The 72,089-nt window shown below is 38.4% G+C and overlaps 2 protein-coding genes across 3 annotated transcripts; one reads left to right on the top strand and one right to left on the bottom strand.

The window, feature by feature from the left end:
* Positions 1–30,212: 30,212 nt before the first annotated feature.
* On the bottom strand, positions 30,213–41,182 carry Leprotl1 (leptin receptor overlapping transcript like 1). Its single transcript, XM_076852457.1, has 4 exons — positions 41,065–41,182; positions 35,179–35,254; positions 33,281–33,467; positions 30,213–32,480 (listed from the first exon to the last, which is right to left on the bottom strand). The coding sequence occupies exons 1-4, from the start codon at positions 41,078–41,080 to the stop codon at positions 32,364–32,366; spliced, it is 396 nt and encodes a 131-aa protein (XP_076708572.1). The 5' UTR covers positions 41,081–41,182; the 3' UTR covers positions 30,213–32,363.
* Positions 41,183–48,781: 7,599 nt separating this feature from the next.
* On the top strand, positions 48,782–68,234 carry Saraf (store-operated calcium entry associated regulatory factor). Of its 2 annotated transcripts, XM_076853779.1 has the most exons (7): positions 48,782–49,036; positions 56,005–56,183; positions 60,114–60,528; positions 63,696–63,783; positions 64,421–64,572; positions 67,436–67,462; positions 67,885–68,234. In XM_076853779.1, the coding sequence occupies exons 1-6, from the start codon at positions 48,934–48,936 to the stop codon at positions 67,459–67,461; spliced, it is 963 nt and encodes a 320-aa protein (XP_076709894.1). In that variant the 5' UTR covers positions 48,782–48,933; the 3' UTR covers position 67,462; positions 67,885–68,234. The 2 variants fall into 2 exon arrangements, with proteins under 2 accessions (XP_076709894.1, XP_076709893.1); XM_076853778.1 differs by having other exon boundaries at positions 67,436–68,234.
* Positions 68,235–72,089: the final 3,855 nt, after the last annotated feature.

Raw genomic sequence — 72,089 nt, 5'->3', positions numbered from 1 at the left:
AAAAGCAAAACAATGTTCTAAAGAAGTGGGGAAAGTGAATCTGTACTGTCCATTTCATGCAGAGGTCAGATATTGGTGGGGGATGAGAAGGAATCATGAAGATTAGGGAAGAAACAGTATTAGGATCATCATGTGAACACATCACCATGTAGTGGTGTAGTCCTTTGTCTGAGATGGCCATGATCTCTATATTTAAATGTCAATTACATTTAAAGTCATGGGGTATAGTAATATTTATGTATGCAGGGCCACCATAATTGCATGGATCAGGAGACAGATTCTGGGACTCGCCTGACACTCGGAACAACACCACCACTGGTACTGGATGCCAACCTCTCCAAAGTGGGGAAAAGGTCATCATGTGGGAAGTGTGCTGACATGCCCCTCGCATTAGAATCATCTAGAGGATTTTCACCTTACATTCCTGGGCATCAGTCACAAAATCAGATTCAGTGGCTCTAAGAAGTTGCTTTGCTAAGTGTGGTCCCCAAGCCAGCAATATCTTGCTGAACCCTCTGAATCCAGAAACTACTCCCTACAAACCCTGAGAATCACTACAGCACATTAAGTGTGTAGAATACCTTGTCTATGCCATTAAAAGATGAATTCTCATGATCACCAGGTGATTCTGCACCTTAGCAGGGCTGAGAACCTCAGCGACATCACCATTTCAGAAATTAGACCTCACCTAATCCCCATAAGGAATGCAGTACCAACTGCATAAGTGATTTTTCTTGGTCCTGCAATGGGAAGGAGGGAGGGTATGTTGATATCTCACCTTGCAACTTTTGAATTCTCGGGTTCACTTGTGGAGCAACTTGCAGTTGGGGCTGCAGTTCCTTTGACCTTGGAAAATAGTTTTCCCAGCTTTGATTGGGTCTGATGTCCTTCTGAGATATGAAGTGGCACCACAAAGCCTCCCCACCAGGCTCCTTTCCCAGGGAATCCAACTGGTTGAGGCAGCAGATGCCTCCACACTTCAGGTACATGTAAACTGAAGCTTGTAACACAGACATCCATCAGCAGCTGGGTGAAACAAATTCACAGTGGTACACCCATAGAATGAAATACTATTCACCAGAGTAAGGTAGGCGAGGCAGACAGGACATTTACATACTTCTAGTAAGAGTTTAGCCAAGTTCTGTATTGACAGTATGTGGAAGTGAATTTCCATGAATTGAATAATTATTATTTGAGACAAGTGACAACTCTGATATGCGCAGTCATTGTTTTGTGACATTTTCATTGCAAAACAATAAGCATATAAAGAGATTGGAAGTTCTATTTGAATTGAAAGTCAAACATGGTCACTGTACTTTGAAGTGAGGAAGAAGAGGAAGGATCCCTGTTCCTGTCTTAGTAGATATGCCTTGACACATACCAGGCATTATCTCTCAGAAGCAGTGAAGGTGTTGTCATCTCACCATGACCTTGGGAACCCTAACAGACATCATGGATACAAATACATCCTCTCAGCAGCCTCTGAATTGTATCCACCACTCGCTGCCTACCACTGCTTGAGTGGAGCATCCAGGGTAACAAACACTTGGTGAGCATCCTGAAAGCTCTTGTAGAACTGAGTACTTACCAATTTTCTCCCACCTCCCCGGTCCTCACTGTCATTGAGAGACATCTGGCAAGGGAAAAAGAAATACACAACAGGAGACGGATTCATTCACCTGCTCTGCTGAAATTTTCCATCTTCTAGATTCTTTTAGGTTAACTCAGGTCAAGTGTCAGGAACACACCAACACTTTCTTTTTGGGCGATCCCCACCTCTTCTTCTCTGAGCATGCCCACCCCCACCATCATAACTTAATGAGGTTTTGATAAAATTATAACAGGGAATGTTGTTTCTATTGGTGATCCCTCTGAAGTTCACAGCAACCTAAGTCAAATCCTACATTTCACAGGACATTTTTCTTGAAGACATGATTAATTGCCTTCTTTGTCCTAGGTCACTCTTAGCATACTTACATTATATATGTATTATACAGATAGTTCCACGTTTGGATGGAGAGATGATGGTTTACACGAGAAAGTGACTTTGAAGGACTATTTGGAAAAAACAGACTCTATTTTTTAGTTGCCCAATGGAAATGATGTTGGTTATGGAAATTCTGGATGAAGCCATACACACGTTTCCTGACACATATAATCATCAGCCAAACTGACGCCTTTATTCCTCCTTCCAATGTTATGGAGGACCTAGGACACCTGGATGTTGTATTCTAAGTACTGGGAAGACATTTTCTACATTTTAAATTTTATAATCATACCCAATATCCACATTGTATCCTCAAGCAGAAAAAAGTCACATCTTTAAATAAACCATTTCTTTGATCCATATCATAGCCATAATAAATAGGTTGTTGTTCTTCCACAGAGTGTACTGAACATCAAGAGAAATTCTGTAGAAACACCTGTCCGAGCCTGTCTTTCCAACCTCTTTGGGAAGGAAGATTTAAAACTCTTCTGCACTATGAATGGTCCCATCTCTACAGAGGGCCACGTATCTGCCCACTAAAAAGGTCAAATCTATATTTAGCATAGGAAACAGCCCTAATCTTCCTTTGTACACACTTCCAAAGTTTTTCATGAGAATAGTTACACCATCATAATAAATGAAAACTGAAGCTTGTAACACAGACATCCATCAACAGCTGGGTGAAAAAACTCACAGCGGTACATTCATAGAGTGGAATACTATTCACCAGAGTAAAGAAAAGGGCACTTTAAAAAAAAAAAAAAAACAGAAAATGATGGCTTTCTCTCAAAGATCATTCTCCTTGGTGAAAGGGAGCAAAGTTTCAACCCCATTGTTAGAACTCATTATGCACGTTTCTGAAAATTAAGGAAATATCAATAGGGATGGAAAGAAGGTTTGGTCCTGCCAGCAGATGTACAGGGCTGGACAGACAAAGGTGGAAGGCGGGTCATATGAAGGGGCAAGAGGAAATTTATATGAGTAAGAGATGGATCCCTTTTCTTAACTGATTAAATACATTTAGGGGAATATGAAGCTGAAAAGTATGTGAAATTACATTCTTTGAGCTCATGGTATGTCAGCTTTATTCACATACGTACATATAACAAGTCGGGCACTTAGTGTGTTCTGACAAAACTACACCACCCAAAAAAGAGGTCTGGTGTGTGAATTGGTGTCCTGTGAAACTTATCCCTGTAGGCTTCATAAAGGAGGCTATTTTGTCTAAATTCCCATGAGTCATTTCCCTGGGATCCACAACAGTTGCATAAGGTCAGGCGCCACACATCACCATGAACATATGTCACTTCTTTCAACATCTTATCAGAGAGCAAGGAAGATACATGAACAGAGACAGAAAAACTAGAAACAATAAGAATTTATGTACATTTTAGGGACCTGGAATGGGCATTCCAAAACCATATTTCTCTCTGGTCCTAACAGGGCAGGTCCCAAGAACACTGCAGGCCTGAGAGGGGAGCTGGCAAATTGTGAAGCAATGTCTCATGTCCAGCCCACCTGTGAGCAAGTCAATCCTGGAGACTCTGAACCCCTACACAGTACCTTAGGAAAGCCTGGCCAGCTTTTGAGTGATGTGCCCAAGGGGGTGTGGGGTGATATCATACCCACAAGACCAGGCAGCCCATCGCTGCCACTCAGTGTTGAGGGGTTGGTGAGTTTAAGCTCATAGCCTGGGCTGAGCTTCCTGGGTTAACCAAAAAAAAAAAAAAAAAGTGTTGTGCTGCTGCTGCCCAACAGGGCCCCTGGATGTGCACTGAGAGGTGGCTCTATTACTGCTGGGAATCTGGAGTCTTGCACTTGGTCCCTGTGCCTGCTGTGTAACCCAGCTGGTGGAGACTAGAGCCCAGGCAATGCTGCCACACTGATAGAGGGTCCCAGAAGCAGGAAACAGCCATACTATGGATCAGAGTTCTGGGCAGCAGGAGGAGACTGCAAGAGGACAGCCTAGGAAGGAGGGGTGGTATCCATAGGTTCCTCTGGTGCTGCGGGCTTTGACAATGACGGTAGAGACACTGCATGCCAGGCAGGAGGTCTGTGCATGGTCCATAACTGGGATCACTTGTAACAGGGCAGCATTCCGTAGACAGGTTCTCCATTGCTCCCCAGGAAGGCTCCCAGATGAGGGCTGAGGTGTGGTTAGTGGGACAAAGGCCTGGTTCAAATGGGGGTTGGGACATGAGACCTGAAGTGTTGGGTAGCTGGTGGACACTAATGCCTTTGCTGGCTGCCTATGCTCCCTAGGGCCATGGACCTGGGGGCATGAACAGGAGAATGTCTTTGGAGGCAGGTGGGGATGGAAACATCACCGCCATAGAAGGGGAAGTAGTGTCCATGACCGTGTCTCACACAGCACAGTGGGGTGGTGAGTCAGGTGAGCAGAGGACTTGGCTGTGTGGGTGGGAGAGACTCGTGCAGCAGTTAAGTTCTGGCCAAGGCTATTGGGGTGCAGGTGGAAGGGACTAGAGTGGGGGCTGTAAAGGAATGGGGAGAAGGAGCAAGAGGAAGAGGAAGAGGGGGAGGAAGATAAGAGGCAAGAGGAGGAATAAAAGGAGGAGGGAGGAGCAAGAGAAGGAGCAGGAGGAGGAACAAAAGGACCATTAGGAGGAGGTACAGGAGGATGAGCAGATAAATGAGGAAGAGGAGGAGGAGAATCAAAGCACATGGGGATTGGGATTCCTTTCTGCGGAGGGTAGGCTTGGAGGGGAAAGGAACCTAGAAAGGTGAAAAATGGTGTGTGAATTCATGTTCTGTGAGGATATCAACTCACCCTCCTCTCAGGTGAGGAGGGGCATGAATCAAAGTAGGGGTAACTCCCTCATTGGGTCTGAGCCTATGGGAGAAACAAGGTCTCAAGGAAGAGAACAAGGGATTCCCTACTCACTACTTGGTGAGGCTGGAATTCCCACTGATTCCTGGCAAGAATAGTTGGGATGTGGGAGGGTCCGTGGGTGGGGTCAGTGTGTCTGAGGTCCCACTGTGGGCCCCAAGTGGGGCACAAGTTTGGACAGGCAGAGGGGTGTTGCAGCCCTCCACAGCTTCTCTTCTACTCTCCAAGGCCTCTACATTATCCTCCAACTTCTTCTTCTTTGCAACTGGAATCTCTGTCAGCAGGGTGCCTGTGTCTTCCTACAGACACAGGAGAGGCCTCTTAGCAGGTGGTGACAGACCATCTTGATGACAGGGAGCCACAGTGGCAGGGCCATAGGCATTGGCTTCTTTCTACCTCCAGGTAGCAGTTCTGGCTAGAGGACGGCTCTCTGATGCTTTTTTCCATGCACCTCAAGCCCTGGGAGCCTGGAGAGCTGGCCAAACCCAATGTATTCTCCATTTCCAGGAGCCACTGGTCCCAAGAACACCCCAAAGCTGGGAGTAAAGCTGGCAAAGAGTGAAGCTGGAGATGGCCTTCCCAGTGACAAGTCCCAAGCCAGACCTTATGGCTGTGCCCACGTGCACAGTACCTGGGTTCTTAGGAAAGGCTTACCAGGTATGGACTGGCATGCCAAATGGAGTCTGGGGTGATGGCATACCCACAGGTCCTGGCTATGTTGGGCTGACCCTCCATGGTTCAGTTGTGAGAGAACTTGCCCATAGCACAAGCTAGGGATTCATGGGTTGCCCCAGGAGAAATAACTGTGCTGTTACTACCCACCAGGAATGGTGGGCCTATGTGTGGCCCCTGTACTGTTGGGGTGCTGGAGAGTTGCTCTTGGTCCCTGAAACCTGATGTGCCTGCCAACTGGTAGAGACGGGCAGAGGCAATGCTGCCCTGGAGTTGGGGGAAGACTCCCAGAACAAGGAAGCACCACATGATAGAGCATAGCTGTCCCGGGAGGCAGGAGAAGCCTGGAAGAGTACAGCCTTGGGAGGTTGGGTGGTATCCACTTGCTGGTCAGTGGCAAGCTTGGAGGATAATGGTGCAAAGGCTGTGCCTGCAAGAGAGAGGCCAGTGTATGGTCCATAACTGGGAGCAAGATAAGCAGGGGGGTGTTGTAAAGAGAGGCTCTTCCTTGTCTATATGTGGGTTGGGGAGTGGTTTGTGGGACAAAGAAATTGTTCTAGTTGGGGTGGGGGCAGGAGATTGGTCCCTTGGCTAGTGTAGGTAGACAGGAGAAGCCTGTGCTGTGACTGTGCTGCCTAGGGCAGTGGACCTAAGGAAGCTGTGGTTTCAGCCAGAATAGGAGAAAATGGAACATCACAGCCTTAGAAGGGGAGTAGCATCCATGGCAGTGAATTCTGGCTTCATGGCTGCGAGGCCAGGTGCGCAGATGCATTGACTCTAGGGTTGGGAAAGACCCTTGCTAGAATTATAGGCTGGTCCATGCTAATGGGGTTGGGGGTGTAAGGAATTAGGGAAGGAGTCAGAAAGGGAACAGGAGGAGGGGAAGGAGACAAGGAGGGGCCTAGGGTTTGGGGATTCCATTCTGCAGGAGTGCTTTCAAGGAGACTTGAAGGAGAAAGGTTCCAGGATGGGAGATGGGAGATGGGAGGTGTTGCAGCCCTTGCCAAGTGAATAGGGTGTTGATTCTCACCAACTGGGGCTTCCACATTAGGACTGGGGCTCAAGGGAGGAAGAGGGCTGGGTGGGGGCAAAGGAAGAGAACTAAGGATTCCCCTTCACCACAACTGTGTGGGGGAGGTAGAGGGACAGACAGGATCATGGGCCCACTGTCTGTCAATTGGGTTGTGTTAGGAATACCTGGGATGTAGGTGGTATCAGTGGGTAGGGTCAGTGAGTCTGTAGTCCCCTCAGGGACCACAGTATGGACACAGAAAGGGCAGGGTGAGTGTGCAGATCACCACAATGTGTGCTTCATCCTCCAAGGCCTTCATGTCATCCTCTAAGATACTGCTGTATTTTGGACCCAGAACCTTTCTCAGCAGGGTGCCCAAGTCTTCTACCATAGAAAAAGAGGATGCTTATGAGGTGGGGGCATCTTACCTAATGCTACAGCGGCAGCAGGGACATTGGCATGGGCCTTTCTGTTCTGGGGCCTCTAGCTAACAGCTATGAGTGGGGGACAGCTCCTAGCTGGAGAAGAAAGCTTTTGCCCTGTATCCCCTCACCTGACCCCCGGGAGCCTGGAGAGCTGGGTGGACGATGTTTGCCCAGCCCCTCTTCTCTTGTAGCATGAAGGAGCTGGGATCTGGCTCCAGAAGCACTGCTGCCTCTGCATCAGCCTGCACCTGTCAACACACCTGCAGTAGGATTGCACCAGCCCAGGACAGTCAGGCTGTCAGAGGGGAAGTTTACTGGAAGCACCTAGGCCCTATCTTACAAGGTGTTTCCCTCCTGAGGCCCAGGACTGGGCTCCGGGGCAGTGAGATCTCCCTGGGTCTCCAGAGGTTTGGAGGGTGCTACTTGTCCATTGCTCAGGTGACCTCTTCCCCCTTTCTCCTGCTTGTCTTTCTCTTCATGAGCCTCCTCCTTGACCATCCCTTGTTCTGCTGCTCTTGGGCCCTGACCTCTGTTTCCTCCCTACAGGAAAAGGGAGGTGACCCAGTGTTGTGGGATCCACAGCCTGGTACACCTGCTCAGGTGGCAAAGGAAGGCAATCCTTTATGAACCCAAGGGGAAGGTTCCTTATGGTTCTGGAAGGTCCAAACATCTGTGAGTTGCTCGTTGACAGCACAGGCTTTTTCTGGGGGTTCTCTCAGGAGACAGAAGGGAGAATCCCCAGAGAGGAGTGTGCTGCCTCTAAGAGAGGGGCTTTGTACCAGCCCGCTGGGGGGGACACATGAGGTCCAGGATGCTAGTTGAAGAGTCTGCGGGCAGGGCAGAGGCTGGAGCAGCAGGGTGATCCCTCCCAGGAGAAAGAGCATCTTGGGTCAAGCCAATGGGTGGGCAATGCCCTGACAAGGCCAGGCAGTGGAGCCCACAACCACACTTGCTGAGAAGACAGTCAGAACACGTGGTGCAGGTCAGAGCCGCAGACCAGAGAAGAGTCCAAGCAAGCTTAGCATTGGACACGAGCTGCTGGAGAAGAGGCCAACCTCTCACTGTTCAGTTGAGTCCTTGTGACATCTTGCCATGTTATTTTTACTGCCAGTTACTTTTATCCTTGTTCATATGAGAATGTGCATTTGGGCTGACCATTTCAAAATTTAAGACTCATTCCCAATAGCTCAATGCAAATGGCATTGTTTGCAAAGGTTCTGGATGAAGCCATACTTTCATGCTTCTTGACACCTGTCACTTCACAATATTTTCATTAGCTAATTTACTCATGTGTTTTCATTATCATTTCATTGTTTCAACTCATATATCTGACAAGAAGAACTCCAAGGTGCAAAAGTTTATTTGGGGCTCACGGATTAGATAGTCTCATCCCATAGATGGTGGACTACTGTTCTGGGCTCAAGGTGAGGCAGTTCATCAAGGAGGAAGAGTTGAGCACAGGAAAGCTGCTCAACTCTTGGCAGGGTCAGGAAGCAGAGAGAAAGTGAGGGTAGCGTCACATGGAAGGAAGATGTACCCTTCCAGGTTTTGACCCTAGTGGCCTATCTTCCACTCATGCCTTATCTGTGCTTGCCAACTGCTAGAGACAGGCAGAGGAAATGCACCCCTGGAGAAGACTCCCAGAACAAGGAAGCGCCACATAGTAGAGCATAGTTTTCCATTCAAACTAGGATGGACTGATCAGGTTACAGTTCTCACAATCTGATCTTTTCAGCTGTGAACAGTCTTCCACTAATACAGGAGCTTGGGGGTGTGGGAATCTGATATTGAAACCATAACATCAAATATTCTTCCTTGCAATGTTTTTGAGGACTCAGTAACAACTGTATGTTTTACTCAAGGTATTGGGAAAACATTTTCTATATTTAAAATTTTTTGGGGGGGTGCTTTTTGAGTCATACACAGTTTCTATAGCTCCTCCTTTTTTTCCCCTCCCCAACAACATTTTCAAAACTTTCTTAGCTCACGGGTCATACCAAAACACATTGGGAGTCCAATTTGTTCTGTGGCCATTCTTTTTCCAATTTCTGCTTTATGTCTGCAAGCAAACAATGGTTACAGATTTAAGTAAACCACTTCTTTGATCCAGTTATTGATTTTGCCATTCTTGTCCTTGTTCTCCCTGTAGTCTCTAATCAACATCCAGAGAGATCCTGTTAAAACATGGTAGCTCATATCATTCAAATATTGCCAATCACTTAAAACAAGAGCCAGAGTCCTCAAAGGGCCTCCAGGTCCTAAGAAACTGGAGCTTCCATTTTCTCCCTGACTTTATTTTATTCTCATGTCCACTGTGCTCACTCTGTGCCCCACTCTGTTCCCTGAATATCCAGGCACTCTTGCCTGTGGCCTTCCATCTGTCATTCCCTCTTTATTAACACTTATTCCCTTGATATGTGCATCACTGTCTCCTGCAATCTTCTATGTCCCTTTTTGAATTTCAACCTCTTCCAAGTAACTCCATCTCTCTTTCTTGCTTCCAAGATCTCCCCACAATTTTACCTGTTATACTATTTATTTTAGCCATTTTTTCAAAAATTTCTGCTTATAGTTATGTTCATATATTTTGTATTCATTTTCTTATTTTTGTCTCCCCCATCTAAAGGATGGGGGCATTTAACTATATTTTGTTCACTGCTCTAGTCCCTGAACATACAGAAGAACAATACCCGGCATTTGGTAGGTGATCAAAAAGTGACTGGGTCTAAGTGAATAAATAGGTATATAAATTAATAAATAAACCAATGGGATTTATGAATTGAGGGCCAGTATAAAGAGGAAGATAGAATGCTTGGGACAGGGTACTATGAAAGTATTATGTGGATTTCTCTGTTTTTGATCTAAATCTATAGGTTTTTATTTATTTAGGGAAATTTCTTACCTCCAATTTCCCTCCCCTCCTCTCTCCCCCATTCCCCCTTTTTTAAGTTTTAGATGGATACAATATCTTTATTTTATTTATTTATTTTTATGTGGTGATGAGGATTGAACCCAGTGCCTCACACGTGCTAGGCCAGTGTTCTACCACTAAGCTATGACCCCAGCCTCCCCCATCCATCTTATTGTACTATACTGGTCTTCCTTCTACTGACTCATTTATTTATTTTTAATTGGTGTTTTAGAGATAATATAAAGGTAGAATTGTATATTTATACATGCACATAGTGTAATTTTGTTAAATTCCTTCTGCATTTCATCACTCCTTTCTCTCAATCTCCTACTTCTACTCCCCTGATCTTGCCTCCATCCTTATGATATCTGACCCCTCCCCCCACATTTTTACTCTCTTTGCTCTAGCTTCGCCATATAAGAGAAAACATTTGACCCTTGATTTTCTGAGTCTGACTTCTTGCATTCCATCCACTTACCAGCAAGTATCATAATTTCATTCTTCTTTGTGGCATAGTAAAATTTCATTGTGCATATATGCTACATTTTCCTATTTCATTCATCTGTTGATGGGCACCTGAGTTATATCCCTAATTTGGCTATTGTGAATTGTGCTGCTATAAAACATTGATGTGACTGTATCATTACAATATGCTGATTTTAGTTCTTTTGTATCAATATCAAGGAGTGGGTCAGATGGTGGTTCCATTCCTAGTTTTTGTTTCTCACTTAGCTGCCAGCCATTGTGGCCAGGAGCCAAAGCTGGTTATAGTAATTCTCAGCTTCCCGTCTCCCAGTATAGGATGGGATAGTCTAGGGAGTGCTGACAACTGATGTACTTCCTTAGTAAGGCTGGTGCCAAGTTCTAAATTGAACTTTTCATCAGCTGGGGTTGTCTTGGCTGAACTTTGGAACTTTGTCAGTATTTGAGACTTGATTCACACCTGCTTCTGCTGAACATCTGGCCTTAGGAAACACCCCTAAATTCCACTTTCAGAGTAAGGAGTCTAATCAATACATTGTTATATAGATATGCCATATTTTGTTTATACATTCATCAGTGGATGAATATTTGGGTTGTTTTTACTTTTGTACTATTAGGAATAATGCCGCTATAAATATTTGTATAAGTTTTCATGTTGTCAAGTCTTCATTTTTCTTGGATATAAAGCTAAGTATCAAATTGCTAGATCAAATGATAATTCTATAATTAACTTTGAAATAAACTGCTAGAATGTTTTTCAAAAAGACAGAGTAAGTAGTCTAAAACCTCCACAGGCCTCACATATTCCACTGCTGTTGATGTGAATTACCCAGGATCAGACCTGGAGAACAGACGTGCCTGTCTGAACAGTTACTGGCATCTTCTTCATTGCTCATGTAGGAGGCCAGCAACAAAGGGGGCTCTCTTGGTTTTTCCATCCTGGATCGCCCCAAGCACAAATTTTTTCTGCACCTATTTTAATCACACTAGTCCAGACACACTCCGCACCCCACAATAGGTGACTCCTGAGTCATGTGGCAACTTCCTTTATGAGTTCCCAATCTCCCACTTCTGCTTGCTCCCAGTAGGTCACTTGAAAATGATTCCTGCTTCTGACTCTGTGCTTCCCACCAGACTCTCTGCTTGAGCGATTATATATTTATATATATCATTGTAGATGGACAAATACCTTTATTTTGCTTATTTATTTTTTATGGTGCTGAGGATGGAACCCAGTGCCTCACACGTGCAAGGCAAGCACTCTACTGCTGAGCCCCAGCCCCAGCCCCTTGAACAATTTTTGATGGCTTTACACTCAACAACTTCCCACACCACTTCTGGGTCAATTAAGATCATCCTCCATCTCTATTTCACAGGTTCCCGCAAGCCAATTCAATTCATCAGGCTTTCGCCTGTCTTCCCATGCTCCCCGTCCCCTCTGCAGTGGGATGGTGGCATCATTGTTAGTCAAACTGACATAACTCTAACATATTATTTCTTATTTTAAGCACAAAATTTTCAACTTTCTGTATATATACATGTATATGGATATGTGTATCCATATATATACATATATACTCATTCATACATATATGGGTATATAGATCCTTTACACACCTACACACACACACACACCTCCTTTTTTCTGATGATCATTTTACTACTGTCCAGGGTTGAATTTCAGTGAATTCCCTTAATCACCCACCTCACTGAGGAAGTTTTCTTCCCGCTGTTTGAATCCCGAGCTGAGGAACAGCTCAGAAATGCACCCTTCCTTTAATCCACCATCTTCTGAATCAAATTTAGGTAATTTTAATGAGGGACTTGGGAACTTGTTTAGGGAGACATACCATTACAATTTATAATGCCTTCTATAGAGTTCTTTCTAACTGTGCACAAATATTGGAAATATATGCATGCATATAAACCTCTATCAACTTATTTAATTCTTTGCAAGAGCCCTTTGAGGTAGGGATAGCCAATATGAGTGTTCTTAATTTGCTCAAGTTTACCCACACATCATAATTTAGGTCTAGATATAATACTGAACTTTGTTTTAAGCAGTTCTTCCCTGGAAACTGTGTCATGTGAGTAAATTCCTGGTAACCCACAATGATTCCCTCAGCTTAAAAAATGCACACACTATAGATACAATTATGGACTACCCATTTTATAATTTTTTTGTAGTTGTAGATGGACAGAATGCTTTTATTTTGTTTATTTTATATCGTACTAAGGATCAAACCCAGTGCCTCACATGTGCTGGACAAGCACTCTGCCACTGAGCTACATCCCCAGACCTGGACTATTAATACAAGAACAAAGAGATAACACAAAGAAGAGGGATTATTAAGAGCTGTTCTTTGTTAATTTTAGTAATGTAAAAAGTACATTCCAACACTCACAAGATAGCTAAGAATGATTATATCTGCAGAGTATCCATAGGATGTTCTGTCAGCCCATCTTTATCACTAGAAGAATTCCAATAATGATTAATTATACACAATGAAACAGAAAAGGGCCATTTGACTAATTAGGAGTTCCTTTGCTCTATTTTTCCCAAAGTTGTGTCTGTAAAGTGAAGGTCTTTGTACTGGAAGTTTTGAAATATGAATAAGCCTTTAGAATCGTAATTTTCAAGGTACACAAAATTAATTAACTTCATCTCTATATCTTCCCATATAACTCTTTCCAGTCTCTGTTTTATGTTTAGAAATAATCAAGAAGCAGAAATTAACATTCAAGATAAATAAATAACAATTAATGAAATCAGAATATTTTATAGACTTACAACAGCATGCAGAATTAAGTGTTCCAGTTACATAGAAGAGGAAAATTTTATTTTCTGTTTATTATTCTGTGTTTAGAACCCCGTGACAGAACAACGGAGTGAGTGGAATCAAGGAGATGTGGGTCTTAACACACATACACCACAAAATGACTCTCTCCTCTTCACAGTGTTGTTCTGGAGTTGTTTTCATTTTGTTGACTGGGCAGGGTCATCGTAGATGACTCCAAATAATATCTATATGGATTCTGCTTGACATGACTATAGTCATCTAGAGTCATAACTGTGAGAAGAGCCCTGGTCAGTTTTTCCTGCACAATTTCCCAGCCTACTATAAATAGAAAACCATTAGAATAGTCAATGGAACTGACCAAAAGGTTCTTGAGCCAGTACTGTGTCTGATTCTTTGTTGTTAGCTTCAGGTAAATTAAGTACATTTTGTCTGAAATGAAGTTCCTTTTATTCTCATATACATATGTTTGTATATATCTTTTTTTCTGAATCATGTCAATATTGAAGGCACCCACTTTTCTGCTGTTGCCTAGGAACACATTTCTCAGAGGTCTCAATCCATGGTTGGCTGAGATACCAGGGATGGCACGTGATGGTTTGGATATTAGGTGTCCCCAAAAGCTCATGTGAGATAACACAGGAATGTTCGATGAAATTATTACAATATTAGAGTGGTAACCTAATCAATAAATTAATCCATTGGATGCATTCATAATTTGAAAGGACTACTGTATTGATCAGCAATGACTGACTCCATTGCTCTGGGCCCAAGATGATGCAGAACACCACTTTTGGCTCATGGTTTCCAAAATCTCAGTACTTGGTCAGCCAAGTCCACTGCTCTGGGCCTAAAGCAAGGAAGAACATCATGGTAAAAGGGCATTTTGAAAGGAAGCTTCTCACCTCATAGCAGCGAGGAAGCAGAGAGAAGGAGGAGCAAATGACAAAATATGATCTCTGAGGGCATGCCTCCATGTCCTGCTTCCTCCAGCCACGTCACACCTTTCTACAGTTACTACAATGCAGTAGTCCTTTCAAATTATTAATGCATCCAATGGATTAATTTATCTAATAATTTCACAGGACATTCATGTGTTATCTCACATGAGCTTTTGAGGACACCTAATATCCAAACTATCACATGCCATCCCTGGTATCCAAAAGGTCATCTCCATTTTACCACATTCAGTGCATCTCCAAGAGTTCCCATAATCTTAACAGCCCCAAACTCCAAGTCCAATGCCTCCTCTAAGATTCAAGTTAAACTCTTGGTTATGAGTCCTTGTAAAAATGAAAAGCAAGTTATATACATCCAATATACAATGGCATAGAGTAAACAGTTAATTGAAACGTATTCAGTCAGCAGATATGGTACTTTCATGTAGAATGCTTTAATCTGAAGAAACAAATTCAATTATGTAATTTCGTTTTTGAATAAAATTTCTGAACTGTCTATAAACTAAAAGTCAATGTAGTATTAAATTTTTCCAAAATATTACACCTATGGATAATTTCAAAATATGCATCAATTTATGCAAAAGTAAATTAGAATTCTAGGGGCTAGGGATGTGGCTCAAGCGGTAGCATGCTCGCCTGGCATGCATGCGGCCGGGATTAGATCCTCAGCACCACATACATACAAAGATGTTGTGTCCACCGAAAACTAAAAAATAAATAGTAAAAGTTCTCTCTCTTAAAAAAAATTAGAATTCTATTTTGAATCATGAATAAAATAAAAGAATTATTACTTCATTATTGTTTTACGTCCATGAATACTTCTAGTCAAGTTTCTTTATTTCTACATCTTTTAAAAATAAAACTAGCTTAATGTTTGAGAAATATGGTAAATAAATCTAGATTTTAATGTGATATCTTACCACATATTTAATAATAATCAATGTTGTGTGGTATGCAAAGAAGTACAAGGCATATTGACTCCATTCAAAGCATAACCTAGATGGAGACAAAAGGTAAATGTGTAAAATTTTAAGTAATTTATCTGAACCTCAAGTTAACCAAAACATTGGATCATGTGTCACAAGTAATATTATGTAATAACCAAAATTTGCTAGTATGATTTATTTATTGGTATCATATTTTCTAAAGGTAATATCTTACATGTCTAATTTTTTTCTTTATTTTTAAATTGTAATCATTAGAATTTTTAAAGGCAATGTAATTTTACCTTTGTGCAAGAATTCAATGTTTTGAGTTTCCTGACCTAAAGGAAATCACTCTGGATATTAAAATTCAGATTTATTCTCCAAGTCCCTTAAGAACAAGACTTATAAAGTTGAGGAAAAACAAAAACCAGAATTTCAGTTTCACTTTCTACTTTTATGGATAGTGAGGATAACACTTTTTTTTTATGGTACTATGGATTGAACTCAGGGGCATTCAACCACTGAGTTGCTTAGCACCTCGCTGTTGATGAGGCTGGCTTTGAACCGTGATCTTTCTTTCTCAGCCTCCTGAGCCCCTGGGATTACAGGCATGCTCCACATGCCTGGGTAAGATCACACTTCTAAAAATGTTCTCAATGCTGTTGGACCAATGGATATAATTTATAAACTATTATAAATTATAGAATAATTTTCCCTCTCGTTCCTTTTCCTTCACAATATCCAACACAAGCTCTTCTATTCGCTGGCTGTGGTGGCACATGTCTCCAATTCCAGTGACTTGGAGGCTAAGCAGAAAGATCACAAGTTCTGGGCCAACTTTCACAATTGAGCAAGATCCTCCCTCAAAACCAAAAAAGTTTTAAAAGCACTGGGGATCTAGCTCAGTGGTAGGGTACCTTTGGGTCCAATCTTCAGTACTATAAAAGCCAAGAAAAAAAAGACATATATTGGCCACAGAATATATTCTTGAGATTTCTAAATACACTTCAGATTAAACTTCTAAAAATGCTTGTCCATTTTAAAATTTTGTTCAATATTGAGTAGAAGTATTCATAGTAACCTCTCTATCACTAGTAAAAATCTTGATCCTGCCAGAATTAAATCAAAATATAATCTGGTTAAAGAGGTGAGGACTGTATGACTAAGATGGTGAAGGGTAATTTCTACTCCTCTGATTGGCTAAACCAGGGCCTCTACTTAGGTTCCTTTCTATTTGCATCTTATAGGGAGTATTTCATTTAACCAGACAGCAGAAAGAGAAAAATAATTTGAGGGAACTGATGTAAGGAAAAGAGCCAAAGCCAGAAGTGTAGAGCCAGAGCCATCTGTCTGCACAGAAGAGAGCCTGGGATCCAAGATGGCAGAGAGAATGTGAGTCCTCTAGTCTTCTAGTCCCTACTTACTTATTTATTTCCTCTTTCTCTCTCTCTCTCTCTCTCTCTCTCTCTCTCTCTCTCTCTCTCTCTCTCTCTCTCTCTCTCCCCCTCCCTCCCCCCTTTCGGTTTGCACAGAAGACATCCTGGGATCCAAGATGGTGAGAAACAGAGAATGTGTGTCTTCTAGTCTTCTAGCCCCCACTTATTTATTTCTTTCCTTCCTTATTTCCTCCCTCCATTCCTTCCTTTGTTCCTTCTTCCTTTTCTTTCTCTTTTTTTCAGACTTAACTCTTCCAGTTTGTTCCAGACACAGCAGTTTGAAAGTTTGGTCTTCTTGTCTTTTATTTTCAGTTACTGGTTCTGTCACTCCTAACACCCCGACCATTGCTGCCCATTTCCCTTTGTCACATGACTGGTATCATAACCTTGGTCCCAGAAAAGATTTGATGTTTTCCTCCTCTTACTTGAAATCTTTGCTTTTCCCTCCATATCTTTCTTTCCTTGCCTTCCTCCCCAGTGCCATGCTCTTGAACCACCAAAATGGTAAGTAAATCTTTTCTTTATAAATTTACTAATTTCAAATATTTTATCAAAGCAACAGAAAACAGACTAAGACAAGAGTAAATAATAATCATTAGTATCTTCCTGATTAAAATGCCAACTATTATACAGTACCTTCAAGTCAGGACCAAGAGATTCTTCTTTATAGGTTTATAACTCAAGGAAATGGGTAAAAGAAAAAAAATGGTTTTCCACAGTCTGAGAGCTTAACCATTGAGAGGTGAAGGAATGGGAATCACATTTTATATGAACATTTTCCAAATGCTCAACTGTACAATTTGTAAGGCAATTCAAAAGAAATAGTAAAGTGGGCATACTCCTTAGTATTTTCTTCCCAATCACTGATAACTCTGCCATTGGCAAAGCTTCCCTGTGGTAGTATACAGAGCCCCACAAAGAGGCCAGCAGTCTTGAAGCAGGCCAGAGATCCCCCATCCAAAAGACGCTTGCCATAATTAAGCTTCTCCTCTTGTCAAATGGGAAGGATATCTGCAGAGGTTATTGTGGTTGGTAGTTTCCTCTTTCTTGTAAATGCCAGGTTTGAATACAAAAGGGGTGACGGAATTAAAGTCTATAAGCTTGTACAAAAGATATTCTCTGTTTTCTTGGTAAAAACTTGTAAAACCTGTGTCTGGTCTAGAGGATGAAACAGAAAACACTTGTCATGTGAACCTCCAAGCCCCCCTCTCACCTCCACTGGGTATAAAATTCAAAGAATTTCCAAAATCTTTGTTCACAGGGAAAATTCTTAGGCAAGAGCCACCTCTGAACCCTTCAGTCAATAAACCTGCTTCCTGAAAATTCCTCAGGTGTCCAGCCTCTTCTGTCTGCCTTCAGTCTGGCCCAATTCCATTCTATCATTGGTCAGCTGTGGGACCCCAGTAATTTCTTCCTGGGGCTCAAGTTTTCTAGTGTGCCAAAACAGGGGGTAGATAAAAGTATCCTTTTATTTAATGTTTAGAACTGTAGGCATTGTGATTGTACAAATGCTTTGTCAATGATGTTTTGTTGTGGTTCATTAAGAAGCAGAGTAAATAATATTTCTCTAGTGCAACAAAACATGATTAGCTTTCCTTTTTCTTCCTTAAATAAACAGTTTATAATTTCTCAGTCTATATATGGCAGCTGAAAACCAGTAGCTTAAAATATTAATGTGCTTTTGGGCCTCATTTCCAGGAAGAGTTCTTTATAATAGCTAGAAATGCCAGATTATTTCTAAGAGAGTGTTTTTATTTGCTTTGCTTGGTTTTTATGGCACCTAATTCTTCAGAAACATTTTTTAAGTTACAAAAATTGCAGAAATTGCATGTTTACACGTTTTCCTTGTAGAGATTTTGTGCAGTTCATATAATACATAAGTATTAGCTGAATTTCATGGTTGATCTGAGCATATTACTTAAATTGAGTGCTTTATACGGCTCCACCAACCTAAAGACGTTTGAGAGGGTGTTTTCTGGCATCCTTAATTTAATTCACAGATTATTTTTTACATCTTTATTTCTAAATTGCTTACAACTTAGATTGCTTTTCCCTATAGACAAAATGTTGTATTGACTCCCAAGGGATAACATTCAATGCAATTTTTTAAATTCAAGGGACTGTGTTGTTCAGGATAGAAGAGAAAAGGGAATTTTCTTCACATTTCTTAAATATTTAGCTGATCCTAAGTTCATTTTATTTTTGTAGTATTTTTCTGTTTATATAATTATATAAGCTGGTCCTGGTAGTGCACGCCTGTAATCTCAGCTGCTCAGGATCGTGAGTTCAAAGCCAGCCTTAGGTGCTAAGTAGGTGAGGTGCTAAGTGAGGTGCTAAGCCACTCAGTGAGACCCTGTCTCTAAATAAAATACAAAATAGGACTGGGGGTGTGGCTCAGTGGTAGAGTGCCCCTGAGTTCAATCCCTGGTACCAGAAAGAAAGAAAGGGGCAACTCATGTTACATTGCAAAATAAATTATTTTTTAAAAATAATAATAAATAATATAATAATTTTGTAAATGTGTAGACTTTGTTTAGAGACTGACTCAAATGAACTAATTTTGTAAAAAGGAAAATTATACAAAAATCTGAACATTAAGTGAATATTAGAGCATTATTGTTAATTTTTTTCAGGTGTAATAATCATATTATGGTTCTTTTGTTTAAAAAAGTGGGGGAAGGATTCATGTTTTAGAAATATCTACAAATGAAATGGTATGTCTTGGATTTGCTTCAAAATAATCTGTGATCAGATGAAATGGGAAGGTGCGTGAATGATTGTTGGCCACATGTTGAAAATTGTTGAAGCTAGGAAGGATGGGACAGGAAATCCTGGAAAGTAGTCATTACCAATCCATCTTGACTCCACTTTAAGAACAGGTATTGAAGATCAAAGAGAAGCTAAGTCTTTCTTAGAGGTGGAAATGAAGTAGAAAATTAAAGGATAAAAGTAGAAAGAGATGATTAAAAATGACAAAGAAGAAAAATGAAGAGAAAGAATTCATGCAATGGCTTCGAAATTTATAGACTTCCTTTGGCCTCTATGGAAGATTAGTTCCAAGATCCCTGGTAACCAGATCCCTGGATACTTAAATTTTTTTATCAAAATGGTACATTATGGTGTATTTTCTTTCCTCCTTTTCCATCTGCCCTTTCTTTCCTCCCTCTTTCCCTTACTCCCTTTTTTCCTTCCTTTAACAACATCTCACTATGTTGTTTGGGCTGGTCTCAAATTCATAAGCTCAAGTGATCCTCCCACCTCAGCCTTCAAGTAGCTGGACAACAGACAGATGCCAACCATGCCCTGAGGAAAATAGTGTATTTTCATATACTTACATGCATCATCCTATGTACTTTAAATCATTTTTTATTACTTATAATACCTAGTACAGTGTAAATGCTATGTAAATAGTTGTTACACTGTATTGTTTGGGAAATAATGACAAGGAAAAATGTCTGTACGTGTTCAATACACACTTTCTCTTTTTTTCCCCAAATATTTTTGATCCACAAATGACTGAAATCAATGGATTTGGAAACAGAGATACAATATTCCAAGTGTCAGAAAAATGTTAAGAAGAGTACATGAGGTTTAGGAGCAGGAGAGAAGTAAGGGAAGAGTGCCAGAAAGAAATGTGGTTGGCTGTCTTAGATTTCACTTTTTCCACATCTTAATTCAGGTTATCCACGTGATCTACTCTGTGCAGTGAAACAGGAGAGGTGGTGCTGATACCTCCAGATTGAACTTCTAAGCGCCACCGTGTGCGTGGGTTTTCATGTTTGTTCCCAAGTCTTTGTCAAAAAACTGACCATCTTCCTGAGACAGTATCTCAAGAGTAGTGGCAAATAAAACTTTGCTTTGCTTTGCCTGAAGATTCGGGTTCCATCTGCTTCTGGACATCATTGTGCCTCTTCTATCCCAGTTAGAGGGCTTTTTTTGACCAAAAAGTTTGCCAGCATTCAGATACAACTTCTCTTATCAGCAGTCAACATTGGAATTTAGTCATCTTCCATTCCCCCCTCTATGCCACTAATGAATATTCCAGTAGACAAATGAATGTTTTGGGATAGGGATGTTAATATTCCAGTGACTCACTTGGTAGAGTGCTTGCCTTGCATGCACAAGGCCCTGGGTTCAATCCCCAGCACTACAAAAAAAAAAAAAAAAAAAAGAATGTTGACAATTTTAAAATTTATCTTTAAAAAGTCTGTTCTTGTTAGGGTTTTTAAAAAAAAGAAGAGGAAGAAAATGGTTGAAAAGATGATCTGCTTATCTATAAAACCCCTGCCTTTATAAGTGACAGAGTTGCAATTTTGCAGATTCTGCTGCTTTAGAGGTAGGGCCTGCACTCAAGCAAGGGACCTTGTCTAAGAATCCCTCCCATGGAAGGAGGTGTAAAATTGTGATTGCAACCTGTGCAAGTGAGAGCTAAGGGGGAAACTTGGGGCAGTCACCAAGCAGGTGTGTGGACAATGGCCTCTAGAAGACAGTCATCTAACTCCATTTTATGTGGATTTGCTTTTGGTTTTGTTTTTGGTGGGGCAAGATAGCCAAGCTAAGGGCTGGGGTTGTGGTTCAGTGGTAAAGTGCTTGCCTAGCATGCATGAGGCACTGGGTTTGATCCCTGGCACCACATAAAAATAAACAAGTAAAATAATAAAATAAAGGCATTGGGTCAACCTACAACTAAAAAAAACTTATTTAAAAAGAAAGATAGTTAAGCTAGCTTTCAGTCTTATGGGGTTAACAGATACACAAAAAATTAGAAGTTAAAAAGGAAAACAGACTTGCAGGCTACCAAATTAAGATAATACACTTGGAGATGGAAGATTGAAAAGTTGAGCTCAGCTTTCAAAGATTATGTGGTCAGCAGAGACACCAAGAAACCAGAGCCAAGAAAAAGAAGGTCATTAAAATCACTGAGACAGGACAATAGCCTGAACTGTTCTGAAAAAATTAATAGAGACTCTCCCAGATGATAAAGGCAGAATCCAGTTGGTGAGGGACAAATATAGTCACTTAAGTAACCTACAGTTACCTTTATTAGCATAGTAAAAAATTCATCCTCAGGTGGAGACTTAAAATGATAAGGCATGAATTACATGAAGAAACAGAATGAAGAAGAGCACAGGTGTGACTCAAACTCCACCTCTACATGTGATGACTTCAAGAAACTGAAGTTCTAACCTACCCTGTAGATGCCATGAAAACTGTACACCTTTGTCCTTCGAGTCAGCCTGGGATTGCTGTTCCCTGATGTACAGCCTCCTTTATGCTCCAGTTTAAGAATAATCTTGTTGCTGTCATAGTTGTGCTTTTATCTGATTCTGGTAAAGAGAACAGGAACCTACTGAGCCAGTGACAGTGGGAGGTGTTATGTATTAGTTTGTTTTCTCAGGCATTTGTTTAAATAACTTTTCTCTTTTTTTATTGATTTTTTTTAAAAAAAAACTAAATGACAGCAAAATGCATTACAATTCTTAATATACATATACAGCACAATTTTTCATATCTCTGGTTGAAGACACCAATTCGTGTCTTCATACATGTACTTTGGATAATGAGATCTATCACGTTCCACAGGACTAACATGTAACATGCAAGCATTTCTGGGTTACTCAGAAATGCTTTGAAAGATTAACTGCATAAAAATCAGAATATATGCCAGGTGCAATGGCACATGCATTTGGGAAGGCTGAGGCAGGAAGATCGCAAATTCAAGGCCAGCTTCAGCAATTTAGCAAGGCACTAAGCTAATCCTCTGCCTCCTTCCTTTCTCTCCCATCCCTCTGCCCTAACTAGAGTTCATCTATTCTTCCCATGTTCCCCCTCCCAACCTCATGTTTAAATAGTTTTTAATTAAAAATCAGTCTGATTTCAGACAAGCTTCTTAGGATCAAGGAAGAGGGTCTCGTTTGTGACTGGGGCATAAAATATAGAATGAGAGTAGCTTGGGAAAGCAATTAGAAAATGGCCAAGGTGGCGGGGGGCGGGGGGGGGGGGCTGCTGGAGAAACATGGAAGTCAGCCCCAGGGCGAGATACAGGCAACAACCAGGACTAACCTGTATAACATGCAAGCATTTCTGGGTTACTCAGAAACACTTGAAAAATTAACTGCATAAAAATCAGAATATACGCCAGGTGCAATGGCACATGCATCTGGGAAGGCTGAGGCAGGAAGATCTCAAGTTCAAGGCCAGCTTCAGCAATTTAGCAAGGCACTAAGCAACTTAGTGAGACCCTGTCTCATAATAAAAAATAAAAATGGCTGGGAATGTGGCTCACTTGTTAAGCACCCCAGGGTTCAATCCCTGGTACCAATAAGTAAATAAATAAATAAAAGAATCAGAATATTAATACAGATTGGGGGTTTGAGTGGTTACTTATTCTTTGCAGAGTTTAAATATCCTTTTCTTTTGTTAGCATTCCTCTGTCCTCTTTTTCCTATTATTGCCAACTTCCTGTGTAGTCCCATACCAACTGTAGATGATCATTTGTCTGTAACCTTGGAGGTACCTAGACCCCCAGTGGATGCCTAAAACTGCAACAGACAATACCAAACTCTATGTATAGACTTATTCCTAAATATACATGTCTATGATAGTTTTAAGTTATAAATTAGGCACAGTAAAAGATTAACAATAATAAAATGGAATAATAATAATATATTTGTAACATTATACTGTTATAAAACTTAAGTAACTGTGGCTTCTCTTCTCTCAAAACATTTTATTAAAATATATTTTCAGACTGTGGCTGACCTTGGACAACTGAAACTGCAGAAAGTGAAATAGTAGATAAAGGGAGACTACTAAATAATGTAAGATAGTTTTCTAAGATATTTACTTTTGCCTGTTCCCACTCCAAATTCTTTTTCTTTCTTTTCCTTTTTTTTTTTTTTTTTTTTTTTTTGAGTTGCTGGGAATTAAATACAGGATCTCATGCATGCTAGGCAAGCATTCTATCACTGAGTGTTGCCCCAGCCCCCTTTCTATTTACTTTGCAGTCCCTGTGTCTAGGATTAAAAGTCTAGAATTAAGTGAATTAAGTGTCCACAATGAACCATGCCCCATAGGGAATTCCAGGTGGAAATCTGAAATATTATCCAGATGGGATTCTGGGTGTAGCTTTTCTCTGCCTTGCTATTTAAGCAGCTGGCAGGTTCTGGACTCATGGTCTCAGGATGCGGTGTCACCAGAAGAGTATATTGGAAAAAGTCTTGTTTGTTTATTGGTTCTTTTTAGTTATACATGACAGTAGAATCCATTTTGACATAATTATAAAAGCACAGAATATATCTTGTTCTAATTCTACCTAGTACCTGTCCTTCCCCTTGACTCTCTCTACCTGCTCACTGTTCCCTTTCATTGATCTGTTTGCCATTTACCCAGTATCTTTTTAAAATTAATTTCCTGTAGATGTACACAATGGTGAGATTCACTGTGTTATACTCATATATGTACATAGGAAAGTTAGGTCAGATTAATTCCACTGTTTTTCCTTTTTCCCATCTCCCTTCCTTCCCTTCATTCCCCTTTGCCTACTCCACTGAACTTCTATTGTTTTTGTTATCCACTCTTCAGCCCCCTTACAGTGGGTTAGCTTCCACATATCAGAGAAAACATACGCATCTTTGGTCTTTGGGGATTGACTTTTTTGTTTAGTATAGTCTCCAGATCCATCCATTTACTGGCAAATGTCATAAAACCATTCTTTTTTTTTTTTTTAAGTTGTAGTTGGACACATTCCTTTGTTTTTATTTATTATTTTTATGTGGTGCTGAGGATCAAACCCAGGGACTTGCATGTGCTAGGCGAGCACTCTACTGCTGGGCCACAACCAGTCTATAAAGCCATTCTTTATGGTGAGTAATACTCCATTGTGTATATGTACATACTTTCTTTTTCCATTCTCTGTTAAAGGGCACCTATGTTGGTTCCATAGCTTAGCTATTATGAATTGAGTTGCTCTAAATGATGTGGCTATGTTGCTGTAGTATGCTGATGTTAAATCCTTTGAATATATACCGAGTGGTGGGACAATTGGGTCAAATGGTAGTTCCAGGCCTAGTTTTATGAGGAATCTCCATACTGTTGGAAAAAGGTTTAGATCAGATTAATTCCAAGTCCATTGTTATAGGAGAAAGAGCCTCTAAATACAAAACAAAACCAAAAAACAAAATGAAGTGTTTCCCCCAGGGTTTTTAATTTGGGGAAACCTAATAGAATTTGGGTGCAAAAATTGTAGAATGTTCTGTAACTTTAACCTCAGCAGCCTATTTTCCATGATACTTTTCCAGACACAGTGAATGGCTTCAGAATGTAAATCTGTAAACATGGAACTTCCATTAGCTATTTTTGTAGATGTAGGTATCTTGAATTTGTTTTCTTTCATTTTGTACTTCTGCATTGTCTGGTGATCCCTGTCTGAGAGCTCATCTTTCACTGACATCTCTGGCTTAGACCACCTGCCACCCCTACTTGTGCAGCAGGTCTAAAGGAAACATTGTCTTCTTTATATTAGGATTGGGAAAAAAAAAAAGAAACCACGTGCTGCTGAGCAGGGTCCCTGGCGACTGGCCTTCTCGATTGGTATTCTCATCTTTACTATTGAGGAATTGTATTCTTCCCACCCCATATTGAAGGGCAGTGAGATGGGGACAACGTGGACATTACATAAAGATCTGCTGGCTCAGCTGCTCCCGCTGCAGCACCCCAAGTCTTCCCATCAGTTGCCTCTGTAAGGCCCTTCCTGCTCCTGGATTCCACCATCTGCAGTGACAATGGGCTTCCTCGGGGGCCCTGCCACCTTCCATGGTAGCATTCTCCCTTGCTTGCCACAGGCTTTCCAGGATGCAAATTCTCACTTCAATTTGGTCCCTTATGTTTTCATTTTCTCAGGGATTTCTTAATTCCAGATCTTCCAATACTTCCCCTTCTTATTTTAACCTGAAATCACATTTCCTTTCTTAAAAACAAAACAACAACAATAGAGCAGTCTATCATTCCAAGGTTTGGTGCAGAATTCTGGACAGGGAAGATCACACACAATGACTGGGAACAAGGTGGCAACAGCAGTCCCAAGAGATACTCTGTGGCTCAGAATGGCCCTCAATTTGCATGATGTATTATGAAGACTACTTCATTAAGATGTATGTTTAGTCAGCTTTTTCACTACTGTGACTAAACAATCTGACCAGAACAAGTTTAGGGGAGGAAGTTTATTTAGGGGCTCACGGTTTCAGAGGTCTCAGTCCATATACAGCCAGCTCTATCCCCTAGGGGCTACTGGTGAGGCTGAAAATTATGGCAGAAGAGCATGGCAGAGGGAAGCAAATCACATGATGATCAGAAAGAGAGACTCCACTTAGTTACATATATATACCCCAAAGCCATGCCCCCATTCCCACCTCCTCCAGCCATACCCTTCAGTTTTATCACTTCTGTTACCAGTTAAATCCCTATCAGGGGATGAATTTACTGATTGGGTAAAGATGCTTACAAACCAATTATTTCTCCTCTGAACCTTCTTGTATTGTCTCACATGAGTTTTTGGAGGACACCTCACATCCAAACCATAACAATGCATTTTAAAAGAGACTTGTCTATTTGTATAATAGGAAACTACTGCTTAACTGGACAGAATTGCTAAGAAACAGTGATGTAATCGCTAAATGTTATTTTTGCAATGGTGGGGATTAAACCCAGGGCCTTGTACATCCCAGGGAAGTGCTCTACCACTGAGCTGTACTCCCAGTCCATAATAGCTAATATTTAACTATCATTATCTCTGTGAGGCATTGTCCTCTGCATGTTGCCTTTAAACCTCACACCTTATAAAGTAGGCACTAAACTTTTCCTCATTTTATGGATGAGGAAATGAGACACAAAGAGGTTAAATAACTTGGCTAAGATCACTGTGTTAGGTTTCCATTACTGTAACAAAATACCCAAGATAATCGACTTAAAAGGAGGAAAAGTTTTACTTTTGACATGTGATTTCAGAGCTTCCAGCCGGTGGCCACTTGATCCTGTTGCTTTGGACCTGTGGTGGCATAGTACATCATTGAAGAAGCATGTGGTAGGAAGTGCTGCTCACCTCATGGTGGCCAGGAAGCAAAATAAGATAGGGACTATGGTCCAATTTCCCCTAAGGGCACAACCCCAGGGATCTAACTTCCAACCATTAGATTCCAACTTTTAGTTTCTCTCACCTTCCAATAGTGTCAGGACCTAAAACCAAAGCCTTTAGCCTTTGGGGTACATTTCATGTTCCAATATAACAGTCATACCGCTTGTATAAGAAGGAGATAGAAGTCTAGACCATCTGACTCAAGAACCTACACTGTAACCACCATGATACAGTGTGTTACTATGTCAACCTTCATGGAATTCATAAAAAAGTTATAAGGTTCAAGTTGTGACAAATCTTATAGTATTGCTTTCTTTGACTAAGGTCTGAAACAAGGCAAATTATGACATTTCTAGGCAATAAAAGGATATGATGAACCTGTAGTTTGAACACGTAACTCATAACCAGATTATTTTCAACTCTCCCTTATTACTTCTTGACACCTATCCTGAAATGGACAATCAGAAACCAGGTAGTCATTCTTGACTCCTCTTTCTCCCACACAAATCTGCTTGGTCATTTGTTTAAAAGAGGTTGATCTCATTAATGCTCATCTCCATGACATCTGGGATTGATACTGGCGTGTCAGAAATGAGAAGCTACGCTACCACTGCTGCTGCCCCAAATGACTTCTGAAACCCAAGCAGCTGCATACAGCAGAATACTTCTCCAGGGAAATGCTCACATATCCATGGTCCTGAATACCAGCACAGGAAACTACCCTGACTTGTTTCCCAAATCTTTTCCTTCAGTGAACCTTCACACCTCTCTTGGCACAGACAGGAACTAACTTCCTTTACGTGTTTGTCTTAACTTACTAAATTTCAGAAAGAGACCACACACTCCAATTTTTTTCTACTCCCAATCTTGCTTAAAACACTACCATGTAGTATAGGTAGTAGCACTGGGGACAATCAAGTTTTCTAGGGGAAAAGCTTGAACCAAATGTGGAATTTCAGTAAAAACAATCCTGGGTGACTGAGCCAAGGTAAAACACACAGATAAGAACACCAAATAATTTCTGATTGAACATTTTTCAGTGTCTTGAAGAGTTTTCAAATACTATATTTTGAAATCACTGTTTAAAGCACTGGACCTGAAAATTATTGCTGGCAAATGACATATATCACTTCAGGTATGAAATATGGCTCAAGACCAATTTTTTTTTTTTTTTAACTCAGGAGACTAATGCCCTTGTCTTTACTGTTGTACTCATACCTATGTTTTAGAGCTGCTTCTTTCTTATGTTTTGGAAGTTGATGATTTAGACCAGAACAAAAATAAATCCAACTCTCTTAGTTTAATTCTAGAAAGCTGTTTGTCAACATTTTTAGAAACAATCCCCAAATACTTGATACTAAGTAAACTTAGCTTTCAGGAAATTATCTGTCTTATTTTGAGGGGGTTTCACAAATCTGCACAAATTTACTTATTTTTATGTCACTGTTATATTTTTCATGCAATAAATTGATCTGTTGAGGAAAAAACACTTGATATTAAATTCCAGATACATAATATATCGAGATAACTTAATTATTAAGTAGCCATGCTCTTATATACAGATATGGAAATACTCAGGCTTATTTAATATTTCATTCTATTTAATGATTTCTATGGTTATAAACTACAGCCTGTTTTTCTTTCATAGTATAAGCCATTTTACTGACTCCTAAAATTTAAAAATACTGATTTTCCATCATTAGTATTGACTCTAAATACAAACAAGAAAACAGAATTATAATTCAAAAAGAAATGTTTTATATTCATGAGCTCTTCCTCACGGAATGGAAAGTTTTTAGATTTTCTCTATCCCCTATCCCACCAGAATTTACAATTAATATCTTAATTGTTTTGATTGTGGTATATAGTTCTAAACCCAAGGATGGTTTCAAATGATCTTTAATAAACTAGAAGCAAAACATAAAATACAAAGTTTCTTATAAACTTCCTTCTTAGATATTTTATAATTAAAAACAAATAGGAAGACCCACAAATGATACAAAGGACTAGTAGAATCTTGAGCTCCAAATAACTACTGCATTAATATGTAGAAAAATTAATTATAAGGCTTCTGTTGCCGTAGAGCACAATAAGCATTTCCTATTTCAGATTATCTGGTAGACTGGTAAGAACTAGATTTTTAAAAAAGCCTTTTCAGCAGAAAGAATACCTGTCACAAAGCATTTCATTTGTATAAGTGGGAGACATCCTAATTAAGTCTACTGATATTGCACTGTATACAAAAATGTTATAAATTGACTCAGTGAGCTTGATTACCTCATTTTCTCCCCCTGAAATGTTCTCTTCCTAATATTCTGCAAATATATTTAAGGGATGTTAAGAACAGTTGTTAAGGAAAGTCAGCAAATAAACTACAATTCCTGAAAAATGCCAATTAGAAAGACAGGAAAAAAAAACAATTTACAATGGTAAGTCTTGAATTACCAGGGAAGAAAAAAGTTTTTATTATAAAAAGGCACATATGCATGATCTTTTTAATAGTCTTGTCCAATGTTAAAATAAATCCAAATATCCAAATTAGGGTGGATTTTTTTTTTTTTTTTTTTTTTTTTTTTTTTTGGTACCAGGGACTGAACCCAGGGGCACTTAACTACTAAGCCACATCCCCAGCCCTTTTGATATTTGATTTTGAGACAAGGTCTCACTAAGTTGCTGACGCTGGCTTTAAATTCATGATCCTCCTGCCTCAGCCTTCAAGCCACTGGGATTACAGGTATGTGCCACTGTGCCTGGCCCAAAGTTAATTTTTAATGGGTTAAGTTTCACTTATTTGAAATATTTACCTTCTGGATATATTTTCTTTCTAGGGAGTCCCATAAAAAGAAGCTTGTAATAAAATAAAAGCTTCTGACTTCATTGAAAGAACAATACAAGTTCATATGAAAGAAATATGAATTTGAATTTCTCACCAATTGTAAGCAACATAAAGTATCCTGGAGTCTACAACATACATACTACTTAACAGCAATAGTTTGTTAAATTTGATGCTCTGACTTGAAGCTATCTGTAACTTATGAATCTTGTCTAGAATTTACTTTAGAAACCTGGATTATTTTGGCAACATTCCACCAATCATGTTAGGACAGACACTAAGAACCTATGATATTTTAAAAAGTATATAATAAGATTATAATTAGGGCAATTTGAGCCAAAATTAATATTAGATAATAGTACTGTCCTCTATTCAAAATCTCTAATGACAAATGGCAAAAAATATTTGAACATATAATAAAATATGCAGTCACAAAAAAGTTCTGAAAATTTAAGAACAGGACCTTTAGAACATCAGCAGTCTTTTTATGTGAATAAAACTCCTATGACTATTTTGTAAAAGGATAAAAATTCTTCCTCAAATCAGCCCTTTTATTATAGCTCAAAATCACTGGGCTCCACTGTAATATTTGTTACTATGGTTTCAATTTTACTTTTAAATGGCTTCATTATAATATTTGTTACTATGGTTTCACTTGTACTGCTGAATGTCTAACATTATAACCAGTGTCATACTTGCTTTGTATTACATTATTAAAATGGTTAATGTACTTCAGGAACCAAAGTGTGTCATATACTTTCATTCCAAAAACACCCACAAAACTAAAATGGATATTTAAAATCTTTATTGTTTCATCATCAAGTTTTCTTTCCATGGAAGAATGGCAAGGTTGTGTCAGTGCATATTCTATGGAAAAATCATACCTCAAGTATCTAGCCTAGAAACCAGAGACAGCAATGTAAGCTTATGTGCAAGGTCAAAGACACAATGCTGTGTCAATGCAATTAGTATACTGAAAGAATATACAGCTGTCAGAAGGAGTCCATGGCCAAGGGAATAAAACAGTAGCAGTGCATTGCACTGATATTCTAGAGAAACCAAAAAATGGAGGACCAAAGAATGCACTCACTTCCTGAAGAAAAAACAACAAAAAAGAAGCCAGTAGATCATAGGCATAAAAAGTTCCAGCTGTATCTCCAGCTGTCTAGTATGTATACTTGTACCTTCAAGTCTAGATCATAATTACACAACAAGCTATTTCAGCCATGTGTAAATAGCATAGTTGCATGCAGATATTTCATTCTGCTTCCCATTTCACAGCCTAAAGTAACAAAACTTGGGTTAGGCAAAAAAAAAAACCTGTAGCTTTAGGAATCTTCTGAAAAAAGCTAAAATTTGTTCCCATTTTCTCCACAAAGAAACTACAGAACAACAAAAAGCTGTCATGATTACTCAGTTTTGAATGAAGGCAAAATAATTTTTATATAAGTATACTGAACATACAAATATCCTTAACAAAATACTGTCAGATCAACTTTAACAATTTCCTAATGAGTTCCTGAAAAGGGTACTAATAATCATGAGATGCTACAATTTAATCATGCTTGGTTACTGGGAATTTTTTGGTCAGGTCTGTGTCTAAAGCTGCTATATGGCTGGATTTGGCTAATCTGCATTATTTCATAAGATAAATATCTTTTATAAGAAAAAGCAGATCTATTGTGATAAAATCAAAACCCAAACATTTGAGAGATATACAGGAAACTTGTCTTAAGTATTTTAAAATTACATATGATGTAATCTTAGAATAAGAACTACCCTTACCACGGCTAAATCTTAAATTGTTAATGCACATTATCTGCAAGACTAACAAAAATCATTTGTTAATCATGTCACAGCCTTGCAGGGGAAGGGACACTCTTAATGTAATAGCATAGCAATTATTTTCTAGGTAAGTAAACATTTCTAAGTGTTTGAAAGGTTCTTTTACTTAATACATACAACATACAAAATAAGTTAAAAGGAGGAAGCAGAGGAGGATTTTCTGGTATTTATGATGCAAACATACAACTTTCCCTCATCAGTAATAATTCCATGTATGTCCATTTTACCCATAGTAAAACATGAAAGACCGAGAGATCACAACTTTCACATAAATAGAAACACACTCAAGCAATGGAATTTCAATGTGTTTCTTCCCACACTGCAACTCATTCTACTTTGACTACAATAAACATAAATAAAAAACCATATCTCAAAAATCTTTTTATACCCTTACCTTAAAGTTTAACATAAATTCCTCCATCAATTGAGAAGAAAAGAACACCTTTGTAGCAATTCCATAAAACAATTTTCAATTCACAAACCACAGCAACCTTCTTCTAGTAAAACCAGCAACCCTTATGGAGGGTATGGGCATTCATATTTGGCCCCTCTGAGGTAAACGCAGCTATATTTGCACTGAGTAGATAATCTACAAGGTATGCTAATGGTCTGAAGTTTGCATAAAATTGGGAGCTAGGTCATCCTGACTGATTTAAAACTTATTTTTATAATTTTTATAATAATGGAGGTTAACCAATTTTAAGAGGAAATATGTACTTTAGCCCAATAATAAAGCCAGCGGAATTCTGAATTCCTAAAACAATGCAAATGGCTATTACATTTTAAAAAAAATTAACATGGCATATTGATAAGAAAGCTGAACAGGTAAAACAAATACTTAGATTCAGTAGGACACCACAAAAAGCATACTATAGATAAGTGTGAAATCAGTCAAGCTTTTTCAAAAGAGAAAATCCTTTTAATCCTTTAGCAAGTCTCTGTGAACAATATGCATACAATAAAAGTGAGTAGGGAGCACCTAGAATACCCCCAGGAGGCTTGCTACACCATTCAGCATTACTGCCCCATCTTCTGTGTGCATGGATGGCCAACAAATGACAAGAAGTCCATGTGACAATAGTTCAGCAACTCCTTTTCACCACTGCTGCCAGCTGAAGTCATCATTGCTTCCAAAGACCAAGAAGAAGCCTAGTATAGTTGCAAAGATGACTGTGTTTCCTGTAAGAACAAGTGCACAAGCTCCCCACTCAATCTGTGGAAATAAGGTATAAACACTCAATTAACAGACATATGAAAAACAAAAGGGAAATGAAAAGCAAATGAAGATTCTAACTGTATGCCAACATGATTCAGAGCGAATATGGTTTATAATAACTTACACAGTACTTAACACTGATTGGTATTTTTATGTTGTTATTTTTATCTTTGGTTGTTTAAAAGCAAAGTTATGATTGATAATTATTTTAAAAAACAAGCAATGATGACAGCATTGAATTCAATACTTTTCAACTTATGAAGAAATTAGCTTTCTGTAATTAAAAAAAATCTATTTAGAGAATAAATTTAAAATATCAAGAGATGAAAACCACATGTGCACTTTCTTTTAAAGGGGTGGAGGGAGTAATAACTGTCTTCTCCATGTTGAAGGTTCGTCAGTCTCTGCTGCCTTCTCTACCTGAGTAAATATAAGATATGCTAGTGGTCACAAAGATAAGAGCTGTGAATTTGGGTAGATGAGTCTGGACTTAGTATAGGTAGTCTAGCTCTTTCTCTTTGCAGAGAACACACAATCTTCTTGTTTTCTGGGCTTATATAAGTCAGGCCTGTGGCTATTCAGCACTGGGTGAGTTAATGTGCCTGATCCTGATAGGTACTAGGAAGCCATATGCTGTTCTTCAATTCATTTTTATTAGTTAGCAAGGACCAACAAAGACCTAAGATTTTAATCTCTATATCTCTCATCTCTTTTTTGTGTCAGTAACAAAAGCATTTGAGAAAAAAATTGAACACAGTCTAACATAAAATCATCCATAGAAAAATAAATTCACTTACCAAATGTGCTCGAGCAAATACAATAGGGAGTCCAAAAGCTGAGACAACAATGCCTGTTGTAAGAAATATGGCAAGTTCCTTACAAGCATTACTCATAGCATCTGTATCATCCACCAATCTTCTTGCTATGCAGTATGGAATAGGCGAAAGGATGTAAAAAAACAGAACAAAGAGGGGCCAGTATTGGCTAGAAAGAGAAAAATAAGTTAATGTAGTTTTTGCTTTCTGTTGTTTTCCTACACATAAAAATATGCTTTTATCCTTTTAAGGACCAAAGGAATACTGTAAGATATAAAACATATTATAGTTGAGAAAAATGCTACAAGCTCAACACTGAAGTGATAAACATTTTGAATAACATTACCCATAAAATCAACTATGAAATACTAAATTTTTCTAATATTAAAAGAAAATGCATTAATAAATTTTAATGGTTGGAATGAAGGCCTCAAATTCAATTTTTTTTCGTTTTACATTATAAAGGTGTATGGAAAATAGGAATGTTAACACAATAACTTTAAAAAAAAATTTTTATAGTTGTAGATGGACAGAATGCCTTTATTTTGTTTATTTTTATTTGGTGCTGAAAATTGAACCCAGTGCCTCATGCATGCTAGGCAAGCGCTCTGCCACTGAGCTGCAGCCCCAGACCCAACACAATAACTTTTAAAAGTCACAATTCATGTCTTTGACATCCTGCACTAATATGAACACCCCTTCCCAAGCTTTCCTTAGGTCACTAGGAACTCCCTCAAAATACTGGAATTGAAATATAGAAAACTAATCAAAAGTAATATTGAACACTTTCAATAAGGATACAGAATTTATCATAATAAAAGCTGATGGCTTTTAGTCTACTGTTTAGTTAGTGGTGTTGTGCTGATATCATTTCCTGGTTTTGATAGCTGCAGTTATATAAAATGTCATGACTGGGGGAAGCAGAGGAACCTGTTTGCACTATCTTTGCAATTTCTTAACAGTCCAAAATTATTTCAAAAGAAAGTTTAAAATAAATAAAACTGCTACAAACTACACATGATAGTGGAGATTTGAATGTACTTAGAAGAGTACACTCAGCAAAGATCTACTGATGTTTTTCTAATGTTTCTTTACCTACACATTTAAGTAAAAAATTGCAAATAAAATATGTGCTTAAGAAAAAAACTTCGAAACAATACAAAAGCACACAAGGTGAAAACTATATGTCTCTTGATCCTCCCTGTTTTTTTCCCCCTTCTACTTAAGAGCTTTTTGTGGACCCTTCCAAAATCCCACATAAACTTTAAAAAGGTGACTGGGTCACTGTGATTTTTTATTTATTTAATGACAGATCTTGAATATCTTTAATAACAGCACTTACAATTCTTCATTCTCTAAAACTTCCTCATATTTTAACCATTTTCCTTTTGAAGGATATCTATGATATCAGTTTTCCCTTTTTGTTCTTATAGACAATGTTGTCATGAACACATCTAACCCTAGCTCTTAAAAATTAATCTTAAAACATTCTATCTTAATGAAAATAATTATCAACATCATATTTTTAGTCAACTGTGTTCTGACTCTGCTTATGATATTTTCTATAAACAGATGTTTTTAATTTTCTTGTATTTAATATAATCGATGTGTTTAAAACCGAAGAGTAGGTCTGAACTAATGTGTTGCTATCTTGTCGTTACAGACTTGACAATAGTCAGAGAGCAGATAATAGCCAAAAATGTTTTTGTATCTTGGTGTCCTAAAATATTTACAAATAAAGTGATGATTATTAAAAAGGTTTGTTTGGTAAATGAACATTTCTCTGCATTAATTTTACAGCAGAAATAAAATATTTTTAAAGCTTTAAAAGCACACTTTTACCTTAACACACTTTTTAAAAAGACAAAAATTTTACCTACTTGTATATTGGAAGGGCACATCCAAGCATCAAAAACATCAGCCCAATTGCTCCTCCAAACGACAAACTAATCAAAGCTATAAAAAAAAATAAAAAGTCCAACATATACATTAATTCTTTAAGCCAGTAAATATTATTTTTGTTAATATTAATATTAGCAGTTTGAACTTTACCTGTAATCCCAGAACTAAAACAAAACAACCTTGCCGATAAACCTAAATATACTCAGAGTACACTGTCTCCAGGAGTGTAGTGTAAGTTATGTAATCTAAGAATAAGTCTTCTGTGGCATCTTCAAGTGATAAAGACTGAGCATCATTCCTAGTTTGAAAACTAAAATCTGAAATGCTCCAAAAGCTGTAACTTTTAGAGCAATGACATGATGCCATACCGTAAAACTTTATTTCATGCAATTAAAAATAATTTTTAAAATTATAAGTGTGTGTTTTATTAAGTATTTGTCTTATACACTTCAGGTTATGCATGTAGATTTATATTAAATATAAATGAATTTGGGTTTTATGCTTGGTTCTTATCCCCAAGATATACTTCATTGTGTATATGCAAATATTTCAAAATCCAAAACACTTCCTCTGGTCCCAAGCATTTCCAATAAAGGACACTCAACCTTGTATTGATTTTCAGAGCTCTGACCTATTGCTAACACTAGACCACATCCCCCAAATTAGTTGGTTCCATTTCTTAATGAGTATCATAATAGTCAACCGGATCAATGTCCCTTCAGGCATTACTCCAAAGATCACTATAATTTTGAAAAGCAGTATACAGAGAAACTTTACATTCTGAAATTTACTGGATTTTAAAAGATTTATCTTATGGGAAAACCTCTGTGAATCAGTTCCTTTTTCTTACACATATACCCTAACATACATAAAACTGCAGAGCTGGAGGCAATGATGCACACCTATAATCCCAGCTACTCTGGAGTCTCGAGTCAGGAGGATTGCTGGAGCCCAGGAGTTCATGGATAGCCTGGGCAACACCGTGAGACTCTGTTTCAAAACTAAACCAAACAAACCCATCTGGCTAAATTGCTGAGGTTAGCCTTGAATTGGTGATCCTCCTGCCTCAAATTCCAGAGCATCTGGAATTCGTTATATATAACCATACCAGTCCCTGAAATATAATTTCCCAAGACACACACTTATACAAAGCAGTATATTTTAAAGTGCTTTTACATGTCAGTAAATAAAAAGAACTTTCTTGAGTAGGTATAATCAATGACCGAGGTTTAGTCAAAGAAATAAATGATCTTTTTTTGAGTTCTGTATACCCTGGGCTGGGTTTGTGGCTCAGAAGCAGAGTGCTCACCTAGCATGTGCAAGGCTCTGGGTTTGATCCTCAGCACCGTGTAATAATAATAAATAAATAAAATAAAGGTATTGTGTCCAACTACAACTAAAAAATAAATATTAAAAAAAACAAGTTCTGCATAACCTGTGTTTTTGCAGCCATAGTAGTTAAGAAAGTAATTTCTGTCTAAAAGCCACTAAGACAAAAGCTCACATACACAAGCCAAAATTAACAAAGGGGTTAATGCTGCCAAATACTACTGATATACATTTTGGAACTAAAATGGTCAAAAATCAAGGACGATTGACATGGTAGCTTGGTTTTCAGTTGTTTCACTGACGTAGGTCAACCCTAAACAATCTACTTAGTCCTTAATGCCATTATATTTTCAGCTACAGAAATTTTTTTTCAGCTTATTTTACAGTAAATGAGCCATTTCAAATTTACAAGGAAAAGCAACATAAACTGTGAAGAAAATATTGAGTTTACCATTTGTCTTTCTAGTTCAAAATGGGTCCTCATCATCTGGTCCTGCCTACCTCCTGGATGCGTGTCGCATCAGGCAACTACCCCTTGCTCTCCATTCTTCAGTCTCATGGGCCTTTTTTCTTTCCTGGAAATCAGCAGGTTTCCTCAACCACATGGCCTCTGCATATGTCCCCTCTACCTCAGTTCCTCATTCACTCAGGAAGTATTTACTGAAGCCAAATATGTAACAGATGTTGGAGATATGCCAGTTTATGCTGGCATGGCCACTTTATGCTGGAAGAGACTTTCCCCTTCCTTTCCTCTTTCCTCTAACTCAACTACTATTTTTCCCTCAAATCTCAACTCAATCATCTCTTCCTTCAGTAAAATTTTTCCAAATCTCATAGCTAGACCAATTTCCCCTATTATATTTTCATCTATCCATTCAAAAATTATTTTTTGAACACCTAAGGTATGTCACACATTGACCTTGCTACTAAACAAAGAAAAAAAAAAAAAAATATATATATATATATATATATATATATATATATATATATATCTATCTCAAATCTCTTGTTCTAATGCAGCTTACATTCTAGTGGGAGAATGATTTTTTTAAAAAAGTAAAGGAAGAGTATAAGTCTAGACACAGGAGCCTGAAAGGGTGTCTTTGACGATGTGGCATGTGAGCACAGTGTCATATGAAATGAGGAAGCAAATCATGTGGTATTTGGGGCAGCATTCTTTCAAAAGCACATACATTCACAGAGGCCCTCTTAGCACTGAATGATTTTCGTTTCTCAGTTTATCACAGATGCACTTTCATATTGATTGGATTTTTTTTTCTTCTCAACTATCAGTTTTGAGAGTAAAGAGCATTTTCTGTTATTGATGCTCAGGTCCCAGCTCAACACTCAATAACAAGTTATTTGTAGAATGAATGTAGCAGAGTGGAACCAGCAGAGAGCTAAGAGTTTTGAGCACTGGCTCTTATTTCCTACTAGCCACTAACTAGTTATTTAAATATTTATCTGACTCAGTGTTGTTGTTGTTTTTCCTATAAAATTAGAGTTTGACTAGATCTAAAAGAAATAATTCTCTTATCACTAGAGATACTATTAATACATTCTAAAGTATGTAAAAACTATGTCTTTTTTTTTTTTCTTTTTGGTTGGGGTTGGGGATTGAACCCAGAACTTCTTGCATGCTAGGTAAGCAAGTGCTCTACCATTGAGGTACATTCCCAGGACCCTAGCCACTTTTTTAAATATTGATGTCAAACACCTGAGTTTACTACTGTAAATACTATTAGGTTACTATATACTAACACTTTATTTATATTTATTCATGAGTTATTTATTCAGAACATAACTTAGAAGCTTAAGGAAGAAAACATTACTACATAGAGACAAAGGAGATGCTGCAAAACTGATACACAGTTGCTCATTTTCTCTGTGCAGGCCCTTAAACTCTTATTCAGTAGTTATTAATCATTTTTTGTAATACAATTGTCAGATGTAAATTCGAACAGAGTAAAAAGAATTTCATTTTTAAGACATGTCTATGTTCATTTGTCTATTTCTTTCAATAGATAATTCATGTACACAGAACAAATTTCAATGAAAGGTAACTTCTCTTTCCAAAATTAATAACTAAAAATTTTAAAGTTAATTATCTTGTTTCCCACTTTGAAATAAATGAAGAGTAGAAGAAAGCCACACAAAGACAAGAACTGCCCTCTGAAAGGAGACTTGAGAAAACTTAAATCAGGCAGAAAAATCTCAAAAAACATATTTCCAGTAAACCTGGCAACAGACATCTCATACTGATCATTTATGTTCTAATCAAAAAAGAAAGTTTAAATAAATATTTAAGTACATTTTTAGAGTTAATGAGAAATTATTTCTTTTAAAAAATCAAGGAACTAAAAGGAGATAAGGCTCAGGTATCAAAAACAATGTTTTAAAGACAAATTCAGATTGCTTTATTATAACTGCTGTGAATATTAATACTGGAAGAAAATTAGTACTGTATTTATTTAGATCCTAGGATTGAATTTCTTTCAAATGCCATTGTATAATGAAAACAAAAGGGCTTAGGAAGAGTTTAGAGACTCAAGACAACCTGGATACTTATGTTCCAGTCAATATTCAATATTTTAAAAGTGCTCAAAAATAATTTTATGTGGATTTCTTCTTCCGGTCGTAAGAAATAACAGCTAATGAGGGTAAATCAACTGCTCAAAAGTGTTCTCAAAACTTGTAATGTTTCTTCAGCCTTAAGAAATCTGCAACTAGGCTAATTTCTATGTATAAACTGTTGTCTTTAGATGACACATCAACAAGGTAAAAATTTATACTGTAATTGAGTGATGCAATATTTGGTAGACAAGACTTACTTGAATTTGGTTTCAACTCCCAAAGCCTCTAGGCTAGGGATGAAACAGCCCAATTATGTAGCAAAATTCTCTAGAGACAAGGGGCTGGTTCTGTGATTACAAAGAAATTGGAATAGAAGGGGCCTTCAGAAAGTCATAAAGTAACAGGTAAACAGCTCAAGAAATAGTAATGGTCTCTCATTATAGCAACACTCCTTCATAATCAAGATGATAAACCAACCTAAAGAAACATCCAAATAAACAATCATACCATAAAATCCTACTGAAACCAAAAATATAAGTACTTGAGACATTTTTACTTTTAGATTTGGAGAAGGAAATTACAAAGTTATTTTCTTGAGGGACTCCTTCATTAGTTACATTGAAGAAACGGAAAACAATAAGGAAAGAGGCAATATCCTAAACACTGCAGCATTTTACAATAACTCCTTTTCATATAATTCAAAACAATTTATTATAGCTCAAAAGATTAAAAAGTATCCTAGTTACTCAAATTACAAAGAAATCAAATGTTTTAAAACACCGAAAATGAGGAAGAAACTATATGACGCTGGGAAAGAAGCTCCACTAAAGTCAAGCTTTAAAAAAAAAAAATACAAAGAGACTGAGACAGGAGAATCGCGGGTTCAAAGCCAGCCTCAGCAAAAAGCGAGGCGCTAAGCAACTCAATGAGACCTTGTCTCTAAATAAATACAAAAACAGGATTGGGGATATGGCTCAGGGCTCAGTGGTCGCGTATCCCTGAGTCCCTGAGTTCAATCCCCAGTACCAAAAAAAAAAAAAAAGAAAAGAAAAACAGAAAGAAAAATACTGCTATCCAAGTTGTTCACTTCCTGCTTGCCTGCCCCTTCTACAAAGCGGCAGGTCAATAAATCAATGTAATTCGTTAGGAAGGAAACTGAAAACGTAGCTCCTTATTACACTGATAACAAAACTACAGCTGGAACGTATGCAGCATCCCTTCCTTCTAAAGAAATTGTAGAAATAAAGGAATGATTTTTTATTAGGTTGTAACTATCTTTAAAAACAAACTTTTAGATCTCAAAAAGCCTCAAGGTGCAACTGTCAAGAAGAAAACCAGCATCAATCTGAGGTCGCTTACGCGGTGTACTGTATCATACTAACACCATAGATCAAAAAGCATCTATTTAGGAGTGTCGAGATTGAACGCGGATGCCAGGTTTTGGAAAGAACCGTCCTTAAACTCTTCGCCAGCGCCAAACACCCGAAGGTATCACTTGTGCCTTGAATTGGGAAATGACTCTCTTTTTTCCATAACTGGCTACCCTAGCGGCCTCAACCCCCTCAAAAACACACTCTGCCCGCCCCCGCCCCCTTCTCGGATGCAAACTCCAGCAAAACGTGTCTGATGACTCAAGTCGCCACAGGCTCCTAACCCACCAACAACCACATCGCTTTCCGTCCAGGGTCGGGGGGCGATGCATTAAAGAGGCTGCCCAAATTAGCGGAAGGTGGGGGCTGCCGAGAGAAGCCGCGGTTTCCGCGGTCCTTCCTGGGAGGGGGCCGCGCCCACTTCGGCTCCAAAGCAGCCGGGGCTAGGGTGCGTCAGGGGTCGCACAGCCGGGAGGGACCCCGCGCGCGGCCGGCCCGGGAAAGCGGCGTCGTGCGCGGGCGGCGTGCGCCCTCGACCTCCTCTTCCCGAGGGGCTACCCAGACCTCCAGCGTCCCGCGCCCCAAGCTCACCTTTGATGCCCGCCATGGTGGTGATGTCGCTCTTGGCTCCACAACCCGAGGCGGCGGTGGCGGCGGCGGCGGCCGGGAAGACCGACGACTCACGGCAGCGTCTAGACAACACCCGGAAGTGCGCGACGCAGCACTTCCGCCGGCGGCTCGCGCTCTCGCGGGGGCGCGGGGGACGCGCCGGGCTTGGGCCTGGCTCAGCCCCTTCCAGCCTTCCAAGTTGCAGTTCGTGTCCCGCTTTGCACCAGGGCTCAGGTTTCCCGACCCTCCCCAGGCTTGGGGGACCTGCCTGTGACGGCCCTTGAATTCCCGGCTGGGTCGGCGGAAGCTCCACGCTGAGCAGCTGCCTGCGTTTTCTGCGGAGAAGGGGATGCAAATAGCGGCGGTCCTTCGAAGGCACGTGTGAAGTCTTCGGAGGATAATATTTCTTTCCTAGAAACGCACCCATTTCTCCCTCCCGCTTCCAGCCTAGTGATAAAGGTTGGGTGGGCTGTGCTTGGCTTTTCGGTTTCCTACACCGAACTAGGGTTTTGGATGAGGACTCTCCTCCAGAGATAGGAGCAGCAGGGCCCTATAAAGGGCGCCGGGAATAATACAAACGCAATCCCTTGACAGTCCGAGAAACGAAAAGGAGAAAGCAAAAGTCTGATATATTTATTTAGCTACCCTACAGATATTTATTGAAGAGTTTATGTGTTGGAGGAAGAGGAGTAGACAGCAGGGTGAGCAAACCCAGATGCAGTTTTTGTTTTTAAGTTGCTTACGGACTAGAGAGGGACACTAACAGGAAGAATTGCAACAACGATGATTGCTAATAAGGAGAGTCCGAATATACCACTCCAAAACACGCCACTTTGACAAGGATTATTTTAGCTTCAGGCAATTAAAAAACTGCAGATCAGTGAGAATCTCTACTCTCCCCTTTTCTGCCCCAAAGCAGATCATAAGTTCCCTATTTGTAAGGATAAAGGTAACAAACTAATTTAAAAAAAAAAAAAAAATTACAATGCAGATTTTCTCGATTATAAATAATTCCATTTCCATGTCCCTGACTAGGAATTGGTCCTGTAAATAGCATCAATCTGAGTCTGCATAAATGTTACTGTAATAACCCTTATTTTCCTTTAGCTTTCCCCACATATTTATCTTCTCAAAATTCACTGCTCCTAGAGGCCCAACCCCCCTTTCTTTTGTCTAGTCACTTTTCTACAATGTATCCCTTGTTGTTAAGATGATACACCTGCTCCCAGGCCTAACTGATTATTGAGATTTTTACCTTCTTTTGCGGGGTGGGGGGTGGGGTGGATTAATCTGGTTTTTGTCAGCTTAATTCACAAGCCTCACCCAGTGAATCTGAGGGGGAAAACAAAGTTTTTATCCTTTCTTATGGGAGGAAAAATGGGTAAATATTCCCATGAAGACCTTTGATTTGGATCTGCCAGAAAAGATTTCTGTAAGGGGAAGACAACAGAAGGATGAACATGTGTGTAAGTAGGAGAAAAGGAAACAGACATGAGGGTGCAGTGGTCTGTGCATAAGCTTCTGTGACAAATAGAGGAAGGAGATAGGTGATTTGAGAGGAGAGAAGGTCAATGAGATTACTCAGGGTTGTGTTCTATCTAGGGAGTTCTGCTTTTTTTTTTTTTTTTTTCTACTAAGAAAAAAAAGCACTAAGACTCTTTTCAAGGGATTTATTTATTTATTTATTTATATGTGGTGCTGAGGATTGAACCCAGGGCCTCACACATGCTAGGCAAGCGCTATACTGCTGAGCCACAACCCCAGCCCCTTTAAGGGATTTAAAAGGAGACAGGTGGTGCTAAGTAACATAAGATTTGAATTTTTAAATCTTTTCAGTCATTTAATCTGGCATGTAAGACTTTAATGAATTGAATGTTTTAAAGTCATGTTTCCAACATGCTATAAAAGGAGAGCTACTGGGAAGCTTAAGGACTTGTCCACCTTGCTTTTCTCCACTATTACTAGGGTGATAATTACATTACCGCTGTGACTCAGCGGTAGAGTGCTCACCTAGCACTTGTGAGACCCTGGGTTCAATCCTCAGCGCCACATAAAAATAAATAAAACAAAGATATTATGTCCAACTATACTTCTTAAGGTTTCCTGCCTCAAATAAATATATAATGATCTTGTGAGAGAAAAAAATTTTTTTTATTCAAGTTAGTGTAAAAATTCCTTCTACCATTTCTTCTCTGTACCATAGAAAAAATTGTTTCCATTTAAGGATTGCGGTAGCAGAAACACAAGGCATACTTGAATGTATGCCATGGAAATGTGTGCTGTTTAGATGGAATCTGGATTACCAGTCCCTTTACTAAACTCCTGAAAGAGTTATACATATTCTTCTCAATCATCTTCAAATGAGTGGGTAGATGCTGTCATTTGAATGTGTTTCCTTAAAAGCATGCTGGAAACTTAATCCCCAAAGCAACATAGGAAGTGGGGCTTTAGTGGGAGGTGATTAGGTTAAGGACCTAATGAATTAATGCTGATTATAAACAGTCTTGAGGCCAGGATTTCAGTGTCTGGTGTTTTCCCTAGGTATGTGATGCCTTAGTCATGTTTATACCATCTGTTACCAGTGACAACTTCTGCTCCCTCAAACGTTGAAGTTTGAACATTAGAGATACACATGGAGGCAAGCATATAAAGCAGGGTTTATTTAAAAGAGGTAACATAGACTTCTCTCGGGAGGGAGAAGGGGGCCATAGCTGGTATCCTGGTATCCCCAGAAGCTAGGTGTTCTGCCCTTTTTGTATGTCCTAGACTTCCTTTGTTCTCCTGCCCTCTTCCCCTTATCTTTCTCCTTCCTATATATGTTACTAGGCCCAAGAATGCTCTGAGGGGATGGCCAAAAGGTGGGAAACAAGTGGGCTGAAGAGGGGAAGGGCAGGATGGTGCAGCCCAGGACACATTAATTAATAACCTTATAGCTTCCTGTAAGCAGGGGCAATTCCTCGGACAGGTTACCTTAACAACAGGTTGGGGCAGGGGCATGTTCTTGATAAGGGTGGAAAAGGGTTCTGAAGGAATTAACAATTTAATCCCACCGGGAATAGTTTGCATTTCCCGAGACTCACTCAAAATTGGTCTGATTCAATCTGACCTGACTCTACTCACTCAAAATGGCATGACTCAATCTGACCTGACTCTATTTACTTATCTGTACTGACTGCCTGTCTAATTCTGGCTTCAATGTTATGCAACAAGAAAGCCCTTGCCAGATATGGGCCCCATTCTTGGACATCCTGGCCTCCAGAACTGTAAGAAAGAAAACTCTGTTCTTTATAAATTACACAGTTTATGGCATTCTGTTATAACAACACAAAACTAAGACTTCCTGGAGAAATAAATGATTACATCTGAAATGCTACCATAACTCCTGTTCTTATTTTGTTCCATGGTGTTCCATCTTTGAAAATAGTGATGGCTGAGGGGACATAGCTGATCAGTGGTGAGAGAACTGACCAGTATGATGTTGGTAGTGAAAATTGATAGGTTCATATCTCAAGGGCTGTAGTTTAGCTCCTTAAGAAAGATTACATTTTAGGTTTTGAGGGTTTATTCCTGCAAACTCCAATGGTTAATTTGTAGTCCCTAACTTTCTCTTTTGAATAAATGTATTTGGTGTTATACATGTCCTTTATGACATCAGTGGGCAACTGGATTTTTCATCTGATGAGAGGGCTCTATAGTCTTCTGTTTCCATGGTCACAGAATCCTAGGAGATTGTGCTCTTTTAATTTTCCCAGGAGATTCAGCGTTTCTAAGAAGTAAGAAAACATTTATCACTCTAAGACCTATTTCTGGTCTACAGATGCTATCTAAGAACCAGTACCTTGATACTTTTAAAATAGTATTTCCAAATGTAATATAAAGATCACCTACATCAAAGTTCTTTAGGATGCTTCCCAAATTCGGAGGTGGAAACTTCACATCTTCTCAACTAGAAATTTTGTGAACAGGGTTCATAAATCTGAAATGTTAACATGTACCAAGGCTTGAAAATTATTGTCTGAAAAAAGAATTTCAGTTTTAAAGAGATGGCTTTCTAACCTCCAAGATTAATTCTGAGGTGGGGTGAGAGGAAGAGACCTCTTGTTTATAGGGCAGCTGCTATGTTCCTATGTTCTGGGTAACTTTAAATTTATCTGAATTTATCCTTTCCACAGTTTTGTAAACTGGGAATTACTAGTCCTTCTAGACCAACTCGGAGAAATCACAGAGGTGTTTTTAGTTTTAGTTTTAAATTTATTATGGAAATATCTAAGTATTATATATAAAAAGTAGGCAAGAGTGGAATGAACTCCCATGCACTATCAGCTACCTTCAATTCTCAACATATGGTCAATGTTATCATATTTATACTACCCATGCCCATTTCCACTCACCTTCATACTATTTTTTCTTTGTGTTAATTTGAAGTATATTCCAAACATAATTTTGCCTGGGGGGAGGAATAATAGAAATTGTGATCTATAGGCAGTCCAAAGCTTAGGTTACAATTTGGCACTGTCAACTGGACCCTGAGGTAGGAGGCAGTCTTGTGAGCCTGAGCCCTTAACCTTGACATTATCTCATTATAGATAGTGAAGCAAGAAGTAGACAGTCAGTGTAGACATGTAATTGTGTAGGATCATAAAGATGGAGGCCGGTTTGGGTTTGGGAAGTTGAAGGCTGCCTCTGGGGAATTGAAAGGTTAATGCCCCCAGAGCCCTTCTTCTTTCACCCTTACCAAGACAACCTGCTTCTGCTCCAAACTGTTGCTAAGGTAACCTGTCCCAGGAATTGTCCCTCCCTGTAGGGAACTGTAAATGTTGTTAATTAATGCCTCCTGGACTGCTACCTGCCTGGATCACTCCATTTGGCCCTTCCCCTTCCCCCTGCCTACCTGCTTCTCACCTTTTGGCCACCCCACTGGTCTCTCCTGGGCCTAGTCAAGAACACTGGAAGAAGAGAGATTAAGGGGGAAGAGGACAGGAGAACAAAGGAAACCTAAAGTGTATAAAAGGGGCAGGATGCTCTCACTTCTTGGGATTCCAGGACACCAGCTATGGCCCCTTCTCCCTCCCAGGAGAATTCTATTGCTATTTTTTTTTAATAAAATGTACTTTCTACACTTGCCTCTGCACCCTTCTCTAACTTAAACTATTTGAGGAAGCAGAATGACAACCGGTGGTATCAATAGTGTTATATTGACATGCAGTTGGTGTCCACCTGAGAGTTATTTGCTGTGAAGTGAAATACTCCTATAACATATCTGGTCATAGAAGTGTTCTCTCTTGTGAGTCTGAGTAGAAAGAAAAAAAATAAGTCCTTTTACAAACTCTTTCTGTAGATCTCAGCTCTCCGTTTTTTTTTTTTTTTTTTGGTTTTGCAAGGAATATTTCCTAGCTAGCCTATTGTTGTAACACTGTCCATCATGCACCTGTTTTCTTCTTCAAGGCACTTATTATTTATCTGACATATTATTTCCTGGCTCTCTCTTCCAATAGAATATAAACTCATACAACCTTCCATAGTTTGTTCATCATTATCTAGAAGCATAAATGGCACATGGTGAAATCTCAAATAACAAATTTTCTTTTTAAGGTAGTAATGTTTACACTACAAAATCAAAATATTACTTTTCTCTTTCAGCAACAGCCATTATTGACTATACCCTCTTTCTCTCAACTCCTATACCACTACTCTCCTATTGTTTTTTCCTTCTTTACCAGAGGTCACTTTTCAGATTTTTTATAGGATCTTTTACTGAAGGTTCAAACATCAATATTCCCATAGTTTGATCCTGAGCCTCCTTCTTTGCCATATCTAAATTAACTTCCTATAGTACATCTCTCTTCCCATGGCATTAAATATCATCTTCATTTTTATAACCTAACTGCCAAAGATGATGTTAAACCATGACGCAAAGAAAAGACCACTGACTCCAATTTAAATCAAATTAAAGCAAGCTTATAATTGTGTACACTGGTCAGGACTGTCTCTCTTGAAAACCCTGGGCTAGCGAACAGTTCCCAGCTCTCTAGGAGCATAGTTTTATAGCACAAAAAGTTGCAAAGGGGCATGTCTTGAGAACTTACAGATAACAGGATTTTCACAAGCATAATACAAAGGTAGATACTCGGTTAATGATTTACATAGCTTAACATTTCAAGGTAGGGAGTAAGTTTAGATCCCAACAACAGAACTTATGAGGCACTACTGAGGTTTCAATGATGGTTGTTATCTGGTCAGGGAGAGCCAGGATTTATGAGGTGCCACTAAGGTTTTAGAGAGGGTTGTTTTTAGGTCAGGGAAAGCCAGGCATGGGTGAGTTCAAGGCAAGGGCAGGAATTCCAAACAAGTTAGAAATCGATGTAATTTATAGTAAAACGGAAATTAACTTTTCATGACTTTGTGACGAGATGGCTCCCAATCTTAAAATGGAATTAGACTGGGTTCATCAATACCTTAGCTTTGAACTTTGAATTTGTATATCCAACATCTATTTGATATGTCTACCTAGATGTCTAATTCAAACTTAACACATTGAAAACAGAATTCTCTATAATCTTTATAGTGTTCTAATCCTGCAGGGTCCTACTCTAAGCCCCCGCTGTTTTGCCTCCTCTTATTCCACTTGTCCAATAACTTTGTTTCAGTTATGCTGACCTTGTTTGGCTCTCCCATCTCCCAAATTTGGTTTTATTCACTGTTATGTTCCCAGTGTCTAACATATCACCTAGGTAGGTTCTGTTAGGTGTTAGTAAGTGCTCAATATATATGGTTATTGGTTGAGTTAATGAATGACTGTTCCTTAAAACACAAAGCCAGGGAATTTTCATCCACTGTTCTTAAGGTCGTGAAAGCTAGTTCCCTGATTTTAGTATGGCTAGTTCTTTCTCATTCAATAAGTCTCAAGCTTCAAAATCACTTCCACAGCAAAGCCCTCTCAGAATTTGTCTCCCATTTTCTATTGTATTACCATATTATATTTTTATCAACACACTTATCATCACCTGCTATTTTGTTGTTTAATTTGCATGTTGTTTGTCTTAAGTTACCTTCAATGTAAGCTCTCGAAGTACAGGGACCTTGTCTGTTCCTTCTGTGCTCAAACAGTGCCAGGTTGTATGTTAGACATTCAACATTTGTTTACTGAATTAAATCCAGGTCTGTCAGACCTCAAAACTCAAGAGAGTGTTTTCTCTAGGTGGTTCTTTATTCAGGCAATATTTTCTCTTCTTTGTATATTCTAACATCTTCCCTGCACACTAAAATAAATATAAGGATTCTAAGCTCTGAAATTGTCCGTATTTAGCAAACAGTAATAGAACATCATTCGTGTGCCAAGAGCTAGGCTACGTGCTGACTACATAAAGCTAAATAAAACTTCTCTCAGGAAGGTTATTGAGGTTTTGGAACTACGTATATAAAATGACTAGACTTCTTTGGTTTCGTGTCCCAATGGTTTTAACCTCTGGAAAGGCAGCATCTTTACACTGAGTCTTCCAGACCCGGGTGCCAGACAGCAGTAATGGGCCCTGTCACCAGTCCATGTGTTTGAGACTGCGGCACCGAGCGCTAGGCCACGCCCATGGTGCTGCGCCCCGCCCCTTCCCTGCCCTCAATCGCGAAGAGCTCCAGGGGCGGGGCCGGTGGGGGCCACTCACGGCCTCCCACGTGTCGCAGCGGTAATGACGCAAGACAGACAGACGCCGGGACCTGCGCTGTGGCTGGAGCTCTGCGGTTAGACCTTCCCTGTTGCTGAAGGCCAAGAGTTGCTGCGTAGCGACGCGCAAATCTCCGCAGCCCCCTGCGGGCCCACGGGCGGCTGGCCACTGCGCGCCATCTTCACCGAGCGCTATGGCAGTGGCCCCGGGGCCGGGAGCGGGCGGGCGCTGCCAGCTCCTGGGCCTGTTCTTTCTTCTACTGATCGCGGGCCCTGCCCTGGGCTGGAACGACCCTGGTGAGTGCTGTTGGGGTCCTTAGGCACCTCACTAGCTCTTTCCTGCCGTCTTCGGCTGGGGCCCTGAGGCACTGCGGGCAGCCGTTTCACTTCGTCGCTCCTAAAGCATTTTGCCGTAATTCCTCATTTCTTTGCTCTCTGCTGATCATTTTGTACCCTGCTGTCTTCTTTGCTCTTTCAAGTGGGGACGGTTGGGGAGAGGGCGGGACGGGACGAATCTTCCCTTTTCCCCTTTTTTCCTTCTGTGCACACCAAATTTTGGCCACCTTCTTCTCGGACCACCACTCTAACCTGTGAGTGATTGGCGAGTTCGACACTCACCTGCGCGACTTGCTTTGTATTCAAGGCTGTCTGATGTCGTCGTCACAAACGGTTGTCATGGCTGCCTGTTGCTATAGTTCAGAGTCGTCATGCCACCAGCAGTGCCTGAGTCACAGTGGACAGAACCACACACTTGACAACAGAATCATAGACTGTACTGTTTCTGTGAGCAGAACTCCGCTTGCTATTCTAGCCAGTGCAGTGAAATTCATTGTTACACCAGCTTTTATACAAGGATTTAAAAAACATTTTTATGTATTTTTTCAGCGATGGTACATAGGGAAGGGGCCTTTTTAAAAAATATATTTATTTAGCTGTAGATAAACACAGTATCTTTATTCTTATGTGGTACTGAGGATTGAACCCAGTGCCTCACACATGTAAGGGAAGCATTTTACCACTGAGCTACAGCTTTAGCCTGGCAAGGGGCCTTTTTATATCATTTTGTTATTAAAATTTTTAAAGTGGCTTAGTAAAAAATGATATTTTTGGTGAATACAGGTGTAAAGCATAGCAACATTGCATTTGTGATTTGATGATTGGACTTGCCTACATGTTCTAATTTAAGCAACAGTTTTATTTTTGTAAGATCTTGTTTTCTTTCTGCATGCTGAAAGGAGAGAGAAGGTTCTGTTTGCAAGCCTTTACTTCCCCACCCGTTTGATGTGGATGTTTTATTACCAATAAGTAAAAAGTCCAGTTAGATTTAAATGTCTGTATATTTTCCTTCTATATTCTTAGAAAGTTGTATAAAAATGAGAGACTTAATCAGAATTATAATTTAAAACCTGGAATGAGACATCTGATTAGTTGAACTCTCTTTTTTTAAAAAAAGGAAGTATAAGAGGGTAACTGTAAAAAGAAAAATAATCACATTTAAATTAATGGTGAACCACTTCCTGGTGGCCCACAAAGAGAAGTGTAGATATAGACACCTACACTATAAGACTATTGTTCTGGAACAAAAGTACCAAAATATTTTGCAGAGTAAACTCATTTCTAATTCACACGGTTTACTTTGAGGAACTGTTTTATGAAGGTACTATATTGGTATACTGCTTATCATATCCTAATAAAGCAACTGGCTAATTTATTTTTTGTTTGACTTTGGATGCATTTACTTGGTCTTTAGCTAACATAGAGCAATCGTATGTCTGATAAAATGGCACCATCCTAAAAAGATTACCTAAGAATCTTCAAAATTCTTTTTGAAATTAGTCTTCTATTTAAGTCACTCCTCTAGATCTGAATATAGCTGTGAACAAAACAGAGTAGCTTACCCTTAAGGAATTTACATCTATTGAGAAGTAAGAATAAACAAATAAGCGTGTAAATCACATGGCATACTGCAAAAAAAATAGTATGGACAGTGATAAAACTGAAGAATGATAGGGTATGCAGGCAGAATTGGGGGCTTAAAAATATAACTGGGTTAGGGAAGAAGTCACCAATAACGACATATGATTAGAAATCTGGAGAGAAAGGTGAAGTAAAGGATTTTATGACTTAAATTTTTAAAGGCTCATATGGGCTACTCTGGAAAACAGACTAAAAGGGGGAGCAAGGAGACAGTAATATTTTTCATACTTGATCACCTGTTGTGCATCAAGTACTCTGCCAGGTAATTTAGGCAAATTATATCTAAGCTTCACAATAAATCTCAAGGTCGATACCAACATCTTAATTTCTTGTTGTTGGTGGTGGTGGTGCTGGGGATTGAACCCAGGGCCTTGTTGGATCTAAGGCAATCACTCTACCAACTGAGCTATATCCCCATCCCCCAACATGCCAGGCCCCAACATTATAATTTTATGCATGACAAAACTTCTACACAGATAGTGCCTTGACCAAAGTCAAATAGTAAGTTGGTGATGACTGTTTAGCTCAGTATTCTTTGGGAAGTTTTTGATCATTAAAGATGATGATGATGATGATGATGATGATGATGATTGGTATAAGGGATTGAACTCAGGCACTTGACCACTGAGCTATATCTCTAGCCCTATTTTGTATTGTATTTAGAGACAGGGTCTCACCAAGTTGCTTAGTACCTTGCTTTTGCTGAGGCTGGCTTTGAACTGGCTATCCTCTTGTCTCGGCCTCCTGAGTCACTGAAAGCTGCTGAGATTACAGGTGTGTGCCACTGTGCCAGGCAAGGATTAATTTGGTACATAGTGTAAGATAGGATTTAACTGTCTTTGCCTGTGAATAGTCTATTGTCTCCTAATACTATTTACTCACACATTTGTTCTTTTTATTCTCTGAATTGATTATTTTGTTTGTTTTGGGGGTACTAGGAATTGAACCCAGGACCTTGCACATGCAAGTCAAGCCCTCTACCACTGAGCTACATCCCCAGCCCTTTCTCTGAATCGAAATGTCACCTTAGTCATATACAGAATTTTCCTGTACTATGATTATGTTTCTCAGTAATTGATTCCATTTCATTGATCTATTTTTCTTATTCCATGCCAGTGCTATATTATTTACTATAAAATTAACTGTTTTGCTACATATAGCCTAAATTTTCTTCCTTTGTTACTATTTCCTTCAAATATCAGTTTTTCTACATTTATATTTTCATTTAAATTTTAGGATCTATTATGATTCAACGAAGTATTCTGTTGGTATTTTGATCAAGATTTCATTGATTATACAGACTAATGTGGAGAACATCAGTAGTTTCTATGTGATATTCCTACTTGTGTATATATCATACAATTTTCCATTTATTCCTTTCACTTTTTATGTCTAAGAAATGTTTCTAGTTCTTTGCGTAATGGTTTTTGCTAACTTACTTTATAAAGAATGATTTTCTTGTTTTATTATTTTTTTTTTTTGCTTTTTTAAAATTCTAAGATTTTTGTCTTCTCATTTTATTTTAACTTATGTGTTCTAAGATTTTTTTTTTTTCCTTTTTTCTTTGGTACTGAGAATGTAAACCCAGACCCTTGTGCACGCTAAGTAGCAATTCTACTACTGAGCTGTACTCCTCTAAGCCCATTTTGTTTTCAATTTTCTTAGCATGAATAATTGATTCATTATGTCCAACTTAAAAACAGTACCAACAGCGAGATGTGGTGGCACATGCCTATAGCCCCAGCAGTTTGGGAGGCTGAGGCAGGAAGATTACAAATTCAAGGCCAGCTGAAACAATTTAGTGAGACCCCGTTTCAATAATAATAATAATAATAATAAATTTATTATTATAAATAAATAAGGTGATGTAGCTCAGTGGTAGAGCACCTCTGAATTCTATTCCTCCTACCATTAAAAACAAAACAAAAAAAGTAAAAACATCTAAGTAGTAAATATTCCTTTGTGCCCCATAGATTTAAAAAAAAAAAAAACTTTTCATATTAAAACCTAATGCATATAGGTTTATTTAGTTGAACTGAATTGAATTAACATTTTTGAAACTTGAATGCCTTTAGACCGGATTTGAATTCTCAATTTACTACAGCCCTACTACTTCCTGCATATTTCATTCAACCAACTTTAGACAGGCCTTTCATGTATTTTAACCATTTGGCTGGCATTTGAATTTGCAAGCCCAATTCTAAATTTGTTTTGATGTCAATCTGATGGAAAGGCTATTTTTTATTTTCCAATTAAATTATTTGAAGCCTTATATTATCTTAATATATATAAATAACTTAATATATGATTCTTTCTAGTTTTAAGTGTATATGTATTTGCATGTGTATATATGTGTGTGTTTGTGTGTGTGTGTGTGTGTGTGTGTGTATAAAAAGAGGTGGGAAAGAGAGACATTAAAAAACATTTTTTTTTGTACTGCTGGGAATTGAATCCAATAAATCTCAAGGTTGATACCAACATCTTAATATATTAAGTCACACTTCATGTATGCTAGGCAAGACATCTACCAATAACCTACATCCTCACCCTTTTCAATATTTTAAATTTTGAGGCAGGTTCTTTCTGAGTTGTCCAGGCTGGCCTCAAACTTGGTAATCCTCCTACCTCTCGGCCTCCCGAGGAGCTAGGATTCCAGGTGTGCACCACTGTGCCTGGCTAGTAGTTTTCCTTCCTTCCTCCCTCCCTTCCATCCTCCTTTTGTCTTTCTTCCTTCTTTCCTTCCTTCATCTCCCTCCTTCCCTACCTTCCTTCCTTCCTTTTGAATCCAGGAGACTCTACCACTGAGGCACATCCAGCCCTTTTTGATTTTTATATTTAGGCAAGATCTGGCTAAGTTGCCAAGACTGACTTTGAACTTGCAGTCAGTCCTCTTGCCTCAGCTTCCCATGTTGCTAGGATTACAGTCATGTTCTAACATGTCCAACTTAGTTTTATTATATTTTGGTGAGACAATGTGGCCTATAAATCTTAGCCTATAAATCTCTTAATGGCTTTAATCTCTTAATCTCTTTATAGGCTATCAATCTTAGTGGAATTCAATAAGTTCATTTTAGGTAAAATATAAGTGAGATTTGTATCTGTTGACATAAAAGAATGTCCATGATATATGATTAAGTAAAAACTTTTAGAGTGATATCCATTCCATATTCAGTTTTTATGAAAATAAACTGACAAGAATCAAAATAGTCCCTGTATTTGTATCTATTTGAGTGAGGAATAAAAAGAATAAAGAAAGGTACTTATTAAGCTGTTAATTTTGGTTATCACAGAAATGTTGGAGGAAGAGTAGGATTCAAGATTCAAACTGGGAGCAGTGGTGCACACCTGTGATCCCAGTGGCTTACTTAGTAGGCTGAGGCAAGAGGATTGCAAATTCAAAGCCAGCTTCAGCAACTTAGCAAGACTGTGTCTCAAAATAAAAAATGAAAGTGCTGGGGATGTGGCTAGTGATTAAGCACCCCTGGTGCCAAAAAAGGGTATTTTACATTTAAATAATTGGTGAAGCATAATTATAGATGAATACATAAAGACATATACATAGTTTTAAAAATAATAATAAAATGAATATCAGTGTATCTCCATCCAGTTAAGAGAAAGAAGAGAAGCATTTTGCATGCTCCTTTCTAAGCACATCTTCTCAAAGGTAACCATTGCCATGATTATATGAATGAATAATTTCCTCACTCTAGTTTTTAATGCATGTGGTAAATCTATACAGGTTTTGAAAACCTGACTATCTCTTTTCCTAGAAGTATAAAGAAGGTCTCTGGTTTTAGATTTCTTGAGACTTAAAGAGTCCTTTCTGGGGAAGTCATTGGGGAAAATCATGGGTAACATAGTGCTCACTATAGTTAGGTCACCTAACTATGCCTAGGACTCTGCTGGATCAGGTCGTAAACATTTGTAGAAATATGGCCAGATGAGGAGTAGATTGCTCTAACTTCTAAGCTTAGCATGATCTGTCTGTAGTATTCAGCAATAGATAAACCTAGAATGCTGCTTTCTCTTTGATGACATTTATGTCCTCAGCTTATCACAGGTACTGGAAGAAAGAAGAGGAATTTCATCATCTGAAGATTGAGACAAGCCAAATAACAGATAAAATTCAAAGTCAGGTTCCCCTGGACATTCTGTCCAGATGAACCAAAGAGATGGTATGTTAGCAGCAGGCATCTTAATGCTGGCGGCTCTTGTGTCTTTCTTTTGAGCAGTGCTCTTTCAGTGTGGTCTCTGACTGATATATGGCTGTCATCTGGGATCTTCATTCATCATTCTTCTGGGAATTTCTTTTGTCTTTTTGTATACTGTTATTTTTTCTTCACTCCTCTGGTTTTCATGTCTTTTTCTTCATTTCATTTGCTGATGAATAATTTTTAAGTATTTTACTGAAAATGAATATATCAGTAAGGTAATATTTTGAAACTTTTCAGAAGCCTGAAAGCGTATTCTATTTATTGGCTTCTATGACAACCTGAAATTTTATACTCAACCAAACTCTTTCCTTTATAATTTTGAAAGGAAACAGTTCTCCGTTTTCTTTGTCAATCCTGTTGAGATACTATCTGAAGCTTTTGATGTGTGTCTGTGTGTGTGTGTGTGTGTGTGTGTGTCCTGTTTTTCTCACTTTTGGTAATTTGTAGGTCTTTATTATTCTACAATTTACTGTTTGTGTGCCTCTATGTCCTTTATTTTCAGGCCTAGGTATTTATTGGTTTCTTTGAGAGTGACATCTTATATCCTTCAGAGTGAGATCTTTTCTTGAGTTATATCCCTGAGTTTGTCACACTTATTTCTGTGTTCTTTCTTTCTAAAACCCTATTTCTTTCAGGAACCCACTTCCTAAGATGTTCTTATGAGTGAGCAAAAGTTTGGTAAAACTTACATAAGTATCTGGATTGAAGGGAGATTTGAAAGATGTGGCTATCTTGAATTTTGAGTGTAAGGCCTGAATGTTATTAGGATGGCTTTAAGAAACTGCTTCATGAGGCTGGAGCTATGGCTCATTGGTAGGGCACTTGCTTAGCATGTGTGAGGCACTGGGTTTGATTTTTAGCACTGCATATAAATAAATAAAATAAAGGTCCATTGACAACTAAACAATATATTGAAAAAAAATAAAAACCTGCTTCATCCTCTCTTTAGTCATTCTCAAAAGGCACTTTTACTTTTGGAACAGTTCCCCATGGCAGAAGTTTCATTAGGATGAATCAGTTTCTATGGTTGACAAGATATTTATTCTGTGTTCATCTGTGTTCTTATTATTTCAGACAGAATGTTGTTGCGAGATGTAAAAGCTCTTACCCTCCACTATGACCGCTATACCACCTCTCGTAGACTGGATCCAATCCCGCAGTTGAAATGTGTTGGAGGCACAGCTGGTTGTGATTCTTATACCCCAAAAGTCATACAGTGTCAGAACAAAGGCTGGGATGGTTATGATGTACAGGTAATAGCCGCAAAATCAATGGCAGTTAAAATGAAATTTTTATTCAATGAACTGTTTATTGGGACATTAATATTTTGAGGAAGCACACGTATGGAAAATTTCAGGTCATTGAAAAATATATAAATAAATCATTTATTATTCCTCTGGAACAAACATTCTTCAAAAAATGAACTGATTTTAAAGCTTGGAAATAATGTTCATTGTAATTTTTGTAAGTGACTTCCTTCTAACATTTTACTTCATGTATATTTCTGGTTGTCATTTTCCTGTCATTTCTCAAAGATTATGAACCTACCCTTAAGAAATAAAATTAAGGTGATCAGGAGTAATAAATTTAAAATATTAGGTAGGGTATATGTGTCCTTGTTGTTCTTCAAACACTTATTTATTTATTTTGGAAGGTACTGGGGATTGAACTCAAGGGACACTCGACCACTGAGCCACATCCCCTGTTCTGTTTTTTATATTTTATTTAGAGGCAGGGTCTCATTGAGTTGAGCACCTCACTTTTCACTGAGGCTGCCTTTGAACTCGATCCTCCCATCTCAGCCTTCTGCACTGCTGGGATTACAGGTGTGCGCCACCACCACTGGCTTCAAATACTTATTTTAAAACTGCTTTAGAACTGAGGATAGTTTCTTGTGAACAGAAGCATTAGGAGGTTTGTTTAGTTATTGCCTTTGGGATGTTGGTATTTTGTACATAGGGTAGAGCTAAGTTCTAAAACTTAGTATGTTTTAAAGATGGAATAGATTTTATTAAATGAATTCACTTTAAATCACTACTTATATATTTCTATTTTGTTTTCTGCATGTTTACAAAAAGGATTAACATGACTAGTCTCTAGATAAGAATCTTGTGTTGATGATTTCCCCTTCCAATACAATAATATTCTTATTTGATAAAGCCTTATACATGGCTTATGAATTCAGGAAGAAAGTTCATGTTTGCTGGGTGATAGTTATTTCACAACATATTTTTCCAGTATTGATACATCATATCATGGAATCTTCAGATTAAAGCAGGCATTACACTTCTAAATTACTTTTATGTATTAAATGTGTTGTATATAAAATGAGTAGGATAGAATAAAGAAATTCTCTTTCTAGTAGAAAAGATAATATACTAAATTATATGCACATACCAACAGAGTGTGAAGTTGTGTCTGGCTGCAGTCTTTGAGGAAAACTTAGTGGGGGGAGTATATATGCTGTTAGGAAATAAAATTTTTAGAGATGAAGAGAGAGAGAAAGGAATAGCACCAGCAAAGAAACATGGAACACATCATATGTTAGCTTGTGTTTAGTAGCAGGAGCTTAAATTTAAATATAGTATTTAAAAGTTACTTTCAATATGTAGGAAGTACATACCTTTAAGGAAATGGCAGTTAATATGAAATACCAAAATAGATTTTGCTTTTTTTATTAACTTATGTCAGAAAACATATAGATATTTCTCCAAATAAAATTATTCAAAAATAAAATAGGGTAGTAGAAATAGTAACAAAAAGAAAAACTGAATAGTATCCAAATTAAAAACTTCTGGGCTTCAAAGAAACCATCAAGAAAAGTGAAAAAGACAGCCTGCAGAATGGGAGGAAGCTTTGCAAATCATATCTGATGAGAGACTTGTATCTAGCATATATGAAGAACTCTCACAATGCAAGATGACAACATTTATTTAAAGGACATATGCAAATGACCAATAAACACATGAAAAATGTCTACCATCAAAAGCCATTAGAGAAATGCTGATCAAAACTGCAATAAGATACCACTTGGGACTGGGGATGTGGCTCAGTTGGTAGAGTGCTTGCCTTGCATGCACAAGGCCCTGAGTTCAATCCCCAGTACCACGGGAGGGAAAAAAAAAAAAAAAGATACCACTTCATATTCAATAAGAAGTGTGAAGGCTAGAATGAAAAAGACAGATACAAGTGTTGTGAGGATGTGGAGACCCTCATACATTGCTCTTGGGCATGTAAAACAGTGCACCTGCTTTGAAAAACTATCTGGAATTTTCTTGAAGTAGAATTATCACATGCCCTAGTCATTCTCTTTCTATGAATATATTCAAGAGATTGAAAAGATATTTCCCAGGCTGGGGTTGTAGCTCAGTAGTAGAGTGCCTAGCACATGTGAGGCCCTGGGTTCAATCCTCAGCACCACATAAAACTGAAATAAAGGTATTGTATCCACCTACAACTAAAAAATAAATATTAAAAAAAAGAAAAGATATTTCCCCATAAAAGCTTTACATAAATGTTTACAGCAATGTCAGTTAAATAACTAAAAAGTCTAGAAATAATCCAAATGTCCATTTTTGATGCTTTCATCACTAATATGATGTGGTATATCCATACAGAGAACTATTTTTCAGAATTTTTAGCAAGTACTAATACATGCTGCAAAATGAATGAACTTTAAAAATGTTAGTACTAAGTGAAAGAAGCCAGTCACAACGACCCATATAGTATGATTCCATTTATATGAAGTGTCCTCAGTAAAGAAATCAATATAAACACAAAAAGGATTGGTAATAGGGTAGAAAGGTTTGAGGGAAAATGGGCAGTGTTACTAATGGGTTTGAGATTTCTTTGAGGATGATGAAAATACTTTAAAGTTAGTTTTGGTTATTATTGTTTAACTATGTGAATATACTTAAAACCAGTGAAATGTGTGAATTGGATGGTAGGTAAATTGTTTCTAAAGCTGTTTAAAAAAAAATTTATTCTTTAGTTGTAGGTGGATACAATACCTTTATTTAGTTTTTGGTGCTGAGGATTGAACCCAGAGCCTCAAGTCACGCATGCTAGGGGAGCACTTTTCCTCTGTGCCATAACCCCAGCCCCAAATCAAGCTGTTATTAAAAAAATAAAATAGTGTTTCTGAACTTTGAGAGAGAAATACAACTTGTACAAAATTTAGCAAAGGCAATAGAACTGATTAATCTACTTTAACTTATATCTTTAAATATTGTTAAAGAAATGTGTTATCTATGTAGCACAAAATATAGAAATTTAAACTGGAGCTTATATTTTTAAGGTGGAAATTTTTGAGGTTAACTTGGATGATTTTTGCATTTTTCCATATATATATATATGTGTGTGTGTGTGTGTGTGTGTGTGTGTGTGTGTGTGTATATATTTTTTTTAACCTATCAGAATTACATAGATTTGGACCCTGGAAAAGTTAGTCCTTGATTTTATAAGTTTTGTGTAGAAAGTTTTGTTTCTCAGAAAGTAGTAAAACATATCCAAATCCTATATGTGGCTATCAGATCTTCATATATGATGCTGAGTTTTGAGCCTTAATATCTTTAAAATCTCTGTTTAAAAAAAAAGTATCTTAAACAACAATGGCAAAAGTTAACATTTTGAAATTTGTTTGAATTTTATAAATTATAGCATTTATTTATTTATGGCATTTAAAAAAATATTGTCTTTATTTTATTTATTTATTTTTATGTGTTGCCGGGGTTTAAACTCAGGGCCTCACCCGAGCTAGGCGAGTGTTTTACTGCTGAGCTACAACCCCAGCCCTAAATTATAGTATTTAATAGAAATGATTATATAACTTACATGAAAGGAATAAAGATTGGGACTAGAGTGTGATAGAATGCTTGCCTAGCATGGGTGAGATCCTGGGTTTCAGTCTTTCAGTCCCCGGTACTATGAAAAACAAAAACAAAGATGGTAAGGTAGAACACTTATATGCCCACTACCCAGCTTAAGAGGTAGAGCACTAATATCTTTTTGAAGCCCCCAGTTTGGTTTTCTCCACCAAAGAAATTGTCCTGAATTTCTTTTGTTGATTATTCCTTTGCTTCATTTTGTAGATTTTATGATAGATTAGTATAGGCCAAATAGTATATATTAAATGAAAAGGAATCTTTTGGTGCTAGTAACTTATTTCTGTTTTCTTTTCACAGTGGGAATGTAAAACTGATTTAGATGTTGCATACAAATTTGGAAAAACTGTGGTGAGCTGTGAGGGCTATGAGTCCTCTGAAGACCAGTATGTACTAAGAGGTTCCTGTGGCTTGGAGTATCACTTAGATTATACAGAAATTGGTCTGCAAAAATTGAAAGAGTCTGGAAAACACCCTGGCTTCTCTTTCTCTGATTATTATTATAAGTTGTACTCTGCAGATTCTTGTGGCGTTGGTGGATTGGTTACCATTGCTGTTCTGCTTACTATTGCCTTTGTAATTTATAAGTTGTTCCTTAGTGATGGTCAGTATTCTCCGCCACCATATTCCGAGTATCCTCCATATTCCCAGCATTACCAGCGGTTCACCAACTCAGCAGGACCCTCTCCCCCAGGCTTTAAGTCAGAGTTCACAGGTATGTTTCCCTCTCTGAGGGCAGTAAATAGGGGGAATCTGAAGTAGTGAATCCTTTGCTTGTTACTGAAACAGAAAATGGTCACATTGGGAAAGCAAAGTAGATTTGTCTTCTCATTTTTTCATTTTCAACTGCTTTAACTGCCTCTGTTCTATTTCTCTATAAGATTATATTGTGAATATTATTTTAAGGATGCCTGGTTAAAATTAATCAGCTTTGACAATGGATATTTACAATGACTCCTATCTCATACTTTACACAAAAAATAAATTCATTAAGTATTATAGATCTCAACATAAAAGGTAAAATAAGTTACCAGAATAAAACAGAAGAATTTTTCCATGATGTTAGGATAGGCAAAGATTTCTTAAACAGAACACAAAAAGTACTAGCCATAAAAGTAAAGATGGATGAATAAGTCTTATTTAAATTAAGAACACTGGTTCATCAAAAAACACTGTGAGCCAGGTATGGTTGCACACACCTGTAATATCAGCAGTTCAGGAGGCTGAGACAGGAGGATTGAGAGTTCAGAGCAAGCTTCATCAATGGTGAGGCACTAAGCAATTCAATGAGACCCTGTCTCTAATAAAATACAAAAATTGGCTGGGGATGTGGCTCAGTGTTTGAGTGCACCTGAGTTCAATCCCTGGTACACCCCCCCCCAAAAAAAAAAAAAAAAAAAAAACACTATGAAGAGAGTAAAAAGGCAGCAAGCCACACATGAAGAGAGTGTTTGTAAAACATTTCCAACAAAAGACTTATGTCTACAATATATGAATGAAATCCTTATCAGAGGTATGGAAAAGAACTCATCTCTTAAATTTGGTACTTTGAACTAGCCATAGTTACCTGGCATTGCCATTAGTAAGGTGTATGGATTAGTTACTATAGGATGAATATCTGAAACAATGTTATTTTTAGATCTCAGATCTTGCCAAAATTAGAATTCATAAGTTTTATTTTTAAATTTCTTATGCGAACAGGCAGGGTGGGGTCTTGCAGGGTATTTGGCAAAGCCAACTGTTTCCATCTTTTAGGAACTTGTCCACTAGAGGCTTCAACCCTATTAAATTTATATCTCTTCAGGTTAAGGTGGTATCTCAATGGCAGAGTGCTTGCCTAGCTTGTGTGAGACACTGGGTTTGATCCTTAGCATAACATAAAAATGAAACAAAGGCATGCTGTCCATCTACAACTACAAAAAAATAAAAATACTTACATTTGAAGAACTTCCACAAATCTGGGAAAAAACAACCCCATTTTCAAAATTGACAGAGGACTTGAACTACTGTTTAATAAAAGAGGATATTTCAAATGGCCAATATAACATGCATATGCTCAGTGTGATTAGTCTATAGGGAAATGCATAATAAAACCACAGTAAGACGATTTTTAACTACCAATTAACTGCCATAATGGCAAGTCTTAAAAGGAGTACTAAGAATTGGTAAAGAGAGAGAGTGACTGAGCCTTTCATCCTTTTTTTTTTTCTCCTTTCCTGTCATTTTTAGTACTGAGCCAGGGCCTAGAGCATGCTAGGCAAGTGTTCTACCAGTGAACTACATCCTCATCCTTTTAAAACTATTTTGTGACATAGTCTTGCTAAAGTTGCAGACAGTGGTATACATCTATAAGGTATTATCCAGAATGGCTTTGAACTTGTGATCTTCCTGCCTCAGCCTCCCAAGTAGGTGTATGTCACCACTATGGGGTGAAACTTTCATACTTTTGTTTTTAAGAGTCAGAATGGTAAAACAGTTTGGAAATCAGTCAGTATCTACTAAAACTAAACATATACCTATCCAATTACCATAATTTCTATTCCTCATTAACTTCATTAAGAAAAGTAAAGGCATATGTACACAAACAAATGCACAAGAATGTTGATAGCATTTTTATTCACAACAGCTAAAACCAGGAAATAGAAATTAGAGTGGGGTAGACTGAGTTTTTCACACAGGGTCATACTGTATGAGATAAAAAATTACTGATCTATGCATCAGTAGGATTGACTCTTTTTAAAATTTTTTTAGTTATAAATAGACACAATACCTTCATTTTATTTATTTGTTTTTATGTGGTGCTGAGGATTGAACCAGTGACTTACACATGCTAGTGAACACTCTACCACTAAGCTACAATCCCAGCCCCAGGATTGACTCTTATAAACATGATTATATGTCAAACACAAGCGAGTATTATATATCCTTATGAGATCCCGTTTGAAAAAGTTCAGGAATAGATAAAATTAAAACGTGCAGAAGTCAGATATAGATGGTATCTATTGGGAATTGTCAAAGAGCCTTGTAGGGTGTCAGAATTGGTTTATTGAGGGTGGTTATATGGATGTATACATATGTACAATTTATTGTGCCATATGTACACAGAAGATTAGCATGCTTTCCTATATGTTTATTATACACTGATTTTTAAAAAGCTTTGTCTGAGCAGAAGATACTTTTTTGACCTCTTAAAGATCTTACTTCCCAACTGGTACAAATAAATAACTAGCTGGTTTCCTACATTACAGACTCAGATGTATCTCTCGCCTGGACCTCTTAAGAGACATTCTCAGTACAGAAGGGAAATAACTTAGAAAAATGGGATCATCTTCTAGTAACTTATCTGGAGCCAGGCAGACGTAATTCTACAAGAAGACCCTCCTTTAAGCCCCCAAATACATCCCTTTTACTCTCTTCTTTTTGGGTTGTGAGGGGGTACTAGAGATTGAACTCAGAGGCATTCGGCCACTGAGCCACATTCCTAGCCCTGTTTTGTAGAGACATAGTCTTACTGAGTTGCTTAGTGCTTCACCATTGCTGAGACTGGCTTTGAACTTGATCCTCCTGTCTCAGCCTCCTGAGCCACTGAGATTACAGGTGTGTGTCACCGCACCCCAATCCTCTTTCTCTTGTCTATTGAAAATGTGTTCCTTGGTTATAAAGCAATATTTTTACAAATAGCCTTTTTGAATACAACTTGTTTCTAAATTGAGGCCTAAGTATAGTAGTACAGTACAGATGGAATACTTAAAATGTCATGTTAGTTTTTTTAGGTTATGTTACATTTAAGTGATGATACAGAATTTAGTAAATTGTTCTTATTTTAAGGACCACACAATACTGGCCATGGTACAGCTTCTGATTTTGGGAATGCTTTTGCAGGACCACAAGGATATGAAAATTCAGGACCAGGATTCTGGACTGGTCTGGGAACTGGAGGAATATTAGGATATTTGTTTGGCAGCAATAGGTAGGTATTGCTTTGATCTCATTTGTCCTTTAGTTTAACTTTTCCTTTGAGGCTTCTTTGATTTGCTTTTAATTTGACTGAATTTGGCTCTGTTAAGGAAAATAAATTATGGTGATATGACCCTATTAAATCAGATTCTTTGGTGAAGTTTACTATATATGTTTTGATCAATATTGTATGTTATTTTCCTTCATTATTTTTTTTCATGTTATCTTTATATATATCACAAGATAGAAAAGACTGTTTCTTGACATCTGAGTAAATGAGAAGGCAGAAAAGAGCACAATATTTGGGGAAGGAACAGACTGCTTAGGTAGGAGAAGGAGACTCAAGGCTGAAAAAGCCGGGGTCTAGATTCTGCAGTGCTTTGAGTATTAATGGTAGTTTTAAGTTTAGATTTTACTTGAGTATAAATTGAGAAAGAAAGAGCATTTATTTCTTTTTTATTTCTACATGGCAATGACCATAACATTGACAGAAATATAAAGTGATTTATTTCATGTTAACCCTCATGTGCCAGAACATTCAGGAAAAATCATTTCATAGAGATATTTTCTTCTGATGATTTAGGAACAGGAAGGTTACTAAAAATTGTAGTTCCAAGAAGGATGCCTAACCTATTTTTATGTCTTTAAAGAGCAGCAACACCCTTTTCAAACTCATGGTACTACCCATCTTACCCTCCGTACTCTAGCACCTGGAATAGTCGTGCTTACTCACCACTTCATGGAGGCCCAGGGAGCTACTCAGCATGTTCAAACTCAGAAACGAAAACCAGAACGGCAACGGGTAAGAGCAGAAATATAGATGTTCCTATCATGTAGCAGGAAAGTATAGTAGTAGTTTAGGGACTTAAGATGATGACTATATTTAGCAATCATGATTTTATGTGGTATACCCACCAAAAACATTAATAACATAATTGACAGAGATTTATGCTATGTACTCTTGCTTGGGCTGGTCTCAAACTCCTGAGCTTGGGCCATCTTCCTGCCTTAAGCCTCCTGGGTGCTGAGATTATAGTGCTCAGCTTCAAAAAACATATTGAGTCATACTTTTGGTAATTGTCAATAATATGATGCTGGATTTCTGTTCTTACGATTAAAAAGCTCAGGGGTTACTCCAGTTGAACTGGGCTAACTGGGCTGCGCAAAATAACTATACAAGTTAAAATAACTATACAAGTATCTTTTCTTTGGGGTCCCTGTGATGGCTCCTCTGACCTTAAGGGTCTGCAGAAAGAGAGAGCATGCACTGACCCCTTTTACTGAGGAGAAGCTATTCAAATGAGGCAAGGGGTCAGGTTTCAGGGGGCTGAGTCTATCTTCGTGATGTCCACTGTCAGCAGGTTGACTGACATCTGAGTAGGCCACACCCAAAGGCACAGTGAGACAAGGGACACACAAAGGCACTTCCATGGAACATTCTATCCTAAACAGGGCAAGAGGTAATATTACAAAGGAACAGGTGAGTATAGCTCCACCTATGGGGCTGTAGGAAAACACAGTCACTAGAACCCCAGAAGAGTGTGGCAGTCTAGCAGCATGGGTGCCTGATGCCACATCACCCGGCAAGGGCGTTAACTCAGTCATGTGCGAGGTTGGTCTCCCACAATATGATATGTTTACTTCAAAGGGTAGAAAGTATATTTTGTAAAAAGCAAAAACCAATTAGTAATTATTTGGAATTAAACATCCAACTAGTCAACGGAACATGAGAGGTGGTGGATAATAAGGCAGTTGTCAATTGCTATGGATTAGATTTGTCTTTTTCTACAGATTCCTCAGCTGTTGAACAATTATTAATTCTTGAAATTGATAGGAAATATATATTTAAGCATTTTTTAAAATTTGAGAATGAAATTCTTATAGTGCTGGTTTGAATATAAATTGATACAGTCACTTTGAAAAGAGGTGTTACCTACTATATTTAAACCTAAGCATACCTAGGACCTAGCAGTTTCACTCTCAGATATGGTTGTGCTTTCATGTTGTAAGGGATGGTTCCAGGACCCCCCCCCCCCCCGCCAGTGATATCAAAATCTGTAGGTGCTGTGGATTAAAAACAGGCACACACTAGGCAAGCTGACTACCATTGAGCCACATCCCTAGCCTGGTCCAGTCCCTTATATAAAGCTGATGTAGTGTTTGTATATAACATAAAGGTATCCTCTCAAATAATCTAAATTATATCTAGATAACTTATAATACCTAGTATAATGTAAATGCTATGTCAATAGTAGTTGTATTTTATTTTTTAGGGAATAATGACAAGAATAAAGTCTATATATCTTTAATACAAATATAATTCTTTTTCCAAAAAATACATTTTTGCGTGTCAGCAGGGATTGAATCCAGAGCCTTGCACATGTTAGGCAAACACTTTACCTCTGAATTACATCCAAAATTCTTTTTAAAAATATTTTCAATATGAAAATGTGGAACCCACAGACAGGGAGGGCCAAAAAAAAAAAAAAATCCTGTATTTAGCAACAGAAATGCACATACTTGTACGCTGACAGATAAACACGAGAATGTCATAGCGTTCCTATTCATAATAGCCTCCAACTGGAAGCAACCCATTTATCTGTTAGCAGTAAAATGGGTGGATAAATTGAGGTATTTATTCCTTGGAATATTGAGAAACAATGAAAACAAGTAAGCAGTGGTATGCAATAATGTGGATAGATCTACCAAGGATAAAGAATCCAGACATAAAAGAATATATGCAGTGTGATTATAATATCTGTACATGTTCAAAACAAAACCAACTTGTAGTGTTAGATGTTAAGGTGGTGATTTCTAGGCAGGCACAGTGGCACATGACATCTTCTTGGGAGGCTGAAGTAGGAGGGTTACTTGGGCCAAGGAGTTCAAGGCCAGCCTGGGCAACATAATGACACCCAGTTTTTATTAAAGAAAAAAAAAATAGTGATTACTTTTGGTGAGAAAAAGTGAGTTAATGATTGGGAAAAAATATAAAAATATGGCTAGAATAGACATCATGATAGAAGAAGGCTCATTCTCATGGGAAACAAAACTGGGAAAAAAAATCATAGCTATTCACTAGACATAAATGGGACATACTAATATGAAGAAAATCATGAAATATTACCGAACAACCTGAAAAAAAATTAAGAGACTTTCCCATCTGGACACAATGGGAAAACTTGTTGATTGTAGCCTGTTAGTATGGTAGGTAGGGGTGTAGTGGGGAAGCAGATGTCTAAGTAAAACTGACCTTTGAAATTCTGCCCCACCCATTTCTTCTACTTATCACTGGACTTGGAGTTATAAGGGATACCAGAGCATGGCTCATGCATTGTTGACCTCTCTCTCTGCCTTTTTGGCTTAGACTTTGAGTGTTAACTGTCCTATGTTGACCTGCCACAGAATGCATCTTCTTTGGTTTTCTAACCAAAAGTTATTCACAGCAAGCATGTGTGAATTCATTAGGCTTGAAAATGGGGAGGGGGGCTGTGGGAAATGCCACACTGTCCTGCATGGTCCTATTCCACTAGGCAACTCTTTCATTCCTTCCTTCATGTCTCTCTTATTCATCAGCTAACAATAAACATGTATTACTCTTATAATTTGTAACCAATTTTAATATATTTTTTAAACTAATCAAAATTTTACTCTTCTCATTCTAGGATATGGTGGTACCAGAAGACGATAAGGTAGAAGATTGAAGTCAAACACTGGATGCAAAATTTCTGATTTTTCATCCTCTTAAAAAAAAAAAAAATGCTACTGCTAACATCTGGGGAAAGGGGATGTTCAAAATTTCTGTGGTGTTCTGTCCTGTATTGCTTTTTGTATTCTGTTAAGAGATGATAGTATGACAAAATGCTTATGTATTGTATGTTAGTATAATAAGCAGGTGTATATTGCAGTTTTTGCAAGTGATTGCTAAGGAATGCTGAAATGTGTTGTTTATTTATAAAACCTGTAATACTATAAGGAGCATTAATAATGAAGGCATTAAACCAGTAGAAACTGATTATAGAAATTTTCAGTCTCAGGTGGTTTTAGTCAGTGAGTCATTACTTCATAGAAATAATAATATTCTGTACTTTATTTGGTGTTCTCTGTCTTTCAGATATTTAAACCAAGTTTTGGACTACTGAAAATGCTAATTTGTGGGTTTTGATCATTTTAAAGCTCTGAAGCATTGAATCCTTCAGTGGTAATGGACTTATGGTAAATGAGAATTATCTTTTATAGGAAAGGGTGGAAAATAAGGATCTTAGAAGGTTGTTGTGAATGATTATGTGCTGACAAAAATGCTTGAAGTTTTTGTATTTCTTCAGTTCCCAAGAGGTAAAGTTCAGATACTTCAAGAAAGGTCTTCTAATAGCAAAAGCATGCAGTTCTCTGTGGAATCTCAAATATTGTTAATAGTCTGTTTCAGTCTTACCCTAACATGATATAATAAATAAAAACAAATGAGGTATTGTTCTCATTCTTTCTACTGGCCTTGGTACAAATTAGCATGACCTTTTTTTACCCTTTTTCCCAGAGTAATAGTGTTTGTGCAGAAGTTGTCTCCCTACACAAGAAGTTCATGTTAGTCAAACCTTAGGTACTAGTCATTTAGTAAATGTTTTCAAAAAGTAAGTTAGAAATAATATGAAAGTCTCTTGCTAAAAAAGTAATTCTTAAAAGAATATAATCTCCAAACTTCCCAACCCATTAGAGATTACTCTTTATTAAACTTTGTACCCTGAGTGTTTCACTGTTTAATTTTAGGAACCAATTTAAAACCAACCAACCAGTCCTCATTGAGAAGTGTGACCTAAAGGGTAGTTACCAAAGGTATTTAAGTAGAACTACCCTTTCTTCATCTGTAAAGCTTATTAGGAATTTTAATTTCTTTCAAAGGAAACATGGGGGCAGCCTTACCCCATTTTCTTGAGGTATCCTTACCTCATATCTCCTTAGTAGAATAATATGGAAAAAAGAGAATTCAGTGTATTACCTTTTTCTCTGTTGGCTTATTATTATTGGGGTTTTAGTTTATTATTTGCTATAGGAGTTGATAATCTTACATTAATTATGTTTTACTTGTGGAATAATATAAAAAAAAATGTTAATCAAAAACTGGTATGAATTGGACCTGTGATAATGTTCTGAATATTACATTAGATATTCTTAAAAATGCTATATGTTTTTGAACATATTATTAGAGGTCAGTGGGATCTTAAGAAAATAAAAAGTGAATATAAAGGGATTGGATTAACTGATGGCTTTCCAACTGCTGGGGACTCCTGGGGGTGTCCTTTCAGATTCTTTGAGAGGATGCCTGAAGGGAAGGTAGGAAAAGAGAGAGACCTCAGTGTTCCTCTTCCATCTGTTGCATGTATATACACTTCCTTATCATTTGTGGAAACGATTCTGAGAATCACCTCCCAAAATCTAAGACTTCCAGAGTATAGAAGACAGTACAACCAAGTCTCATCAATCCCCAAATAAGGGTAGCTGCCAAGGGACACTGAGGCACCTTAGTGGGATCTTGATGTACCTGTTTGGGAGTGCATCAAAAGGAGAAAGGAATGATGAAAGAGAACTAAAGACAAGTTTTGCAATTTTATTCACATGAGAGTTTAGTAGAATTCTTTTTTTTTTGGAAATAGGATAAGGTTGCTGGCGTTTTAACCAGTTAGGGGTGTTCCTATAGATATTGTGTCTACCTATAACTAAAAAAATAAATATTTTTAAAAGAATCCATTTTGACCTACAAGCATTATAGATCTTATTATATCAGAAATGTACCCTTCTATTCAACCTAGAACTCTTCCACTTACACAAATCACATATAAGTATAGCAGATAACCAAGCTATAGTGCCAAACTAAGTGCCCTAGTAATTGCCGCAGTCTGGCTGGGCACAAAATCACGAGCCACTCAAGCAGGAACAAACTTTATTTCCAAAACTCCCCCGAAGGCCACGCATGCGGCCTTCTCCCGGGACACACTACACCAACAGGAAATCCCTCTTCCGGAATTCCCTCCTACCGCACTTCCCCAACCAATGGGAACTCTCCGGGAGTCCCTGAGAGCTCCAAAGTAGCAAGCTGAGGTGGACAGCAGGGGTCTAATCTCCAATTGAATGCACATCTTAACATAACCATTATCATCTCAATGGCTTGCTGGTGTCACCTTTCCTTCCCTTTCCTTTTTCCCACTGCCTTCTTCTTTCCTTCTATTGATCTTTTTGCCATTTACCAATCGTATTTTTTTTAATTAATTTTTTGTGGATGTTTCCAATGGTGAGATTCACTGTGATGTATTCATATATGTACATAGGAGATTTATTTGTCAGATTCATTCCACTGAATTTTTTCCTCTCTCCTCCCTCCTCTTTATTCCTCTTTGTCAAATCCACTGAACTTCTATCCCCTGCCCTTATGGTTTGTTAGCTTTCACATATCAAAGAAAACTTTCCACCTTCAGTTTTTCTGGGGATTGGCTTATTTCATTTAACATGATAATCTCCAGTTCCATCTATTTATCAGAAAAGTGTTGTAAAGTCATTCTTTATGGCTGAGTAATACTCTATTGTGTGTGTATGGGTGTGTGGGTGTGTGTATCTCTTTATCCATTCATCTATTAAAGGGCACCTAGTTTGGCACCATAGCTGGGTTACCTGCTATATTCTTATGTGATTTGTGTAAGTGGAAGAGTTCTAGGTCAAATAAAAGTGTAACTTAAATCACCAAGACATTTATGGCCTCTAAATTATTTCCCATTTTGGGCCAGTTTATAGACCCAGAACTCCTCCATTATGAGTCTGGGTCCCTTTGAGAGAGAACCCTGCAATACCACCAAAAATTGATAGTTTAACTTTTTCCCAATCTTTCCACATGGGACCTATGGCTATTCACTAGGGTGAATATACACTGAGGAAAGGGAAGTAATCAGATATTTTGGAAATTGCTGGACACTGTCTCTGAATTAACACTAATTCCAGGAGGCCTGATGCTTCACTGGTCCACCAGAATAGGAAATTGTGGAGGTCAGGTAACCAATGGGATTTCAGCTCAGATGCATTGTAAGGGACCGGCGAACGACGGAGGAAGAGACCACCAAGAGACCGACTCATGCAACCACAAAAGGGGGTTTATTGAAGTTCCAGCTAGTTGGGGCTCCATGCTCACTCAAGAAGGGAGAGCGGCCAAGAGCCCCGAGCAGGGGTTAAGCAGTGCTTAAGTACACTTTTTGGGGAGGGCGGGGGCTTTGCATACATCAGAGCAAATCATCATGAGGCGCGGGAAAATCAAACAACAACTCTCAAACATGATTAGTACATTCATTGGCGGGAACAGGTCGGGCGGGGGTGATAGGTCAGTCCTAAAGCGGGGTGTACATTCAAACTGATTGGTTTAGGCCCTGAGGTGCCTACGTGCTGAGCTGCACAGGGTCCAGGTTGTTAAACAACTAGGTAGTCAAGGGGGGAATCCGACACACAGCTACTGGGCAGTTCCGGGAATTGTCTTAAGTGCCACAGGAATTTCAGGCTTTGAGTGTAGCTTAGAAACTTTACAATACCTGGTCTTTTACATTTTAACTCAGGCTTTGCAGCTTAGAAGCTTTAAAATGCCTGGTCCTTTACATTTTAACTTCAGTTTCTTTTACCCTTTCAGCATCTCACATGAGTTTCTCAAATGCATTTCCCAGGTCTGGAATTCATAATTAGACTAGACATACTTGGACACTGGCAGAATCCCTACCCAAGTTCCCTGACCTGTGGAGTGAGGACTGTTTAGGCAGGAAATACCAAGTGAAAGTTGCTAGAACTGCCTCTAGGTAGGAGAACTGCCTCAGGCTATCAATAGGGGCTGTGATATGAACATTGCAATAAAGGGACAGAGAAGGCTTGTGGGGGCTCTAATTAGGAGAAATATCCAAGTCAGAGATGATGGCTGCTAAAGATACTAGAGGGAGGAAATAGGGTGAAGTGGAGGGACACAGAAAACAATAACCATACCTCAGAATTTGTTTGATCTTGAAAATAGGTCATTCAAATTAAATTAGTTAAATTAACATGAGGCTGTCCTGGAGTAGAAGAGTATGTTATTTTAAAGTGGAAGAAATCGGGACACAAAGTTGCATACCCAGGGAGAACATGATACAGTGATTAGAATTATACTGCCACAAGGCCAGGTATACAAAAGTCAGCAAAGGACCTGAAGCTAGGAGACAGACCTGGAATAGATCCTTCCCCAGCACCTTCAGAGGGAGCATGGCCCCACTGACAGCTGGATCTCAGAGCCTTCAGAAATGTGAGATGATAAATTCTTGTTAA

This window comes from Callospermophilus lateralis, chromosome 4 (genome assembly GCF_048772815.1).
Source record: "Callospermophilus lateralis isolate mCalLat2 chromosome 4, mCalLat2.hap1, whole genome shotgun sequence".
Taxonomy (NCBI): domain Eukaryota; kingdom Metazoa; phylum Chordata; class Mammalia; order Rodentia; family Sciuridae; genus Callospermophilus; species Callospermophilus lateralis.
The sequence above is the reverse complement of the archived record's forward strand: the minus strand, read 5'-3'. Positions and strand labels throughout refer to the sequence as shown.

What these genes read in the sequence shown, in the direction of transcription:
- Leprotl1 (XM_076852457.1), bottom strand. An exon ending in TGTGCCCTTCCAATATACAA is followed by an intron (nt 33,468 to 35,178) that starts GTAGGTAAAATT and finishes TTCTCTTTCTAG; the next exon opens with CCAATACTGGCCCCTCTTTG. An exon ending in TATTTGCTCGAGCACATTTG is followed by an intron (nt 32,481 to 33,280) that starts GTAAGTGAATTT and finishes TTATTTCCACAG; the next exon opens with ATTGAGTGGGGAGCTTGTGC.
- Saraf (XM_076853779.1), top strand. Translation starts at nt 48,934, where the DNA reads ATGGCAGTGGCCCCGGGGCCGGGAGCGGGCGGGCGCTGCCAGCTCCTG. An exon ending in GGGATGGTTATGATGTACAG is followed by an intron (nt 56,184 to 60,113) that starts GTAATAGCCGCA and finishes TTCTTTTCACAG; the next exon opens with TGGGAATGTAAAACTGATTT. An exon ending in CTTTAAGTCAGAGTTCACAG is followed by an intron (nt 60,529 to 63,695) that starts GTATGTTTCCCT and finishes ATGCTTTTGCAG; the next exon opens with GACCACAAGGATATGAAAAT.